This window comes from Momordica charantia (assembly GCF_013281855.1).
Source record: "Momordica charantia cultivar OHB3-1 chromosome 9 unlocalized genomic scaffold, Mcharantia_2.0 BLBB01000009.1, whole genome shotgun sequence".
In the NCBI taxonomy this organism is placed as follows: domain Eukaryota; kingdom Viridiplantae; phylum Streptophyta; class Magnoliopsida; order Cucurbitales; family Cucurbitaceae; genus Momordica; species Momordica charantia.
In genome coordinates this window covers 22,369,492-22,441,580 of record NW_028275167.1, presented here as the reverse complement: position 1 = coordinate 22,441,580, position 72,089 = coordinate 22,369,492, and the positions used below count along the sequence as shown (strand labels likewise).

The window sequence follows — 72,089 nt, the reverse complement described above, 5'->3', positions numbered from 1 at the left end:
GGAGATGCCGGAGCATTTAAGATATTCACTCCAGTTGAGCCGAAAAGCAACAACTGGTTTTACCAATGAAAAAGCAATAGTAAAAAAAAAAAGCACCTAGTTTTTATCGAATTCTGTATAATCAGTCATCTGTTGTCCTAATTTTAAGGAATAGTATAAATTTTTGGAGATAAGGTTGTCGAAAACAATCAAGCACCAATCCGAAGAAGTAAAAAAGGTCTGAAAATCACAAAAGAAAGGAAGATACTCACCTAGAAAAGGGAGATGACTTGAGGTAGAGGACAAGGAAGAAGATGGAGCTGAAAAGATAGAGGTGTGTACCTAGAGGATAAATCAAAGCTTCTTAATGTTTTTCTTCCTCTTTTTCACCCAATTAAGATGAGTTGTATTTCTTTTTTTTTTCTCTCTCTCTTTGTGGTTTTATGTCTATGATGATCTAAATCCATTTGTAGGGGTTATGAACTTTTGCTTGTAAACACCGACTTCTAGTTATTGAAGTTGTTACTATTTGATTAAAGTTTGTACTTAATCCTAGTGTTATCGATGATTGAACCACTAGTCTTATAAGTTTTCAAAAGAATTTGGTAGGATATGAAAGACCTTAATCTATACTAAATCTATGTTTTAGTATGGAGCATGGGTGTTCAGGTATAAGACTCACCTAGTATAGGTATAAGATGTTTATTAAGGTTTATTAGGCGCTAACGGAAGTTTGGTTAATGGAAATTTTGGGTAGTCTGGAACGATGTCAGGTTTGTCTCACTAGCAATCCGAACAACTTCAATGCGAAAACATCGGTTAATAACAGCCTAGTAAAATAACATACCCCCGTTGTTTTTCTCTTGATTAGGGTTGATCATCGGTCGACAGGGGTCAGCTTTCGGCCGACCCCGACGCCGAAACTGGCCACGTCAGTTTCCATTCCACGGTTTCCATCTGCATTGTTGCGCCGATCAATCGACCAACGGTTAGTTTGTCGGTTTAACCGACAATGTTTTTTTTTTAATAATTGATTTCCTTTTTTTCCCCTATTTACATTTTCAAGGTATATATTGCATAGTCATATACTATATACTTTTTCTTTTGTCAATTTTCATTACTATTTTAGTATTTCTATTCACATCTTCAACAAAAGTCCAAATGTGAACATAACATCTCAATATCTCATAGTCCAAATTTGCAATAAAAGTTCAAATAGAAACATAAAACACAAAAGTCCAAATACAAACATAACATCTCAATGTCTCACAATCAAATTTCCAACCAAAGTTCAAAGACAAACACAACAAAAGTCGCAAATATAAAACACAAAAGTCCAAATACAAACATACAAGACAAAATTATAAATAATAGTCTCATAGCTAGCTTAACCAAAGTTCAATAAACTAAATTCATTAACAAATTCATATCTTTGAAAAATCTTGAAGCTCGTCCGAGTCCTTTTCTCCATCCATAATATTGATGCTTGGATTTTGGTTGACCAGTTCTCTCCAAAATGCACACCAAACTTGATTATCAAGGGATCGGATACCTGCAAAACCGAACAATCCTAAACCGGTGTGACTTCTGCCACACGGGCTCCAATGCCTAAGTGAGCAATTGGAGAATTACTATGCAAGTAAGGTACTTGAAGTGTTGTTTTGCTTACCTTCAAGGGGTGACCTCTCCATCTATTTATAGTCGATCTTCTCCCTAGGGTTTCACAAATGCCAACTCTAGGTCATGATACATGTGGGCTTATGGGCCGGGACATCTCCAGCAGCAACAGAGGAGCAAGGACGGAGCTCGATGCCGAGTAGGGTCAGAACCGAGCCTTGCTCGGTCCGGCTCGCCCTTTGCGAGTTGCTTCACCTGACTTAATCTGGTATTTGTTTGTCGTTTTTTACCTCATAACAGTTGCCCCTACTTTCGAGGTGATGTACTTCCAGTTTTTTGGACTTATCACTTTGAGAATACATTTATTGGTGGGTCACGCAAAGTGTTGTCATTTGCCCAATAGACCCGTGAATGATGGGTCTCATTCGTCATTATGTTGTCATGTCTTGGTCAAACTCGTGACCGAGATGGTTTCCTACCTCGGCTGTCGAGCCGAGCAGTGTTGAAACTCGTGACCAAGATGATATCACATCTCAGCTGTCGAACCCAGCTTTATTGGTTCTCATTTAGGTGTAGTCACATCAAGCTATGACCTTTCACATCATGGTCGGACCTGTGACCGAGGTGGTCACATGTTTCATGGTGGCCGAGTAGGCCTCGGCCTAATGGTCAAAAACCATTGGTCCGAGCCAGACTCCTTCGCTTTTCAGGGCTATATAAACCCCCTCCATCTCATTCACATTCCACTCATCCCCTTCACTTCGAGGTAATCTTCCATCTTTTCTCATTCTTTCTTGCCTGTTTATTTCTATAGCATCCGGTAGTGACCTGAACTTTGAGTGGACTACCTCTGATGACGAGTCGTCATCCAATCCTTCATCTGAGACCCTGTCCTTTCGTCGTTCCTAGATGGACAACTCAACGCTTACGGCGAGAGACTTACGTCGTCTTCGCTTAAAATACCGCATTCCAAACTCCGTTAGCCTTCGTCTCCCAAACCCTGGGGAGAGCATTTACGGATCTCACCCCGAGGAAGTCGTATTTTACGCAGCCATGTTCAAATTTAGTGTTCGCTTACCCCTGCCATTGTTCCTTCAAATCTTTCTAGCTTTCAATCAAATAGCTCATTCCCAGATCGTCCCTTATGGGTGGCCACATTGATTAGTTGCTTCATTTAATGGTCTTACCTTGGGGGTGACCAACCTTTAACTGCGGCCACCTTCATGTCACTTTATTTTCTTAAACATAGCCCCGATGACAACTTTCACTTTTCTGTTAGTTCATAAAATCAAATTCTCATTATGGGTCCTTCCGCAGTAAAGCACTTGGAGGATGAGTGGTTCCTTGTCGGGGTGACTGGCTAGTCTGAGATGATTGTGGATTACATTTCCCCGTCTCGACAGAGTGTAGAGAGTTAGGTATGTAGATTCCCGAACTCTATCGGGACCTTCTTATGTCACGTTCTAAAATCCCTTTCTCTGTTTTCTTTGTTGACAGTTCCCCGTAGTTGTGAAGTTTCCGCTGAGGCATTGAAATTCTATCACACTATCATCCAGTTACCAGACATCGAGCGGTGGGGCCCGGACTTGGTAAAAGAGCAAAACCTGGTAGACTTTGGTTTAGCTCCTCCTTGTCGACCTTTAAGTAATTGTCGGAGATTGTCTTAAATATGCATCCAGCCAATTTTTACTTTTGTATTTTCCTTGTAGAAATGTAAAGACGGGCCACCTCCTTATTCGAGAGAGAACGCTGATGAAACGTTTGGAGCTCAGGTGCCGGATCCAATCGGGCTTCAGATGTCGAGATAACTGACTTGATGGAGGATGACCCCCCATCTCACCATTAGGCTCAGCCCTCGATGCCTCATGCTGCACCTCGTCGCTCTGCCCGACTTCAAGAGACATCCACCTCGTCCTCCTCTCACGGTCATCCCGGGTCTTCTTCCCATGTGTCGGCTTTTCCTTTTTCGGGCCCATATGATGCCGACACCAATGGGACGGCTTATCTGGAGAGAGCTTTCAGCCTTTGGCAAAGACTTGGAAAGTCATCGAGTGGGTCGAGTTTTGGCTACTCAAACCCTCAGCATAGCATCAATACCTATCTTAGTGATCTCCATCAGGTAAGTCTCACAGTTGCCTCTTGGTACTCAACGTCGCACCTAGCCTATCGTTTGTTATTGGCTTTTATAGGTTTTTAATTGCTTGGTTGTGTTCTCGGGTAGAGTTGCTGACAAAATTAACCATCTTCGTCGCCATTACACTCCTCCGAATGAACTGGACCAGGCTCTTGCCTCTTTAAACCAGGCTAACAGCATGCTAGCGAATACTCAGCATGATCTGGAGGTTGAGAGGAGGAGATCCCGAGATGATTTGGTCGTTCTACAGAAGAAGCTCGATGAGGCCAATGCCCAGCTTTCCAACTCTGAATTTTTGGCCGAGAAGTTTAAGAAGACCCAGACTATGTCAATTTGCAGAATGCCGCCATGGAATGTGGCGTCTCATGGTCTCTCCGCCAAGTCTCCAACGATCACCCCGACATCGATTACTCGTTTCTCCAGGAGCGTTTTAGGGCTGAATGTGACGCCCCCGATGACATGGACGACGAGGACGACGAGTAGGGACAATGTGGGTCTAGTTGTCCATGGTGCTTCGTGTTTTGGAAAATTGTCTGTTATATTTCTGTTAGTTGTTTTTCTTGTTACCTTGTTGGTTTTATGTCGGAATTATCAATTAAATCTCTTCAAGCTTTATTATTGGCTTAAGGCTCTAACTTTGGCGGAGTTGACTTTGCCTGCTGACTGGGCGTTTATGCTGAACGCACGCGCTAAGCGTGGTAACAATTATATAGATGCAAGCGCACACCTGTCAGAGTAATATAAAATGGATGGAGTATCCAAGTATCGATCCTCAAGGACTTCTAAACAATTTCCAAACTCTAAAGTTTTAAAGAATAGTGAATGTTGGAATGAGTGATTCTTGTAAAATGGGAAGTGGTCACAAATAATGGTTTGGATTTGGGATTTGGACTTAGAATGATAAAACCTAGCCCGAATTACTTCAAGTTAGCCAACAAAGAATCAAAGACATGCTAAGGACAATATGCATTTTACTTTAGAAACTAACGACTACGCTTCTCACTTTACTTATGTCTAAGCAAGTTCAAAGTCCTAAGAAATTCCCTAATATGTCTATTATGAGATATATCTTAGTTTTAGGATGGAAATAGTCGCAACCTCGGGTTAAGGTCCTATGTCTAGGCTACTTAAGCGGAACCCTTATGTCTAAGGCGCTCCTCTCCTCGGTTTAATCACTCAACAATGCAAATAAGCAACCTTTTCAGTATTGACTTGTTAAGACTTACAGTGGCCTTCTCTAAATCCTAACTTTTTTGGGAAAACATGTTGAGCAATGAATGGAAAGTAAAAACACTACTTCTTAGCAACCCTTTTTAGACATAAAAGGCTAACTATCCATAACCGGGCTAGAGACGGGAATTTAGAAAGACATATTGAAGAAAATACAGCAAGTAAAATGGTTGAATGTGGAATGCATGTGTGAAAAACAAGAGTTAACTAACGGAGAGTTTTTATCGGGATTGAGAGCTTCGCCCTTCTCTTTCAAGCAAGGGAGAGTGTCACGTGCTCTTTCCTCCAAAAACACAACTCTCTTAACTAAAAAATAAGTAAAGGCAAAGAGAAGATAAGCAAAGTGCTAGATTTTTATATATTTGAATAAGTAGAAAATGACTAAGTACAAATGGAAACAAAACAAAGCTCAATAAAAGAATGTAAAGTGCTCGGGATTTAAAAACCAAAAGCAACTAATGAAAGCAACTCAAAAGTACTTAGAAAGCAACAAAGAAACACTAAAAATGATCAAGAGAAGGAAGCAAGGCTTGATGAATTTGGTGGAGAAGTTGCTGGAATTTATAGCTGTGCAGAATTGGTTAGGTAGGTCCTAAAATGATGGTGAATCACCCATTTCCAACTCCTTTGACTGACCAAATCGTGCTCAAACTGATAGTGGAACACTTCTTCTACACGTATGCATCGGTTGGAACCACCAAAACGCATGGGAAGACGCGTTTCATTAAGGGCAAAGTTGGAAGAAAACCAGTTCTTCTGCAGGCATCCCAGGCGCCTGGCGCCTCCCAAGGTGTTTTTTCGTCTTTTCGCTTCTTTTGATTAATTTGCACTCCCAAATGGTCCTAAAATGTCATAAATACAACATAAGCCATCCACAAACCATAGTATATGAATTTTGCATGAATTGGAACTCAAACGATCGAGAAAAAGTCCGAAACAAAGCTGAAACATAGTAAAAACAGCATCTAAAACCTTCTTTTTACGCATGTAAACAAGCGTAATCACCTGCCTTTAATTTTCGTAGGTTTCTAACTCGTTGGCTATGGTCAGTGGTTTTACACACGTTATTCTCGTCGTCGTTTGGCTTTTAGTCTTGATCGAGATCTTTAATTGTTCTTCCACATTCTGTTGATCCATATATTATCATGCCCCTTACTTGAGGAGTCCATGGAAATAAGTGACAGTGGTTGCTCAAGTAGATAATAGAAATTTTATTGAACCAAGACAAATTTAGAATCAAATAACAGAACCATAGGAAAAGAGAAAAACAAAAGACAACCTTAAAAAGTTGCATCTACCGTGAACCCTATTTTATTGGTCAACAAAGTAGCAGTGATCATTCCGAAGTAGAGGTCCCGATTCCTGTGTCGTGGCCTCTTAACGAGGTGTAGTAGCACTCACCTGACACCCGCTGCTCCCCTTTGACTTCACCTATACCTCTAGGTGTTGGGAATTTCTTAGATTGATGATATGTAGAGGGTATCGCCTTGAGTGTGTGTATGGTCGGCCTCCCTAATATTGCATTATAGGAAGATGGGTAGTCAACGATGAGGAATTCTACTATTTTAGTGATGCTCCTTGGCCCACTTCCAAACGTTACTGGCAATTCTATCCTACCCTCCGAGATTATCTGTTCTCCCCCAAATCCCACTAGTGGTGCATGACTGCTTTTAAACACTCTTTCTCCTAACTTCATAGCCTTATAAGTTGTCAAGAAGATGACGTCGACCGAGCTACCCCCATCCACCAGGATTCGATGCACCTTCATATTGGCTATTTGTAAGGCAATAACCAATGCGTCATTGTGTGGGTGGAGAGGTGGTCTGTCTCATCCTCTGAAAACTCGATTTTTGAAGGTCGCCCTGCAAAAGCTACATGGTAGACTTCATAATACCCTAGGCCTGTTCTTGCTTCCCGCACGCTCGCTTTCCTTTTCCTGCCAGACTCTTTTTGTGACGCCCCCAAAATTTTCACTACTTAACAAGATGACGTCACTATATTACCTATTCACTTCCCCCCTCCCATTAAGGCAACATAAAGTGTAATGCCCTCGAAACTACATCCTAAAATATCGAAATAATATGATCATTCCCCTGTTCCTTCACCCTTCAATACAAAGACATGAAACAGTTACCTTAAAGATAATCAGAGACTCACAAAACAATCAATTCCTACAAGTTCGTGCCCGCCTCAGTGGCTAGCAATCCCACAAAAAAAAATTAAAAGAAAAACAATCATTTAGTCCAGTAATCCAGAGTGCATCAGTGGCTCAAATACTAACAATAACCGGAAGACATTAGTTCGCCTACTAAGAATGAATAAAGAAAAAGAAAACATTTCGTGAGTCAACCCAATGTCTCGTACACCTCTAATTATAAGTTTCTCACGCTACTCGCAATGAACGGCAGTTTCCACCATCCTAGCCAACACAACTAGTGATCCCTCCTCAGTCAAGCCTCTTCCACATCATCACCACGGTCGGAGGCCCTGTTCGCACCTGAAACAATTAAGGTAGAGGGGGTGAGTATATAAAATACTCCGTAAGTAGCCCTCCCTAACTAATCACAACAGCATGCTCGTAATCACAGCGACATTAAACACAATAGCAAAACAAACCACCAGGCAACAAGAGATGATAACAGTAGATTAACATTACCATATAAGCATCCAAACACCCAGACTTCCAAGACTTCGACTACACGACCCACTAACCCGTGACCCACTCGAGCTAAAATTTGTTCTACCCTTTACCTTAGTACTCCAAGTCTAACTCTTCGAGGTGTATCGGACCTTGACATTTATCCCCCAAGATACTGACCTCCCTCTAAAAAGCTTGGCGTTCGACCTTGCTGTTTATCCCCAATGCCTTGAACTGCGCACCAGTCCTTGACATTTATCCCCAAAGTACCAATGACTACTCGACGTATTGGTTCTTGACATTTATCCCCAAGACCCCAATACTCTTCTACAGAACTTGATATTCGGCCTTGTCGTTTATCCCCAAGGTACCGATGGCTACCAGTGTATTGGTCCTTGACATTTATCCCCAAGGCCCCAATACTTCTTTATAGAAAACTTGGTGTCTGGCCTTGTCATTTATCTCCAAGGCCTTTTACCCCCGGAGCTTTAACATCCGGTAGGGACTTAACCGCCACGTCCATTGCCCACGAGGCCACAACACCGATACATCCACTTTCATTACAAGGTAAACCATGCATTCGCAACATCGTCATTCGCTAAAACTTTACCACATTACCCTCAAATCATCCTCTACAAGGCCTTGTGTATCCCAACGACTAGCATGCGTTTTCACTTCCGACAACCCACATGATAACAACAGTTAACTCGCCCCCATCACTCTAGTCAACTCCCACTAACCCTTCCAAGACAACTTGAAAGTCACCCACATTCCAAGTCACAACACAATTGTTCAGCATACTTTTAGACGTACGACACAAAACACTACCCAACAGCTTCCAACTAAACAACATAAAACTAAATAACATACAATCAGCATATGTATTTCGAAAGTCACCCACATTCCAAGTCACAGCACAACTGTTCAGCATACTTTTAGACGTATGAAAGGAAACACTACCCAACAGCTTCCAACTAAACAACATAAAACTAAATAACATACAATCAGCATATGTATTTCGAAAGTCACCACATTCCAAGTCACAACACAATTGTTTAGCACACTTTTAGACGTACGAAACAAAACACAACCAAACATGTTTCCAAACGTCATAGATCAAATTCTCCCAACCATAATAATCAGAACTGACAAGTCACATTCAATGACAAGTAACCATGCATGCTCATAATGTCTAACAATAGAATTAGTGACATGTAACTCAACAACAATCACTAGGCGTTCACAAAAAACCAAAACTAACAATTTCTATATACACGAAGTAAACTATTCTAACAAAATCAGAACAAAACCATTCCATTAACATTCAATAACGCACGCACTCACCCCCTGGTGCTACTTACACACTATTATGCTCCTAGATCTTGCGTCAATTCAACACCTAATCAACAATAGACAAATAGAAATAATTAACACAAAATTTCCAGCCAACGAAATTCAATATAATGGATCTTGCAACGTCCGTTACCGCAAAAATCTCCTTCGTCTAGGTGCGGGTAACTACGGCCTAACTCGAATAAATGTGGGTTGCATAAAACGAGCTTCTAATGGTTATGGGTAGGCACCGAAAGCAAAAACTGCTGCTGTCCAAGCTGTTTCATCAACAAAAGAACTCATCAAAACGATACCCACTACACCGTGTGCAGCAAGGACCCGCGCCGCGATCTCCGACCACAAAGGGAAACCGAACCCGCTCGCGAGGGGGGGATGCGTAGCCAAAAAACGCCCCGGAACCGCACCCACGCTGCACCTCCGCCGCTGCTACCGCTGCCCAACAACGCGTGCACGCCGCTGCTGCCGCGAGGCTGCGGGTCCGACGCCGTTCAATGCCACGCGCTGCTGCTGTCCGGAGCCGCGTGCCTGCTGCTGCCGTCCACCGGAGATGGGCGCCGCTGAAGAATGGGTCAGCGATGGAAGGAAAAACGGAAGAAGGAAAACCGGGGGGGGGGGGTGTGGGGTTGTGTGTATAACAAAGAAAGTGGGTTTGGCGGGCTAGGGTTTTCTCTTCCCTTTTCTTTTGTTTTAAAACAAAAACCCACTTGGGCTAGGGTTTTCCCCTTTACCTCTCTTTTGTTTTTTTTTTTTTAAATAAGGAAGGCCCACTTATCCGATTACTTTTTGTGAAAACAAAACAAAGCCCACAAACAAGAAATTAGAATCCTATTTCCAACCTCCTTAAGCCTAATTATATCCCATAATAGAATTAAGTAATTGGTCCATCGACCCAGGACAAAAGCCAAAGAAGCGGACTCCTCGTTAAACAATAATTAAATAAGTACATACACGTCAATAAATCACAACAATTTCCGCAGAAGCTCAAAATAAAATTAAATGAAACATTTAGATTAAATTAAAAAGATTTCTAAGAAAAGAGGCCCCGAGACTCGAGAGTAACCTAACCTGAGTAACGCGGGGCGTTACACTTTTTCCTTTGAACCTCCCATTATCGTCCGGATTTTCCTGGCAGGAGACTTGTTGCCATTCTCATTGTTTTGAGTCGTTTTGGGATCCTCCACATGCTCCTTGAAATATCCCCTCCGAATAAGTCCTTCCACCTCTTCTTTGAGGTCAAAACAATCATGTGTCATGCCCATGGTCTAGATGGAAATGGCATTATCACCCCTTGCTCCTCTAACTCGGAGGTGCTTTTATCCTTTTTGGCCACTTAAGAAACCTTTGATCTTTGATCTCCATTAACACCTGCTGGAGTGGGACTGTGGTTGGAGTGTATTTTTCGAACTTTCGAGGCAGATCTTCTGACTAGCTTGATCTCATTTTTCCCATCTCGAGCCCTGTTGCTTCTCTCCATACCTTTCTCTTTTCTGGTCGGTTCGTTTCCCTTCGGGCTCCTTTTTTGAGTGGAAAAATTCACCAGCACTCATGTATTTCTGGGCTCGGCTCAGCGCTTCTGCAAAGGTGCTCGGGGTTTTCTTTCCAAACGAAAACGATAGGTGCTCATCCCTGATGTCGGACATGAAAGCCAGTAGTGATACTGCATCAGTAAGACCTTCCACTTGTAGCTTCTCCTCATTGAACCGAGCCACATAGTCATGAAGGCTCTCTGTTTTATGATCAGGAGATAGGCTACTGGTCGGGTCTGATTCTGCCCTCCTACAAACTGGGTCACGAATGCCCTAGCCAGGCTTTTGAAGCTTGAAATTGACTCTCGCTTCAATTGTCGAAACCAAACCCTGGCCGACCCGCCTAGGGTGAATGAGAAAACTCGACATTTGATTGTCCCTGAGACCCCGTAGATATCCATCCATTCCCGGTAGGCGTCGAGATGATCTACCGGGTCAGCCGACCTATCAAATTTTTTTACGGCTGGTAGCTTGAATTTCAGAGGCACCTTCTCCCCCATTATCTCCTTTGTGAACGAGGAATCCACTTGGTCTATTAACTCCTCGAGGTCGAATCCTTTTTCTTTCAAGCTCAGTTATTTTCCAGATAACTCGGGTTGTTCCCCTGGCTATCGGCCCGAGGTCTCCTCGGGTATTTTGCTTCTTCTTGCCCCTATTAGGTACTGGGGATTTCGGCCACTTCCTGTCGTCATTCGACTGACCTTGTGAGTCAAAAATCCAAGTTCTCCACCTGTCGTTTTCCCACAACTTCAACATGCTCTACGCTTTATTTGTCGATTCCTCTGTTTCGCTCAGCATCGAGCCCTTTCCTTTCCGGGGGTCTCTGACAAGGGGCAATAGGCTCGCTCCCTCTGCTCCAACTGCTGAAGCAGTTGGGTCATGCGCTGGTACATACCCTCGACCTTCTCTTCCAGGGCCACGAGGTTGCTCTAGAGCCTCGACTCGTGGGTCTTTGGCAGCCCTTCTAGACGCTCCGGGTTGGGTCGGCCGCCTCACCCTCAACTTCTCCTAGCAGGGGGTCGTCCATGTTCAGCCTCCTCCTCGGATGGCAGTCGTCATCAGAGCGTCATGGACTTTCTTCCAGAATCATGCTGCTCTGGTATATAGGTTGTATCTTCCCTACAGACGGCGCCAATTGTTAATGCTTGGATTTTGGTTGACCGGTTCTCTCCAAAATGAGCACCAAACTTGATTATCAAGGGACCGGGAACCTGCAAAACCGAACAATCCTAAACCGGCGTGACTTCTGTCACGGGCTCCGATGCCTAAGTTAGCAATTGGAGAATCACTATGCAAGTGAGGTACTTGAAGTGTTGTTTTGCTTACCTTCAAGGGGTGACCTTTCCATCTATTCATAGTCGATCTTCTCCCTAGGGTTTCACAAATGCCAACCCTAGGTCATGATACATGTGGGCTTATGGGCCTGGACATCTCTAGCAGCAACAGAGGAGCAAGGAAGGGGTTTGGACTTGGACCGAGCCCGGCTCGGTGCCGAATAGGGGTCAGAACCAAGCCCTGCTCGGTCCGGCTCGCCTTTTGCGGGTTGCTTCACCTAGCTTAATGTGGTGTTTGTTTGTCGTTTTTTTACCTCATACACATCTATCTCTGACTCACTATTAAAAGATGTATTCTATTTAGTTGAGAACTCTGGTATTAAATTCATTCCTTCATCAAAATCAAATTCCATATCCATATCTTGGTCCATATTGGTATCAATAATAGTAGTAGTAGTGGACTTAATAGTACTAGGAGAAATAGTAGTACCACTAGAAGAAGCAAAACTACAACTACTATATTGATGAAACAGACGTCTCAAAGCACGCTCCACTTTATCTATCATGTTTTTAGACATAGCGGGACCCAACATATTGAAACAATATGACAAATACTTCAACTTATATCTTGGATCCAACACAACAATAACATAAAACAACAAATTCGTCCTCTCTACTTCCCCAATACTTATCAAATTTGCCTTGCATGCTCTTAGCCATTTTAGTAAGCATTTCATTGCCACTCTTCATACAATTACTTTGTATGCAATTCTGAACTCTGCTAATCTGATGATAAATCAAATTAGAGGTAATATGCAAAGATCTAGAAATATTCAAAGTAACTTCATAAAAGACTTTCAAGAAAGAAACCAACACTTTTGCATTCAACCTGATATAGAAATGAGTGATCACGGAGTGCACGGGCAAAGCCTACAAGAGGAGGAAGCTCAAATCAGCTCAAATGAAGCTTATGCTCAAAGTCAACCCAATCATGAGTCAATCATTAAGCCACAAGGTCCAATCACAAGAGCTAGAGCTAAAAGACTACAAGAAGGGTTGAATGGTCATTTCCAAGCTAAGGTGTTCACACTTGGTGAAGAGTTGCATTCCTTAAAGCTTGAAAAGACATCTTGTCATCCAAGAAACTTCATGAATCTAAAAATCCAGATTCATCCACATATTTAATTTATTATGTATTTTTCAAGGGTTGTGTCTTTTCATCCAAGGGCTGTGTCTTTTCAATTACTATAAATAGGGATGTACATTTTCTTTTCAAACACAACATTTGATGAATGAAATTTTAGATTGAGTTTAGTCTCTCTCAAGCTTTAAGCTTTCTTTGTATTCTTGTGTTTAGAATGCATGTTTAGAACTTTCAATCTAGTTTGATCAATTAGGTTGTGGAGAGTTTGAAATCTTGAAGATAGGAACAAGTTCTCTTTTCTTCTTGATCTTTGATCATCTTTTCCAAGCACAAATCTGTTTAGTTTCTTGGGGTTGATTCATCATCTTGTTATTGGGGTTATTCTTATTATTGTTGTGGGGGTTCACCTTGTATGAGTGAGTTCTCATGCATAATTGAGTTAGTTCCTTTATCACAACCAATCTTCTTTACTAGGTTGTAAATCATTCTTGTAAACAGGTTCTTCATCCTCTAATCTCTCAAAAGCCTTTCGAAGTTTGCAAGCGACCTCAAGCATCATATAAGTAGAATTCCATCTTGTTACAATATCAAGGCATACAGAAGACTTACAAGCAATCTTTTCAATTTCAACACACTTCCTAAATGTTCTTAAACGTCCAGGAGAAGACCTCACAAATCTTACAGCATTTCGACTATATTCTATGCAATTATAATGTTTTTTTCAAAGCTTCACGTACAATAAGATTCAATATATGCGCACAACATCTAACATGAATAGTCACTATTCAACAACAAACCATGACTGAATCTTTTGATAAGATAAGTGATGGCAGTATCATTGGAACTACATTATCAATAGTCAGAGTCACAACTTTTTCAATACCCCAATCCTTCAAACATTTTTCTACTGCCTTACCAATTGTATCCCCTCTATGATTGTCAATTTGACTAAAACTAAGGATCCTCTTGTGCAATTTCCAATCACAATCAAAGAAGTGTGCAGTCAAGACCATATAGTTTATGTTTTGCCCAGAAGTCCAACAATCAGTAGTGAGAGAAACTTTATATTTCATTTTCACGAAAGTATTCTTCAAATTTTCTTTCTCACTAAGATATATCTTTTGGACATTGATAACTATTAATTAGAGAGTGTCTTATGGGCTTTTTGGGGCATTTTATGTGCGAAAACGTGAGGATTCTTATCAATAAACCTAAAAAAAGGTGAGGATGCATTTAGTGGGCCCCCAAGCTGTTATAATTCCTAAATTCCTCGATTTTAATGATTTGAGCTAAATTATGGATGGTCTATGGAGGAATGATGGAATTTAGCTAAGGATGAGAGAAGTGCTGCCAACATCGTGAGGATAATATTGGAGCCTATAGTCGCTCGGATGCCCCAGAGCGTATGACAGTGCAGTAACTCATTGGCTTAAATTGTTACCAAATCCGTATAGCCTCCAAGGGGGTGCCCTAAATTTTAAGGACCTGTTATATAAGGAAAAGATGTCCTAGCTGAAAAGCGAAAGACACTCTTGATCCATTTTGGGGTAGCATCGATTTGAGGGAACATTCCCCCATTGACATTAGTGGTTTTTCATCGTAGAAGAAGCTGGAGAGTATATGCTTGCTCGTTGATAAGACTTGATTAAAGGCTAAAAATAGTAGTTTTACATGCTTAGTTGGGAGTTAATTATGATGAAAAATGTATGTTCAAGCATATAATTTAGGGAAAATGTGCATAATTTGTGATTAGGGACTTTGGAATTCAGTTATAGGTAAATGAAGCCTAATTTGTGTAAATATGCTTGTTTGTAAGGAAAAGTGAAGATTTATGATCACAATGCGTCAGGCACATCGCATGCTCAGAATTTCCAGCTTACTAAACGAATGCACCAGCCAAATTGCTTTGAAAGTTCCAGCTTCACAATGCTTCAGGCACATTCGATGCCTAGATTGTCAGCATGGGAATAACAACTTTTGACCAAATTATTGGTCCAAGATTCGGTTTTACTCATAATATCTCTACAACAAGTGGTTGCCAACTTCCCATTGAATTTCTCAAATCCTTGTTACTTCCATGGCCTATAAAAGGAGCCCCCAAGCATCAATTCTACACGTCTCATTTTCCATGCTTTTGTTTTCCTTTCTACTTTAGTTTTGTAGTTTTTATTTAAGTTTTGTTTTCAATTATTTTTCTACAATTACTCTTGTTTATTTTATTGCAATTCAATTTGTTCCATTTTGTACTTTCTTTCCAATTCTAATTAAAATACTTTCTTTTGTTATCTTCTCTTGTGTTTTAATTTCTTTCAATTCCATGAGTAGGTAAATTGTTTCTTCAACCCTCCTACGAATGATTTAGTTCTTATCACTATAAATTACATCTATCAGTGAGCACGACGTATTACGCTCTCTTTTGCTTATCTTGATTGTTCTAATTTATCCAGTTGATTTTCTTGTTGGCCACTGGTTTAAATCACATTAGTTTGAATTTAATTCTGAAAAGGTTAGAGTCAAACGGATCTCATCAAGGTAAAACGGGAAGTTACTTAGAAATAAGAACTAAAACAAGATCCTAGACATAGACTCTCTTACCCGTTAATCGTAAGTTGGAACTTGCTTTATTTAGGATTCTAGAGTTGCATAAACATATGTAGATACTAGCCTAAACTTCTAAACAAACCAAAAGCGGTATGGAATAGAAGTTGAACCAGTTTGCATAAATTGAGCATAATTACGGGCACATTTGGTAAGTGTAATTCATCATTTTAGAACTAAACAGAAGTAGGGGGTTGGCCTTTTAAATTCTATTATTTTTGTGTGTAATTCGTGTTCCCAATAATTACACCAATTTTTATTCCCAAACTCGACTGCTCATTCAAGCAGTTTACAAAATCAATTTTAAAAGTAAACTAGTCCCTGTGGAGACGAACTTGGAATATTTCTAGATTATTACTTGTAACAGTGTGCACTTGCACTTACCCTCTAGCTATTAAGCAGAGACGCAACACTCGTGGGTCACACTGTACACCTGAGGAAGCTTCTTATTCTCTGTCATCTTCAGCAACAATGAATTCCTATTATGTCTTTTCCATTTCTTTCATCTTTTTCATTATGAACTAAACCACTACCTTCGGGGGGGGGGGGGGTCTCGAGCTTGCTGTAATATTCATTGTTGCTATGTTTTAGAACTTTAGAACTGATTTAATAGAAGTGTGCTTATTTTTCCATCTCACTAAACTTGTGTGGCCAACTTGGTTAGTGTGTTAACTCACTTGAGGCTCGGGAGAGTCATTGTTGAGTGAATTTTCCTTTTGTAAAGTGGGAAGGTGAATACTCAGGGATGGGGTTCACCCTATAGCACCTATAGATTGTTTGAATTGCTTGTTTTAATCACGGCAGGAGTCGGGTTAAAGCACGTGTTGGTTATCTCGGGAGAGAGCCGTGAATATCTAGGCAATAAGTGTTTTAAAGTAATTTTAGATAGCGTCTTGGAGAAAATCAGCAAGTGGAAATCCCCTCCCCGATTTACTAACAAATTGTAATCTCGCATCATTTCTGTGTTTTCTGGGTGGATGCTCTTGAGTGCAATTGAAAATTTCATCTATCGTTTGTTGTTTTCTTCTTATGCATTTTAGATTTAACAAAACAAGTCAAAGCATCTTTTATTTTTACTTTTGGATTTCGAAATCACTAAATCGATTTGTAACCTATTTCCCTGAGGAGACAACCTTGTTTAAATACTACAATGGGTAAATTAGTGTATACTTGCATTATATTTCCTAGTTGTGAGGGAACCGAACAGACATCTCTAGCCATAGTAAATCGAGATGGAATTACAAATCTAGGCTCAAGCAAACATATTGATCTGTTCATAAATCTCCTAAAACCCAAACTCTCCACAAACTTAAAAGGCAATTCATCAAGAATAATCATTTATGCTAAAGCTCTCCAACAACTCTCCAAATCAAATGAATCGCATGCAAGTATTGAATCAAATTCCTCCTCAACACATCTAGAAAGTTGAGGTTTGAAAACAAATTCGGTTTGTGTTCGGTTCCTCTTCTTTTGGTAAGTATATTCCTTATAAATGTCTAAATTGTTTTTCATGGTTTCAGTACCATTACGCATAGAATGACATGCATATACAGTCCCACAATATTTACATTTAGCATGAGGATCTTTAGGATCGCCTTTTAATTTTTCAAAATGATCCCAAACTATAGAAGTCTTACAATTTTTACACTTCTTGGTGGACTCTGAGAAGTCGCTTTATCCGGATTAATGTCGACAATGATTTTGTCCCTTTTAGTGGAATTATTTGTTTCAGTTTCAGCCGTCTTCGTCATATTAATTCTGAAAAATAAAATATAAAACTAAATTAGTATTCACACGAAAATAAATAACGTTAAAATTTTAAAAAAATTAAACATGCTTACTCTGATTCGGAATCCAGCTTTTAAAGTTCGAAGTGAAGCCGTAGTGTAACGCCCCGCGTTACTCAGGTTAGCTTGCCCCGAGTTCCGGAAAATTTTATAACAAAATAGATTTTTGTTTATTGATTTATTTATTTATTTCATTTATTTTATTTTATTTGACTCATCAGTGATCTTTATTTAATTTAAGTGTGGCATCTCGGCTAGTGTGTATTGTTAAAGAGTTAGTGGTGAGTTAGTAACGCGTAGTATTTATTAAGTTATGGTTTAGTACGGATTCCGCTATGTGACACTTGCTCTGGGCCGTTGGACCAACTACGAAATTATATTATTGGTTTTGTTAACAAGGAGTGATTGGGTAAATGGGCCTTAAACAAAAGAAACTAGCCCAAGTGAGTTTATGTCGCAAAACAAAAGAAAAAAGGGGAATTAAAACAAAACAACCCTAGCCCATCTTGTTCTCCTTCCTCATCTTCTTCCACCCTTCCCTTTCGTTTGAAGCCGCAAGCCCCCCCATCCGGATTTCTTTCTCCGACGAAGCAGCACCGACGACGGGACAGCAGCAGGCGCGGGCGTCGGCAGCAGCAGGTGCGGCGTCGGGCAGTGGCTGGCGCGGGTGTCGGGCAGCAGCAGCGCGGCGTTGGGCAGCGGCAGACGGCGGCAGCGGCGTGCGACGGGCAGCAGCGGCGCGTGACGTTCGGGCAGCTGCAGGTGGCATCGATACACGTGAGGCTGTTTTCGCGCGTCCCTTCTCCGATCCAACGAGCCTAACAACCTCGAATAGCTTAGATCCGTGAAACCCGATAACTTTTCTTTGACCCACATTTGTTCGAAGTTAGATTTGGATTACCCACATCCAAACGAAATCGATTTGGAATACCCACACCTAAGCGAAGTTGTTTTGTAGTAACGGACATCAAAACGAAGCCGTTGGAGGTGGTTTTGGGCACTTTTTACTGCTGCAAAAACGTGGACAGCAGTGTTTTGGTGGTGTTCGGCGATTATCTTCATCCGTTCGAAGCCCGATTTCGCTACCCACACCTTTGCAAGCTAGATCTAATTTACCCACACCTACACGAAGTCGTTTTGCGGTAATGAGCCCTTTGAACCCTCGTAGAGTCGTTTTTCGAAGGCTGAACATTACATTTAAATTGCTGTATTTTTCTGTTTTTGGTGCTTAGGTGTGAGATCGACGCAAACTTAAAGACGTGGTTGTGTAAGTAGCACCAGGGGGCGAGTGCGTGCGTTATTTAGCGTTAACGGAATGGTTTTGATGCTGTTCTTTTTCTTGTTAAAATAATTTAAATTAGCATGTAGGGATTGTTAGTTTGATTTGTGGATTTCTAGCGATCTTGTTGCCGTCTTTCTATTATTGAATACTTTTGAGGAAACATGCTTCATGTTCTTATTGTTGTAGGTGACCAGTAGGTTCTGAACTGTTGTAGTTAGAAGTAACTGGCTCATGACGTTTTGCAAATGGGATGTAAATGAAATGCTAGCGTGGTTATACCGATAATTTAATTCATATTGTTCTGGTTGTGAGCTGTTGGATGTATTTTGTTTATTACGTGGAATAGCATGCTTGTAAACGGTGCAGTGATTTAGAATGTGGGAGTTTTACTTGTAGGTGGTCAGGGAAGGGTTAGTGAAGTGGTGAAGGGTGAAGGATAAAGGGATGGGTTGATAGTCCGTTAACCACGGGTGTTCTGACCTGAAAAATGCATATAAATCGCTTGGAGGTTCAAAGCCCTGAGTAGTGGCCTTGGGAATAAATGACAAGGCCGAACGTCAAATCTCTGTAAACGTGTATTGGGGTCTTGGGGATAAATGTCAAGGACCAATACGCTGGAAAGTCATCGGTACCTCGGGAATAAACGGCAAGGACCGGTGCACAGTTCAGGCCTTGGGAATAAATGGCAAGGCCGAACGTCAAGTTTCTGTAGAGGAGTATTGAGGCCTTGGGGATAAATATCAAGGGTCAATGCGACTTGAGGAGTTAGGCTTGAAGGATAAAAGTAGAGAGGTGCTTGCGAAGTAGTGGTGCTAGGCCTTGGGAATAAATGGCAAGGTCGAACATCAAGTACTGGAAAAGGAGGGGGTACGGTGACTTGGGAATAAATGTCAAGAGCCGTCATGCCTCGAGAAGTTAAGCGGGGAGAAACACAGGGGGTGTAGAGGAAGGTTTAGTACCATGAGACAAGGGTTAGTGAATCATGGGTTGCGGTCTTAGTAGTTCCGACGCATGGTTGTTGTATGTAAATGTCTAGTTATTGTTTGCTATCTCTCACTGCTTATTTGATTGCCTTGCTATCGTTTTATTCTTTATGCCGTGACTGTGAGCATGATTTTTGTGCTAGTTAGGAAGTGCTACTTACGGAGTACCTTATGTACTCACCCCCCCTTTTTACCCTTTTATGTTTTCAGGTGTGAATAGGGTCGACCGCGGTGATGACGTGGAGAGGGCTTGACGGATCACTAGCTTAGTTAGTGAGGATAGAGGGAAGGGTCGTTGGGTACGAGTAGCATTGAGATTTATGTTATTGCTAGGTGTGAACCGCGGAGGAAATTTTGTATTCTTTAGAACTACTTTATTTGTTATGGATGTTGCTGGTAAACGCGTCACTGTCGTCGTTGGAGTTTAGGTGTACGGTTGTTTTATTTATTTATGAATTGTTGCCACTAAGGCGGATATGAGATGTTTCTGTTTTTAAATTGCCTACGGAGGGCAAAGTCCTGACAGTTTGTGACATTTGTATTTCTGACAGAACGTATGGGAGTCGAAGTTTTATTTCGTTTAAATTATTTTCCCAGGGAGTTGCTTATCACGTGTTTAGAGTTAAGGCTAGCCAGGTGAATTATTTAGCGTTGCCTAGGATGATATATAAAATCGTGGGGCGTTACACGTAGGGGCAGGGGAGAGAGAGGGGCGCTGGCGGGAGAGAGAGTGAACAAAGGTGGGTGGCACGGCGAGGTAGAGGGAGGGCAGACCAATAGAGGGGGGGCGATGGGCGGCGACAGCGAGGAATAGTGAGAGCAGAAGGGGGGGTTGGGCGGCGACAGCAAGGGAGAGTAGAGGGGGTGGGCGCGACGACGCTGCGAGAAAGAGAGAGAGTAGGGGGTTCGAGTTCGACGGCACGGCGACGGCGAGAGAAACTGTGGCAGTTGGCGGTGCAATGAGATTTGGATATATTAGACAAATGACTAACTCCGTCTATAAACTTTTTACATGAAAGTTCAAAAGATTCTACAAATTGGTATGAATTTGTTAAAAATGCAACTTTTTAGTGAGTATAGCTTTTTTCAGCTTTGTAGCGTCTTTCTTCTATAAGCCCCACTTATTCATCTTTTCAAAATTTGAATTTTCGTAATTCATTTGTTAAAAGTTTTACTAATTTTTTTTTAAAAAAAACTTATAAATATAATATATATTTGGTCATAATCGTGGTTACTTATATGCTTTTTATAGAATATCCTTAATTGGTGGTATAAGAGTATTAGCTTAATTAACTTATTTTTTTATTGACGAAGAGAAGAAGAGAAGAGGTGGTGGTGGGCGGTGGCATGGTACGGCTGCAGGGATAGAGAGTGAGAGAGCACGGGGGTAGGGGTGGGCGACAGAGAAGAAGAAGGTGAACACTCACACTAAACACGCATGAAAAGAAGGGAACTCTAAAGAAAAAGATGTTTAATTTTTATTTTTTAATAACTAAAAATATATATATAATATAATATTGTCGGTCGGTCGGTCGATCGGTATCAACTGGTTCAAGGCCACCAACCGATCAGAACCGACGCCGAACTGACCATTGCTAAAATCGACGGACCGACCTCTTTTCGGTCGGTCGGCTCAATTTTCGGGTTCACATGCTCACTCTACTCTTGATTGATAACCCATTTAGTTATATTGTTTTCACTACCTATTTTGTCTCGAGTCAGTGAAAAATTCAATGTCACACTAAAGATTTAGTCATTGCCATGATTGTAGCGACTTCTGAAGGTGTCGTTGAACTGTTAGCTATCAGATCACTAACGATGCGTGAAACTTGATGGTCGTCCGTTGGTATCGCCAAATCTCGACTGTCGATTTTTAATGTGATCTGACGGTGATGCGCAGAGGGCTCTGGGTACAAGTAGGGGGCTCATCCTCGTCTTTTTCATGTCTGCCTTCTCTCGAGCTTAAGTGTTCTCCTTCGCCATTGTCCAAAGTGCTCGTGAGTTTTGTCCAATGACGAAAGCTTTTTCTGGTGATTCTCTTTCTCCCTCTTTCCATGGTGCGATGTCAATAGTACACTTCCATGTCTGACATAGATGTATTTGAGCCACCGAAGCATCCTTTTTAGGTAGTTGATGCCTTTTTGAGTGCCCTCCGAGGATTTTGGAGTTCCTCCAAGTCAAATACGATATTCATGACAAGGTGTCATGAGGTTGCCTAGGGAAGGCAAGACCATGAGGAACCCTCCCCTTAAGTATGTGGCGTTCTACCCCAGATGTTTGTGAGGGGGGTCATGCTTTGACTGTATGCATTCCCTCAGCTCTTCTTCAGAAGGGTGAATGCTTACTAGCCAACTAATGCAAAACGATTGAAAGGACTCTCTTCGGATGTTGGGCCCTTCTAAGGGCTCTGTTGGGAATATGGATCCAGAACAATGGAGGAAAATAATAGGGAATGAAAGAATGATGCTGCAGAGGCTTGATGGCCAAGGGCACAGCGTTGAGACACTGAAAGTAGTGTCTCAATGCTGTCACAAATTCGAAGAAAATATAGAGGCGCGTACAGACGTTTGACGCCACAAAAGTCGTACCATTAAGACGTCGTGGACAGCGTCTCAATGCTGCAGTAGGTTTCTTTTAAACCTTCTTTTGTTTTAGGGTTTTTGGTGGCAAAATTAAAAGGTAGCTGCATCTTCGCAGAGAGGAAGAGACAAGATTTTTGGGTTGTAGTGTGTCATTGGCAACCTATTCTTGTGAGTATAGTAAGGTTTTTTATTATATATCCCAAAGTACCGTTGTAGTACTTAGAAGCTAGGTAGCTATTGTTGTACCATCTAGAGAGTGATTGAGAGTGTTGTGAGACCCATTGTAACATTTCTAATGTAGTGGAACCTGCATATTGTAGAAGACTAGACGTAGTTCCAAATTTGTGGTGAACTAGAGGTATTTTGTTATACTGTATTTTTCTCAAAAGGCTCGATTCCGACAAGACAAGCCAACTTCACCTCATCTTGAAGTTCAAAAAGTTGTGAAGAATCTCCTCCCTTCAGAAGTAGCAGCAAAACTGATTGACATATTTAGCATATTAAATTTAAAATTTTTATTTATTAACTCAAAGTTACTCCACCATAAATTTTGAAGTTACATTATTATGTAGTATAGGACGAGTTATGTTCATGGATTTAATAACTACACATAAGTCAATGTTTCATAAATTGTTTGTTACAGCTGGGTCAAAAACATTTTTTACCTATATAATTACATTTTATACTTCAAATACCATTCATCCTCTAATTATATCAGAGTGAGACTCCATTGTTCAATTTCTGAATTTCATATGTGAATTAACAAAACAATTAATTGTTAAAATATAAAAAAATAAAATAATTATCCAACGAATGCCTTTTTTCAAATTGTCAATAAAGAAGGGATAAATGTAATGGGAAACTTAAAAGTGAAACGTGAGATTAGTAGTGTATATGCAAAAAAAATAAAAATAAAAATAAAAAAAGTGACTTGAAAGGCTTCAATAAAAAAGTTACCACCTTTACTTTTTAAATTGATGTACTAACATTAAATTGGAAATGTTAAATATATAATTCCAAACAATTGAAAACAAACTGAGAATAGTATAGTAACTTTCAAAATATTAAAGGAAAAACAGAAACCAACTATATAGATTCAAAGATATCTCTAAAATTTGCTCATTATTTTTTCTTTAAAATATCGGAAGTTTCACTTAAAATTTATTTTTTTTAAACTAAAATGTTAGCACATGTCATTTTCAATTTTATATAATGTATAAAAAAGTAATAAGAGTTTGTTGATTCTTATTTTTTATTTCTATTTCTTGTTTCCTCTTTTTTTTCATTAAATAGAAACAGAATTATACTTGGTAATTATTTTTTATTTCTTTCTTTTTCTATTGAAAAAGAAAACAGAAATATGTTTGTAAATTTTTATGTGAAAACTTTATTTCTTTGTTAAATATTCAAATTTTTTATCTTATATATTTTTCAATTTTTATTATTTATTTATAAGTCAAAATGATAAAATAATACTTTTATTTATGTTTTGAAAAAAAAAAAAAAAGAAACAGAGAACAATAATAAGAAACTTGATTTTGTTTCCAAAATTTCAACACAACTTTAGAAATGTTTCTTAAAAATGAGAAACGAAAAATAGTAATAATTTTTTTTTCTTTTTTTGGATACGAAACAAATTTATGAAATACAAAAATAAAAATAAAAATAAAAAAAATCTTATGCAATGAAATTACAAAAAACTCCACCGGTTGGATATAAGGGTATTTAAACATTCTGGAGTTCCTTTCTTTCCAAATCATCCAAATGAAAGCTCGGTTCAAGTTCATCCAAAGGATAGCCTTTTTCTTTCTTGAAATGGTGCATAAAAAAAGTGTCCTAAGCTGATCTGGAAAGTGATTTGGTAGGCAGAGATTCCATCCGAAGGCAGTGAAGAAGAAAATTATTACAATTACATAGATTTCTCTCCCTGATCCCAATTACACACACTCTCTCAAAGTAAATACTATTCAAATAACTAGAGCTAGTATACCAAGCTAAAAGTGTTTTAATTTGGATGATTAAAACCTAAGGTCATGGACTCCGTTTATAGCACTTGAGGCATGCCCTCTCATTGTACATGTTCGACGTGGGATAACTTCTATTCTAATCTTTAGCCAAAAACCCTACATGACTTTTTAGTTGATGATATATGTCTTTAAACAATTGTGTTATGCTTAGGTTGACGAGTATGTCAATTTATAAGAGTTGCAAATAAGTGTTATATATTAGACGTCATTGAATCTTACAAAGTGGTTTGATCTCAAATATCATTTAAGTGAACAATCTTCAGAAATTATTTTGAACTACAGGTATCAATCCATTCTAACATAGTAGAGTCTGGTTGCTTAATGTTGTTCTCACAGGTAATAGTCTTTATTTTCACCTAAAGTTCCCTACCTTTTATTATCAATATACTTCTATTGTTTAAGTCAGTTATGTGTGAAAGTGAACGCAATAGTCACAACGTTTTGCTCTGCTATGATGCTATTGGAGGAACTGAAGGAGAATTTAAATGAAAAAGATCGTTGTGCTGCTCCTCAAGGTTAATGTAACCTCCAACTAAGACGTGCACTTGTTAAAACGAAGTGGAATCAAACTCGAACTCAGAAAATCTCATCTCAAAGAGGGAATATGAGACAGAAGGGGAGAATATAAAAATGGGATGATATGAAGAAGCGGAGGAAGCTAGAATTTATAGTGATACATGAGACCAAAAATAGAATTTAAATAAAATTTATTAATAGAAGCATGGTCTAACACTTGTCCCTTTACTATTTATCATTCCAAACAACTATAACATTCAAGTTCCATACCAACTAATTTTAATTTATTAATATAGATTAATGAATAATCCATAGTTAATTAATCTAATTGAAGGAACGATGGATGTCCAACAAAATCATATATTATTATAATTGTTTCTTCAGAATACCAGTGATATACTAGTATATTAGCTAAAAAGCATGGATACGAATACCAGTGAACCTATCGAATTTTTGTAATTTGATTTCTTTCCTGCTTGATTCCACGAATTTTGTTCGGTGTAAATTCCAACTCACAGCAATTTTGAACTCCCACAAACTGTTTGGTTTTATCGATGGCTCCTTTGTACCCCATGCGAAGACAATTTCTTCGCCGGCTTCATCTAATGGGTTGCCTCAATTGGCTCCAAATCCTGCATATGAAGATTGGCTTGCTCGTGATCAGACGCTCATGACATTGATCAATGCTACACTTTCTCCCGCTGTCCTGACGTACGTTGTTGGTAGCACTTCTTTGAAACAAATTTGGGAGACATTTGAGAGGCATTATTCTTCCAGAACGAACATCGTCAACCTCAAGTCTGACCTTCATTCTATTTCCAAGAAGTCAGCTGCATCTTTTGATGATTATGTGAGGTGAATTAAGGAACTCAAAGACAAGCAAATGTCTCTGTTGTGATTGATACGGAAGATCTCCTAATCTACACACTCAATGGCTTGCCTGTTGAGTATAATATCTTCTGAACCTTCATGAGAACTCGCTCTCGAACTATTTCTTTCGATGAACTCCATGTTCTCATGAAATCTGAGGAAGCTGCATTGGAGAAGCAAATTACGCGTGATGCTGCCTTAATTCAAACTACTGCTCTTTTAGCCTCGTAGAGTTCTTCTCCACATCGAGGTACTAATTTGATTTCGAATTTTTCTCACGGGAAGGGCTATCAAGGCCATGGTAGATTTTCTAATCCATCCGTGGTCGTAATTCCTTTGGTTTCCTACAGACTGATAATTGTATTCCCTGCCAAATTTGTGGCCGATTAGGGCATTTCCCTCTCGATTGTTTCAATCGAATGAATTTAATTATCAGGGACGACATCCACCGGTGCAACTTGCTACCATGGTTGTTCACATAACTTTATTGTTGTTCAACCAACGGCTAATTTTAACAATCTACAATCTGCTGCTAATTTTGGTAATCATCAGCCTGCTGCTCCTTCTATGCCATCGACATGGCTTGGAGCTGATTCAGGATGTAACACACACATAGCATAAGATTTATCAAACTTATCTGTAGCATCTGAGTATAATGGGAAAGATTAGGTCTCTGTTGGTAGTGGTCAAGCTCTTTCGATGTGTCATACAGGTTGTGGAACCCTCTCTACTCCTTCCTTTACTTTGTCTAAATTACTTCGAGTTCCTTCTATTTCTTCAAATCTTTTGTCTGTTCATCAACTCTGCATTGACAATAATTGCATTGTTATTTTCGATTCTGATCACTTTCTTGTTCAGGACAAATCTACGGGCCAAATTTTGTTCAAAGGTCCTAGTGTCAATGGCTTATATCCGTTCACTTCTCTGGCTGATCAATCTTTGTTAAAATCAGTCTCTTTTGTTCCTACTTGCCATGCTACTCATTTTGGTACACGTTCGATTTATTCACTTTGGCATAACCGGTCAGGCCATCCTAGTCTCTTTGTTCTTAATTCCATTTTTCAACAGCTTCATTTACCTTCTGTTTCCTCCGAACATCATGTTTATAAGAATTGTTTGTATCGGAAAATGAAGAAACTCCTATTTTCTGTTTCTAGTTCTATTTCATCTTCACCTTTAGAACTTGTGCATACTGATGTATGGGGTCCTGCCCCTGAAATTTCTATTAATGGCTATCACTACAACGTTTTGTTTGTTGATGACTTAACTAGATATACATGGCTCTATCCTCTTGTACATAAATATGATGTTTCTAATATTTTTCAAAGATTTAAGCCTTTTGTTGAAAATTTATTCTCTACTCATATTAAAACTCTTCGTAGTGATGGTGGGGTGAATTTGTCAATCACTCCCTTAGTTCATTTCTTGACATTCATGGTATACTACATCAAAAATCATGTGTGTATACTACTGAATAAAATGGCATTGCCAAATGAAAACATCGCCATATTGTCGAAATGACCATTACTCTTATGACTCGTGCTTATGTTTCTATTCGTTTTTGGTCCTTTGCATTTTCGACTGTTGTTTTCCTTATCAATAGTTTACCCTCTCTGTTGCTCAACAACAGATCCACTTTCGAATGTCTTTTCAACCGCCTTCCTAATTACACCCACCTTAAAACGTTCGGTTGTGCTTGTTATCCTCTTCTTAAACCATATAATTCTCACAAACTTCAACCTAAAACATCTCAGTGTGTTTGTCTTGATTGTCCTCTTGAATATAAGGGTTATTTGGATGAGTACTGGCAAATTTTATACTTCTAGACATGTTTTTTATGAGACTTTATTTCCATTTTATTCTACCACTTCTTCTTCCTTTGTTTCTCATGTTTCTTCCAATTCTTCTTCTCCTTCTTCGTTGCCTCTTTTTCTTTCATTGTATTATCTTTCTTCTTTTACTTCTACTTGTGCTACTACCACATATTCTTTTTCTTCTACCACTACCTCAAATGATACTAATTTTATTTCTGATGTCCCTTATGTTTCATCTAAATCTGCCCATGGTTCTAATCCTTCTAACATTTCTACTGTACTAGCTGATTCTAATGTTGTTCATGGTACCAATGTTTCTCATGTACCAAATGTTACTGAGGTTGCCGATTTCGGTGCTATTATTGCTCCAAATGCTTCTTTACCGATTGCTCCTTCCACCAATGTTCATCCCATGCAAACAAGAGCCAAATCCGGCATCTCTAAGAAAAAAGTTCTTGTTGCCATTGTTGTCGTACTTCGGAATCTGTACCTTCTTCATTCTCTAAAGCCTCTTTGATTTCAGTTTGACAACAAGCTATGGTTGAAGAGTTTGATGCCTTAGTTAAACAACGTACTTGGGAGCTTACCCCTTTGCCTCCTAGCAAGAATGCCATTGGTTGTAAATGAGTCTATTGGGTTAAACATCATCCGGATGGTTCTATTGCCCGACATAAGGCCCGCCTTGTTGCTAAAGGGTATCACCAATAAAAAGGTATCGACTATGAAGAAACCTTCAGTTCGGTTATTAAGAAACTCACTGTTCGTATTATATTCTCTTTGCCAACACAATTTGGGTGGCCTCTTCGCCAATTGGATGTTAAAAACGCCTTCCTTCATGATGATCTTGGTGAAGAGGTGTATATGCAACAACCCCAAGGTTTTATTCATCCATCTTTTCCTAATCATGTTTGTCGTCTTTTGAAGTTCTTGTATGGATTGAAGCAAGCACCTCGGGCATGGTTTGAATGTTTTATTTCCTATTTACTGACACTTGGTTTTAAAGATTCAATTGTTGATTTTTCTTTGTTTGTGTATCAGTTTGTTGGAACTCTTACTTACTTGATATTATATGTTGATTACATTATTGCCATGGGCAACAACAGTTCTTATATTGATGATGTTATCTCTCAACTCTGGTTGCGGTTTAATATGATCGATTTAGGTGGTGTTAAGTACTTTTTTGGCTTAGAAGTGACTCGAACTACTGCTGGCATTCATGTTTCTCAAGCTAAATATGCCCGAGATCTTTTTCCTCTTTTTGGCATGGTTGCTGCCAAGCATTGTTCTACACCCGTGTCTATCAAAACTGATTTTGTGGTCTAACAACACTGTTCTCCTACTATGCACTCCACTACATAACCATTATTGGTGCCCTGCAATATTTGACATTCTCTAGACCTGATATTGCCTTTTCTATGAGCAATTGTCTCAGTTCATGCATTTCCCTTCATTTGCTTATTTATCTGCAACCAAATGTGTTCTTCGATTTGTTGCCGGCACCCTTTCTTCTAGTATTCTTTCAGGCGCTGTTCTTCTGATGCCTTAAGACTCACTGATTTCTCTGACTCCGATTGGACCAGTGATCCTCTTGACCGGCGATCTATCATAGGTTTTGTTATTTTTCTTGGTTCTAATCCGATTTCTTGGTCTGCTAAGAAGTAGGCTACTGTCTCTAGAACCTCAACGGAGGCAGAATATCGTGTTCTTGATACTACGGCTACTGAGTTATTTTGGCTACGACAGTTGTTGCGTGATCTTCATGTTTCCGGCTCGCAACATCCTCTTCTTTGGTGTGATAATCAATCTGCTATTCAGCTGGCCCATAATCCGGTTCTATATGGTCATACGAAACATATTGAAATTGATTTCCATTACATTCAGGAATGTGTGATTCGAAAAGATATTCAGTTGTGTTATTTTCTACTTATGATTGGATTGCGGATTTGTTCACAAAGCCATTGACTACGGTTAGATTTCTTCTACTTAAATTAAAACTCATGCTCTCTTAAGCATGGGTTTGAGGGGATGTTATGTATAATAGTTAGTTGGCGATTAGTTTATAAAATAGTTAGCTTGTTATTCTATTATTAGAGTTATCTTCTGTATTATTTTTTAAAATAATTTAATTGATGCTATGAAATTATCCAAAGGGGAGGTAAACCCCACACCAAGGGAGTGGTACAAAAATTGAAGACAACCCTTTAAAAAAAAAATTAATGGTATAGGAGATATAAAATGTTTAAGCAAAATAATTAAATAAAGTTGATGGAAAAAAAGAGGCCAAATGAAGGGAGAAAGTTCCTCCCTTTATAGTCCATTTTATATAAATTATAGTTATTTAGTTTATATAAATTATAGTTATTTAGATAGGTTTGCAAAGTACTAAATTAGACAATTTTAACTTTGACCATTTATTAGACACAAAATTGAAAGTTCAAGAACTCATTAAATATTTTCTAAAATTCAGAGACATAATAGACTAATTCCTAAAATTTATGACTAAATTTGTAATTTAACTTTTCTTTTATTATTTGTAACAAGTTCAATTTATGGTAGAAAAGAAAAATTTTTATACTATGAGAGTATATTTATTCCTTACATTCATTGCTTGCTACATTAGCATCCTATTACAAAATCATGTGGGGCCACCAACATTAAAAATTATTTATAAATGCAAAATCATGATGTGAACAAAAAAAAGTACGATACTCCCATAGTATATGAATTTTTCCTATAGTACAATAGCTTGTTGTTCGAACTTTGATCTACATTCCTTTGTGCTCTTGACAGAGTGTTTACTTTATATTTATAATATCTATATTTTAAATTTTTTTTACAAAAACTTTTTTTATTTATAGCAAATAATTTAAATTTTTTTTACGAGGGTAGGAAGATATGAACCTCTAACTTCAAGAAAAGAGATAATGTCATTATCCCTAAATTATGTTCATGTTGTCAAATAAATTAAACAATTTTAACTGTATTTTTTAATAAATTAAAAAATATCAATTAAGCTTATGCAAATATGAAATAATAACAAATATATAGTAATGACCAACTTGAGTGGTTAAGTCATATATCACTAAACTAAAAGATTTGAAGTTCGAATTCTTACTCTTACATGAAGTAATCGTTCACACAAGGGAAAAAAAACAAATATATAGGATCCTAGAGGTTCGAAGTTTAATTCCCTATTTTCACATTTGTTGTAGCAGGAAAAAAGTTTTCGTTCTAGTTTCTTCTTTAAATTTGATACTCTCTTTTGTTGCAACAGAAAATTTCTATTATAAAGGGAAAAAAATGGTTTGCTCTTGCATATTTATAATTGAACATACATTTTATTGAAAAAATTAATATATCAAACTATATACAAAAACAAAATTCTAATATTTATACTAAACAAATTAATATATAATATCATAGTTTTATTATAGCTTAGCAATCAAAGAGTCTTCATTAATGTAAGCCAAAACAAAACTAATTCTTGGAAACTTAAGTTGGGTGATTTCTCCAAAGCAGTTGCACAACCTAATATAATATCAAAGTTGAAACAGTAAACAGTGTAATAGAGAACAAAATGTGAAAATTTAAATATAATGTATATGATTTATTATTTAAATCATGCTGCATTGGATTAGTGATTTGAAAAGAAAAATCTGAAAATAAAATTTATTGAAAAATAGAATTCTACTCTATGTGTTCGAAAATAATATATGTTTGGCAACAGATTTATAAATTAAACCTCAATTTTTTTATAAAAAAAATATTTATTAATATGTTTGTAAATAATAAAAATGGTCTATTTACCCATTAAATATTAGCTAACTTAAAATATTTTTAATTAATTTATTAACATATATGTTATAAATTTCGTATAATTATTATTTCACAATATTATATAATTTATGATATATAATGTTATACATGTTTTAATTTAAACACAATGCAACGAGTTTATAGAGTATATTTATCAATTTTGAAATATCTTTCTTAATTGCCACTTACAATTGTTGAATTAAAAATTTTAATTAGGAAAATTATACTTAATGGTACAAAATAAATATGTATTTATAAAATATTCCTACTTTTTCTTTTAATATCACAAAAGAGTTCATCTCCATATGGACTAGTTTTCTTTTAAAATTGATTTTGTAAACTGCTTGAATGAGCAATCGAGTTTGGGAATAAAAATTGGTGGAATTGTTGGGAACACGAATTAGAAACACAGAAATTAAAAGGCCAACCACCCTACTAAGATTTAGTTCTAAAAGATGAATTATACCTAGCAAATGTGTCCGTAATTAAACTCAATTTATGCAAACTGGTTCAACTCCTATTCCATACCGCTTTTGGTTTGTTTAGAAGCTTAAGCAAGTGTTTACATATGTCTATGCAACTCTAGAATCCTAAATAAATCAAGTTCCAACTTACGTTTAACGGGTAAGAGAGCCTATGTCTAGGATCTTGTTTTAGTTCTTATTTCTAAGTAACTTCCCGTTTTACCTTGATGAGATCTGTTTGACTCTAACCTTTTCAGAATTAAATTCAAACTAATGTGATTTAAACAAGTGGCCAACAAGAAAATCAACTGGATAAATTAGATCAATCAAGATAAGCAAAAGAGAGCGTAATACGTCGTGCTCACTGATAGATGTAATTTAAATAGATGAACTAAACTCGTAGGGGGTTGAAGAAACAATTTACCTACTCATGGAATTGAAAAGAAATTAAAACACAAGAGAAGATAACAAAAGAAAGCATTTTAATTAGAATTGGAAAGAAAGTACAAAATGGAACAAATTGAATTGCAATAAAATAAACAAGAGTAATTGTAGAAAAATAATTGGAAACAAAACTTAAATAAAAACTACAAAACTAAAGTAGAAAGGAAAACAAAAGCATGGAAAATGAGATGTCTTTGAAGTGATGCTTGAAAGCTCCTTTTATAGGCCATGGAGGTAACAAGATGTTGAGAAATGCATGGGAGGTTGGAACCAAATGAGGTTGTAGAGATTTTAGGAACTAATAACAAATCTTGAACCAATTACTTGGTCAAAAGTTGTTATTCCCGTTTTGACAATCTAGGCATCGAATGTGGCTGAAGCATTGTGAAGCTGGAACTTTCAAAGTATCTTGGCTGACTCATTCCTCTAGTAAGCTAGAAATTTTGGTCCTGCAATGTGTCTGACGCATTTTGATAATCAATCTTCACTTTTCCTTACAAAATAAGCATATTTACACAAATTAGTCTTCATTTAGCTATAACTGAACTCCAAAGTCTCTAATCACAAATTATGCACATTTTCCCTAAATTATATGCTTGAACATACATTTTTCATCATAATTAACTCCCAACTAAGCATGTAAAACTACGCTTTTTAGCCTTTAATCAAGTCTTATCAATCCCGATCTTCGAAATACTCACGAAAATCGAGGAAAACGGGTTCGAGAAGCTCCTCAAGCGGCCCGAAAAGCTCAAAGGTGACCTAGAGAGACGCAACAAGGACAGGTACTGCTGATTCCACCGCAACCACGACCATGATACCTCGAGTTGCTGGGAGTTGAAGCGCGAAATTGAAGACTTGATTCAAGATGGTTACTTCAAAAAGTATGTTGGAAAGCCGAGCTCGAGCTCGGTAGAGAAGAAAGAAGAAAGGAAGCGTTCAAGGACGCCACCTTGGAGGGATGACCGCCTGTGGTCATCAACACTATTGTCGGTGGCCCTAGTGGAGGCCAGTCGGGGAATAAGAGGAAGGAGCTTGCCAGGGAGGCTCGACGTGAAATCTGTATTATCCAGGAGCAAAAGTCCACCTGTCCCATCTCCTTCTCCGACTCCGATCTTGAGAGGGTGCATTTGCCCAACAATGACACCTTGGTGATCTCACCACTGATCGACCATGTGCAGGTCAGAAGGGTGTTGGTCGATAGGGGTACCTCAGCCAACATCTTATCTCTCACCACTTATTTAGCTCTGGGATGGACCAGGGCGCAGTTGAAGAAAAGTTCAACACCTTTAGTTGGATTCGCAGGTGAATCTGTCACTCCTGAGGGATGCATTGATCTTCCCATTACAATCGGTCAAGGTGACACTCAAGTCACCAGATGGCCGAGTTCGTAGTGATAGACGGAAGGTCGTCCTACAACGCTATCTTCGGACGACCAATAATTCACTCACTTTATGCCATCCTATCGATTTTGTATCAAGTCATGAAGTACTCCACAATCAATGGGGTCGGCATGATCCGAGGAGAGTAGAAAACATCCCACGATTGCTACACCTCTACACTCAAGGGATCAGCGGTTTGCACCCTCGAAGAACTGACAAATCTTCTAAGTCCAGCAGTTCAAGCTTCCAAGGACGAGCTGCCCAAGACTAGCCAGCGAGAGGTGGCTACGCCTACAGAAGATCTGGAGCTTATCCCTTTGCTCAGCCCAGAAAAGCAAGTGAGCATAGGCACGAAGCTGGGGGCCGCGGACAGAGAGGAGCTCATCTCCTTCCTCAGGGCGAACTCGGACGTGTTCGCATGGTCTCATGAGGATATGTTGGGCATAGATTTGAAGATTATGGTTCATCGCCTCAACATCGACTCATCATTTCGACCTGTCAAGCAAAAAAGAAAACCTGTAAATAGGGAGATGAGTGATGTAATTGTTGAGGAAGTAAACAAACTTTTAAAGCTGAATACATAAAATAAATTTTGTATCCCGAGTGGCTCTCTAACGTAGTCTTAGTTAAAAAATCTAACGGAAGGTGGGGAATGTGCGTAGATTTAACCAATCTCAACAAAGCTTGTCTAAAAGATTGTTTCTCACTGTCGAGGATCGACCAGCTCATGGACGCTACGACCGGGCAAGAGCTGTTCACCTTCATGGATGCTTACTCTGGATACAACCAGATAAAAATGCATGAGCCAGATCAAGTCCACACCTCTTTCATAACCAATCAAGGCCTATACTACTATAAGGTCATGCCCTTCGGTCTAAAGAACGCAGAGGCGACATATCAAAGGATGGTGAACAAGATGTTCGCCAGCAAGATCAGACGCAATATGGAAGTCTACATGGACGACATGCTTGTCAAGAGCAAGCAGTCCAGGTCACACCTGGGCGACCTGACTGAAACTTTCGAGGTCTTCCGAAAGTACCAAATGAAGTTAAATTCTGCCAAGTGCGCCTTTGGAGTCTCATCTGGCAAGTTCCTAGGGTTCATGGTGAATAATCGCGGCATAGAGGCTAACCCAGAGAAGATAAGGGTCGTGCTCGAGATGCAAGCCTCAAGGACCCTTAAGCAGCTACAATGCATTAACGAGAGAATCGCTGCCCTTAATAGGTTTGTCTCCATGTCCATGGATAAGTGTATCCTTTTCTTCAAAACCCTAAGAAAGAAGGGACCTTTTGAGTGGACAGCCGAATGTGAAACAGCCTTTGAAGAACTCAAAAACTACCTCTGCTCGGCACCATTGCTCCCAAAGCCTATGCCAGGGGACAAGCTGCATTTATATCTGGCCGTATCTGACAATGCAGTCAGCTCGGCCTTAATCAAGCAAGACGGAATACGACAAAATCATGTTTACTATACAAGTAAGGTCACGACCGAGGTCGAGACAAGGTATCCCTAAATGGAGAAGCTGGCTCTCGCCTTGGTCACCTCGGCACGAAGGTTGAGGCCGTACTTCCAAGCCCACACAATGACTGTGCTCACAAACTTGCATTTGAAGCAAGTTTTTCATAAACCAAAAACAGCTGGAAGATTGATGAAATGGGCCTTCGAACTGAGTGGGTACGATATTCAGTTCGAGCCCCGAACGGTTGTGAAGGGGCAGGTCGTCGCAGACTTCATAGCCGAACTCACTCCCCCAACGTCTCAAACATCTGCGTCCGACCAGCCATGGACGATGTACATGGATGGGTCTTCAAATGAAAAGGGATGCGGAGCGGGTGTGCTTCTCCTCGCCCCGGATTGCATGCGTTTTGAGTACGCCCTTCGCTTCAACTTCCGCACCTCAAACAATGAGGCCGAGTGCAAAGTCCTATTGGCCGGACTGCCCATGGCAAGAGGACTTGGAGCCAGCCACCTTGAAATGTTCAGCGATTCACAACTGATAGTGAATCAGATCAAAGAAGAGTATCAGACAAAAGACCCTCGGATGGAGAAGTACCTGGGAAAAGTCAGGTTGCACCTCGCCCATTTTCAAGCTCACGAAATCAGCCAGATTCTGAGGTCACAAAACTCTAATGTCGATGCTTTTGCTAAGTTAGCATCAGCCTACGAGACCAACCTAGCGAGATCGGTCTCGGTGGAAATCTTGGATAACCCTTCTATTTTAGAGCCGGATATGATGGAAGTCGACTCCCAGCCTCCATCATGGATGGATTCGATCAGGAACATCTTAGAAGGTAATATCCCGATAGATCTGAGGGAAGCCAAAAAAATGACAAGGAAAGCAGCTCGGTTCTTGCTTCGAGATGGAACAATGTACCAGCGTGGATTTTCCTTACCCCTCCTTAAATGCATTTCCAAATAAGATGGGAACTATGTCCTCAGGGAAGTGCATGAAGGGGTTTGTGGCAATCACACGGAGGCTAGGTCATTGTCGGCGAAGGCCATTCGTCAGGGCTACTACTGGCCCACAGTGGATTAAGACGCGAAAGAATTTGTGAAAGCATGTGACAATTGCCAAAGCTTTATGAATTTCATCCACCAACCTCCCGAGCTGCTGACTTCGATCTTAGCACCATGGCCCTTTGCGCAGTGGGGAGTTGACCTTATCGGACCCTTTCTATTGGACAAAGGGCAGACCAAGTATGTCGTCGTTGCCGTGGATTACTTCACCAACTGGGCCGAGGCCGAAGCACTCTCGACAATCACAGAGGCTAGATTTACGACCTTTATTTGGACGAGCGTGGTCTACCGTTTCGGCATACCCAATGCTATTGTGACAGAAAATGGCAAGCAGTTTGACAACACCAAGTTCAAACACTTCTGCCACAAGCTCGGGATTAGCCACATCTGCTCATCCCCGGCTCACCCCAAGGTCAACGGGCAAGTGGAGGCGGTAAACAAAATCATTAAGCGCGGCCTTAAATTAAGGCTGGACGCAAAGAAAGGATGATAGGGCGAGGAGCTACCTGAGGTACTCTGGTTCTACCGAACTACGTCGCCGGAGTCCACTGGCGAAACCCCATTTGCCATGGCCTTTGGTTCCAAGGTCGTGGTGCCCGTAGAAATAGGAATGCCAATGGAGAGGATAGACTACTACGAGCATGCTAGGAACGAGGGAAAGATGTTCCTTAACCTCGATCTCCTTGATGAAAAGAGGGAAGCAGCCCAACTGCGTTTGGCAGAGTACCAAAATCGCATGGCAAGGCATTACAACTTGAGAGTCCGATCTTGGAGTTTTCAGGTCCGACACTTAGTCCTTCGCAAAATACAGAGACATGTTGAGACGTTGGAACCAAGTTGGGAGGGGCTATTTGAAGTCAAGGGCATAGTCCGACCTGGGACATATATGCTTGCCGATCTCGAAGGGAAGTTACTCTCGCACCCGTGGAACACAGAGCATTTGAAGAGATATTACCCTTGAAATGTTAAAATGGTCCGAAAATGGATTGGACTTGTAAAATTTTCAAGGAATAATATCAGTATTAGACTCTTGTGTCATTTAATTTCATGTCTCCTAAGGGCATGAGTTCGATGTGAAATTAAATGGGGGCCAGATGTGAATTAAGATTTGGAAAATTCGAACCTTTAGAACTTACGAGTTTGAAGTCAGATGTGAATTAAGATTTGGAAAATTCGAACCTTTAGAACTTACGAGTTCGAGGTGAGATGTGAATTAAGATTTGGAAAATTCGAACCTTTAGAGCTTGCGAGTTCGACGTGAGATGTGAATTAAGATTTAGAAAATTCGAACCTTTAGAACTTACGAGTTTGAGGTGAGATGCGAATTAAGATTTGGAAAATTCGAACCTTTAGAACTTACGAGTTCAATGTAAGATGTGAATTAAGATTTGGAAAATTCGAACCTTTAAAACTTGCAAGTTCGAGGTGAGATGTGAATTAGGGCTTAGAAAATTTGAATCTCTAAAGAACTAACGAGTTCGAAGTGAGACGTTGACTAAGAAAGAAAATCCGAAATTTTAGAATTTACAAGTTTCAAAAGGTGGTTCCAAATGTCACTTGATATTAATAAGTGGAGTTGTGGCTAAGGTGTATAGGCCTCGTGGCCAGATACAAGAAATAAAAGATCAAGACAAAAACAACAGGGTTGAAAAGAGAGTGGAGGAGCCTCAGTTGCTTCCGAGGTACAATCCAAGCTCGCCTTGGGACCCAAAGATGTCAATCTCCTGGGAATCCATCATCCCAGTCTCTTGGGACGAATTCGCACCAGCGGTTGGGAGGAGAGCCCCCCAACTTCTTGTGAAGACGGATCCGCGTCATCGCCCTCATTGAGCTCGGCATCGGACTCGAGCTCCTTCAAGCATTGCTCCACGAAGTCCTAGGGGCCAGGGGTCTCATTGGAACCGGAAGCCCACTTCTCCGCATACCTGAGCTTGATGGGCGCGAGATCGAGCTCGGGCGCCACTTCTTGGATTCCTTTCATCAGGAATCTAAAGCCAGCATCACTAAAGTCCTTGGCGAAGCCGTCGAAGTCAGGATGCTTGTGAAACGCTTCCTCCAGAAGAACCTCATTGCGGAGCTTGGACTCTTCGAGCTCGAGCTTGGCCTTTAGGTCTGCCATCTCGGCATCGCGACTTTAATTTGCCTTCTAGGTCGTCTCGGAGGTGCTCGAGGTCATTATTTTGCTTCATCAGCACGAAATTCTCCTTCTCAAGGCACTTGACCATGGCATGCGTGCCCCTCAGATTCTCCAGGTGTCGAGCAACTTCTGCTTGGGCACTTTTGAGCTCGGCCTTGTCAGCTTCAGAGGTGGATCTCCATGCCTGAGCCTCAACGCGAGCCTCTTTGAGTTCCCCCTCCAAGGCAGCTGAAGAGGCCTCCCGCTCCTTCACAATAAGAAAGCCACGCCCCTCCAGCTCGGCCTTCACCATAATGGATGTCTGGCAAGCAGCAGCATGAGCCTATGGGCATGGACAAAGAGAATCAAAGTGTTAATATAAAAGATAAGTCTACAAATGCAAAGGAAAGTAAGCAAGGTCTCACCTCAGCAGTATAGTCCAACAGTCATTGTATGCCCGACCCGGGAGCGCTGACGAACTTGTAAGCCCTCCTCCAACAGCAGTCAAAGCATGAGCCTGACATCTCCATGGCTTTTTCCTTCACCCAGCACTAGACGGCTCTACCTTAATCTTCATCTCGATGTCAGAGGTGCCGCCTATCCTAGCCTCAAGGTCGTCAACTAAGTCCTTAAAAGGACTGACTTGCCGTCCAGTGCGCACTTCCCTCACCTCGTCCTAGGAGTGGTGGGTCTTGCGCTTCTTCTTCTTGGACTTCTTGGGGGAAGCCTTCCTCCAAATCTCCTGAAAGGGAGAAACTTCAAGGATCTCGTGATCCTAAGAGGCGCCGGCCGCAGTCGCCTCCCGCGTCGAAGTGGCTTCATGTCCGACCACAACCACCTCGACTTCGGTGGGAAGGTCAGCGAAAGTAGGGAAGGTGCCTCCTTGTTCTTAGAAGCATGCCCAGTGCATGGGCGCTTGCGCCGAACATCCTGGGAGAAGCCACAAACCATGGCTGCAAGGAAAAACAGTTGTGAGTTAAGCACAAGGTACGAAAAACGTCTGATATCAAGCACAAAGACATTCAAAGGCAACTGAACTAGTTCGAAGTTCGGTCTCCGAACTTCGAGTAGGGCTAGAAGAGGATTGTAGTCCAGCAGTCTGGAGGAAAGAAGAAGCTTGTTTGTGATAAACGTGTTGATCTGCTTACCAATCTTGAGTCTGCCTTTGAAAAACTTTAGAACGTTGAAGGTCGGCTCAGAAAGTTGAGGGATCGGCCTTATAGCGACTGAAATTGGTAAAGTTTTGGGTTAAACAATGAAGAAAAATAATTGAAAGCAAGTACAGACTCTATTCCTTACCTAAGTTCTCAAACCTATAGAGGACGTTGAAGAAAGGTAGGTCGGACTCGTTCCTGGCCAGCCACGCGCTAGAGGCGAAGAACCACTTTTCAACCCACTTCTTTATGGAGGTTGGGCCCTTTAGAATGCCTCTTGCACCCTTCCTGGCACACAGGTAATATTTCCCTGGCTTCCTAGAGATTCGCTTAACCTCAAGCAAGCCAGAAGCTGGTCGACTCCGAGGAGGTCCAAATCGTCCACTTCCCTACATCTAAGCCAGAATAAAACGGCTAAACCGAAAATGACTCCCCATCCATTGGGGGCCACCTGAGCAGGGATTAATCCAGTTCGGACTAGGAACTCCTGCACTAAGGGGTGAACGGGAAGGCGAAAACCATACTCAAACATTTTCAGGTAAAGGGTCACGCGCCCTTCAGGTAGATTATCAACTCGTTCCCCTTCCTTGGGAAGTCTAAGAAGGATGTCGTCTAGAATACTATACCTCCTATGAAGACGGCCGAGGTAGTTCTCAGGCATTTGGGAAGGATATTCTAAACCTAGACTCGAGGTCGAGGTGTCACTATCATCTCCCTCGTCTTCCGAGAACCTAAAGTTATCTATCTCCTCTTCTAGTTCGGAGTCTAACCTACTAGCAAACTCATCTACGGAATCGGCCCTACCAGGCGAAGGGTCCCAATTCCGAGCTGCCTCGCAGACGAACTACTATTACTTGAAGTTGAGAAACTAGAAGACATCGACATTGACTTCAAAAGTAAAAAGAGAGAACTTAACAAAAGTGAAGGAACGAGACTGACCTAAAGATTCCGATCTGATGAGGTCGGACTCCAAGATTTCAGAAAGCTTAAAAAGTGGAGATCAAGATTTAGGGGTATTTATACTATCCCGAGATTTAATCCCAGCCGCACACGTGTCCAAAATCGGACGACCCAGATCGGAAGAAGTTCGAACGTCATAGGTACTCAATTGCGCGCCGAACGCCGGTTCCGCTTTCGAGATTCTTCCCAACGGTAATATTAATCGTGTCGGCTTCAGAAGTCACCACGTGGATTGGTTTTCCCAAGAATTATAAAAATTTCTCTGCTAGATCGAGATCGAACCCGACAAAGAGGGGGCCAATGTTTGGGGATGAAATATCCTTCGCCACGTGGAGGACGGGGATTCGCCGATGACATAAGAATCAAAGGAACAAGCTTATACTGCTCCATCTTGGAACCTTTCGAGATGGAGCACCTGCCACTTCCTATTTAAGGATTGACTTGGTATTTCCAGGAAAGTGTCCGAGTTCGATCTGCTCGAACCTGACACGTCCGACCTCTAATCCGACCAAGGTAACCGCATGTCGCAACCCCTGTCGGAACCTAAACCTATAAATAGAGGGCCTCATTTCACAATCAGGTATCAAATTTCTCCTCGAACCTCATATTGAGTCCAAGCTGCTCATTGACTTGAGCGTCGAAGATTCTGCCCTCTTGTGTAGGTCTTCTCTTAGCGTTTCGGGTCGGAGCAAGGGCCAGGTTCGAGCAAGATTAACGTTGTGCAAATTCTTGCATAAACAACATGTTTATTTACAAACTTCTAGATAAATCTATAGATAACTCTAGAAGCTTCTAACATGTTTGAAAATTACAAATTACTATTTTTCAACAATATTCAGCTTTCTAAGAAATGACACACAATTCAAACAGTTAAGAACAAGGTACTAGAATTTTTCGCCTTCACTTGATTTCGCATCGCTGTCTGTGACAAATTTGACATTGCTGATTTTTAGAGAACAAAAATTTGTAGAAACAGAAGAAAGAGAGAGTAAGAGACCGGGAGGAGACGCGAAAATGGAAATCTCATATGAAACAAATTTCCAATCTGGCCCATGCCCAAGCCCATATCGGTTTATTAAAAAACCGAAAATTTGCGGCTCGGTTTATATTTTAAAATCGAACCGAACCTAACCGAAATGATTTATAATAGCATAAAACCCTAAAACTTTATTCGCGCCATTCGTCCCGTCCTCCCGCTGCCGTCGACCCATCCGTTCATGCGTTTCTCCCTTTAAGACTTGGCGCCGCTCTCTCGTCCCTACCACTGACGCGGCTATGGAGTGCGAGCGAGGTACTTTCGACAAACTCTTACTAAACCTTTCTACTTCTCATGCATGAAAGTTAAGTTGGAATTATGCATGAAACCTTTCAACTTCTTATATTTAATGAGGAATCTGAATAGTTCTGTTACGTTTTAGTAATCATGATAATAATTTCTTTTTGTAACTGTGGATTGAATTGAACATTTCAATTTCGATGAAATAGTTGTAACTAATTTCTACATAAATATAATTAACCAATTGATGGGCTGTTGTGGAATAATTGTCCAGGATGGTAAATTAGTCCAAGATTGTAAATTATTATGAAAATGACATTTAGATAATTTACATAAAATTAAGGAGGGTACTATGAACTAAAAATGCTTTTCAGGATTCCTTCCTTTTTAATATTTAACTTTAAAAATAATTAAACTGAGTATTACTTCATCAATTTATTCAACATTTTGAATATTTAAAAAACACACGTTGCACGTGGTAATACACTTAATTTATTTAATATAATATCTTTAAATAGTTTGGTTTTGTTTGAATAGACCAACATAATTAATCGACTGACTTGGTTCAATTTTAGTTGGTTCATTTGGTTCATTTTTTTACACCTCAAAACATTAGGATGGATTTTAGTCTAATTGCATTATGAACTTATCAATTTTTGTTAGAAAATATAGACTCATAATATTTCACCATTTAACTTGGTAGTTATTTGAATCCATATTATATTCATTTGTGTATTTATTATATACATGTAGGAGATAGATAAGTTGAAAATTTTAAGATTCAAACGTTCCATTATTTAGTCCAATTAAATATAAAATCATAAATATTAGATATAAATAAGCTAAACTTTTCATATTCATAACTTCCACATTGTTATTAATAAAAGTTATTAAAAACAAAAAAAGTGGCATGATTAGTAAATTTGAAAATTGATAAGGGACATAATGGTCAAAAAAATATTTTTACGAGATTAATTAGCTTAAAAAAATTTTGTTTATTTAAAAAAATGTTTTTAAAATTAAAGATAATTTTTTAGCTAAAAACTCAAAAAAAAAATAAAGATAATATTATTATTTCTTAGATGTTAGTAGGAGTAAAAATTGATTAAGAATCATATTACATAGATGAATTTTAAAAAAAAAAAAACTAGAGTACAAATTAAATTTCAAAATTATAGCTATCCAAAAAATTAATAAGAATATTAATTATGACACAACTTATAAAGATTTTTATGGAAGAATTGACACCTTTAAAAATAGTATCTAATATTACCATGAGATCATACCACTTTATAGGATTCAATTACGTCTAATTATAGAGCAACACTACTTTATCATTTCTATGTAATGAAATACTCAATGCGATGGGCCATTGTGTATAATGCAGTTATAATTTTGCCCCGATGTAGTATTGCTTGACTTTGCCGCAGTTTGGAGATTTGTAAAAAGGACCTTGAAGCCTTTGAAATTGATGTCGTTGATCTACATTGATTGCCCCCGTCATTAAATTGAAGGATGGTGAAGCCGATTCTTGTGCAGATTGGCTTGCTAGTCAAACAATATTTATTCCCTTAGTTTACGTATCTACGAAGAGCCTCCTAATAGTCTCTTTTTCTCTATTGATTGCGTATGTAATGGGGTCTCCATACCCCGGTCATTTTTTTCGTCTTATCATTTTTTTTCTTAGTTTGATGGGCTTTAGTCTCATTTCCTTCCTAGTAAATTAAACATTAAAATCTAGAGAAATTTATACGATGGATTGATTATGGGGTTTATACTTAATTAAACATTTTTTGCAAGAGAATTATATTTATTATTAGTTTGTATTTTGAATACTATAGGAACAAAATCCATGAAAAATATATTATTTTATATTCCAAAGTACATTTACAAGTAAAAACTAAAATAAATAGATAATAATATTATATTATATTATATTATATAAATTAATATATGAAGCTTTCTAGAATTGGGGGCTTTAGGCGATTGCCTCGCCTATACCTTAAACCGACCATGTCGATAACAATTTTGTTTTCTGTTTTTTTTAAAGAAAGAAGAAAACAATTTTATAAGAAAACAATTTTATTTTATTTTTCTTATTTTTAAACTCAAATATATTAAAACATAAGGTAGAGACTTGAATTTAGAGTTTTTAACTAAATTACTAATCCATTGACAAGTGAAGCTGCCTTAGGTGGGCAACTATCTAAATAAACCACATAAATTTTTGGGTATTCATAATGTTAGAGAAAAAATGATCCAAAACAGGACGAGAAGTCGGACTGAGGGAACCCGAGATCATCAACGAGTGAGGGTCGGCTCATAACGAAAGGGCCAGCCACTCTAAAAGCCGACCCAACACCGAAGTCATCACAGCGCCTCAACGTCGACCCCGTTGTGCCGGGCCCGCCTCGGCGCTGAGACCTCCTCGACGCCGAGGCGCCAACTCTTTATCTTGGCCTTCGGGCCAAGGCACTGATCTCCTCTCGCTCTTTTGTTGCCTTCAAACCATTGGGCCTTCACAACATAGATCTAGGGCACTGTTGCGTCCACACAACTGCGTTGTCAACACGTGCAAGTATGTACGATTCGTCGGTTGTAGTACGTAACGAGATCGTATCCTCAAGGACTTTTGGTTGTACTTTAACGATAAATGCAGATACCAACAAATTTAAATAAACAAAGATTGGGTATGGATATTGACTAGAAAAACAATAAAATAACGTTATAATAAGACGACATATACTTGCAAGAGACAACAGTTTTGAGACTGTTAACACAAGGATGCAGTAGCACAGGAAGAGGAAATGAGGAATTAAAAGATATGAACAGAGCGAGGATGTGTGAGCCAGACGATATCCCTATATAGGCGTCATCCCCGAAAGGATGGTAGCCGTGAGGGATACTTCACCAAACTAGGTGGCCTTGTCCCGCGAGTATGTGTGAGCCGGACGATATTCCTATATAGGCGTCATCCCCGAAAGAATGGTAGCCGTGAGGGATACTTCACCAAATTAGGTGGCCTTGTCTCGCGAGGATGTGTGAGCCGAACGATATCCCTATATAGGCGTCATCCCCGAAAGGATCGTAGCCGTGAGAGATACTTCACCAAATTAGGTGGCTTTGTCCTGGAGGATGTGTGAGCCGGACGATATCCCTATATAGGCCTCATCCCCGAAAGGAAAGTAGCCGTGAGGGATACTTCACCAAATTAGGTGGCCTTGTCCCGCGAGTATGTGTGAGCCGAACGATATCAATATATAGGCGTCATCCCCAAAAGGATGGTAGCCGTGAGGGATACTTCACCAAATTAGGTGGCCTTGTCCCGGACGATGTGTGAGCCGAACGATATCCCTATATAGGCGTCATCCCCGAAAGGATCGTAGCTGTGAGAGATACTTCACCAAATTAGGTGGCCTTGTCCCGCGAGGATATGTGAGCCGGACGATATCCCTATATAGGCGTCATCCCCGAAAGGATGGTAGCCGTGAGGGATACTTCACCAAATTAGGTGGCCTTGTCCCACGAGTATGTGTGAGCTGGATGATATCTCTATATAGACGTCATCCCCGAAAGGATGGTAACCGTGAGGGATACTTCACCAAATTAGGTGGTCTTGTCAATCCTTGGATTATCTTTGCTGCAAGAGAGAGGAAAAAAGCAAACAAAAAGGAGAAAAGAACGCACTGTTAAAAGATGAATACAAACCTTGATAATTAGGTGAAGCGTGAAAGTTTGATATCCCAATTCCAATAGAAGAAGCGACAAAATAAAGTTGGCTCCTAAAAAAAAAGAACGCACTGTTAAAAGAAATTTTTGGGAGAAATACTATTAAGTTGAAAATAAAGGAAAAAAAATATTTATCTAAAATTTGAATACAAGAGAAGTAAAAAAAAAAAAAGAGAAAAAAAAAAGAATGGGAGAAATTTTGAACCCAACCTTTTCAGTGGGCTTCTGCTGTGGTTCTACAAATGCACCAGAAGGCTCAATTTATAGGCAAAAAATTGGGGTTCAAATCAGAATAACAAATCAAATCCCAACTCAAATATGATTCCTTTTTCAAATTATGGTTGGAAATTTAATTGGATTCTTAATTTAAATTTGACCCAAATCAAATCCCAACTCAAATATGATTCCTTTTTCAAATAATGGTTGGAAATTTGATTGGATTCTTAAGTTGACCCAAATCAATTCCCAACTCAGGATTCCTATTCAAATTCGAAATTGAAATCTGGTGGGATTTTAACTCAGCTCCCAAGTAGGATTTTTTTTTTTTTTAAATTCAAATTCAAAATTTGATTGGATATCAAATTTAAATCCTTTTCAAATTCATCCAAAATCTGAATTATATTCCAACTTTTAAATTACGTTGGATAAATTTCATGTAATTACTGGTCGAGCGCAAGTGCTATTTATAGAAGAGAACCAATAATTGCATTAGGGTACAATTATTGATTTCTTACTATTGTCTTGACACTTGTCTCAACATAATTTGATACAACCTAAAGAGATAAAGTATGGCCGACAAGACAAGTCCTTGACTGTCATCTTATCTCTTTGGAATCTACTTTAAAAAAGCAAAGATAAGTGTGGCCGACAGGAGGCATCTTATCTTTGAAAAAGTAGGAAAAGTAAAGCGGAAATAATTACAAACTGACAAAGTAAAGAAAAGTCAGAAAATAAAGGCTGATATGACTGTTTTTGGACTGGATGCTTGCTTTAGAAATCTGTCGAAGTCACCCGGCTTCTCCTGATTTAGAGAGGATTGCAGATTCTGTATATCAATCGTAAAGGCTTTTCTGGTTTCCAATTAGGCCGTTCCATCCAGGGTCTTACTCTCGGCTTCCCGCCTATACTGCCCAAGGAACACCATCGATTTTCGACCAGGGTTGCCTTATGAGATATGGAATCCTCTCAACTGAGTCAATCCTATACGCTACCTGCGTTGCCTTGTGGTTGGTTACTCCACATCAGAAGCTTGCCATCTACTGCAACTAAATTTCTTCTGCAAGTCCTTCACAAAAACAGATTGAGATAGTGACGATAAGATCATAATACAATGATCTTATCTAAAATTCAAAACGAAATTTAAACAAATTAATTTACATAATTTACAATAATTAAATTAAACATTTGAAATATCTAGTCTCAGCTAGGCTGTGAATCTAGATATGGATCGTTGATGTCGTATCCTTCGAAGGGATCGAAGTCTTCTTCGTCGTCTACGGCATCATTGTTGACAGAGGTGGAAGAGTCAACGTCTGTCTGAACGTCTCTAGATCAGATATCTGAACCACGACTGTGTTGAGTACTGAGTTGAAGTCGGCTTGGGATCCGACTCTAGCTAGCGAGCTCATGACAGCGTTCTTGGCTAGAAGGAAGCTCTCATCTTCTTGCCTTGTCATGTCTTGAAGATGAACGTTGGTTTTCAACCAATCATTCATCTTGTCAGATTCTAGGTAGGAATAATCGAATTTTTCCCACCATTTGATGCGTAAAGCTTTGCTCAACGCTTTGAAGTTTCCACTGGGTCCTAGCTGGAAATTCAAGCAAAAGATCCATGGTATTTGAAAATACAAAGCAAATCTAAACGTCTTAGAGAGGGGAGACGAATAGATACTTTGTTGGAACAGGTGGTACGATCTCTGAACTTCCACCGGAAAAATTTCCTCGGACAGTCCAAAATATGTCCACCAAGTTTGAAACCAATTTGGAAAGTGCGATTTGTAAGCTTGCTTACAAAAAGTCACAAACCAAGAGTGGTTGTAACCTTGCAACCAGAAAACAATGTACCACGCTTTCATGTAGTCGCGGTAGTTGTATGTCTGAGGTTGAAAGGTTGCCGTCAGTTTCTTCCCTACAAACATACCCTGTTTCCAGGAGGAAGGGGTAAGGATGCGGAAGATCCTGAGTTTTGAGTAAATGGTCCTAGAAGGATCATTTCTGTCTGGAATATGAGTTATCTCTGCAGATTTTGAATCTACCAGAATAAACTCATAATAAGTTCGGGTCTTTTGAAGATCCTCTAGCAGGAAGTTAAAGCCATGAGGAAATATTTGACTACAGACTTCTTGGACCGAAGGTCCATCGAACTCTGGTTCAATGGTTGAGTCCACCAAGGTTGTTTTGGTGAAATAACCAGAAATTGGCGGCCTGGGCTGGAAAACCTTTGGCCTGACGATTTGAGAAAACGAGGAAGGATTCCTCGGAATCGTAGGTCTTGGAGCTGCTGCTGCCTTAGCAGGGGGCCTGTTTCTCGTTGTATTGCCGAAGGGGCGTAACAACATACTTGTGGGAGTTGGAAGGCTCGGAGGGCCTGATTGGATAGTCAAGATTCTCTAAGAAGAACCCGGCTGGCGCCTGGATACCGTTTCAAACTGGATATCCATGGCATAATTCTCTGCACTCATCGGAGATGGTACAGATGTTTGAGTAATGGGCCTTTTGCCCTTTGAGATAGCAGTCCTTGAAGAGGATGCTATTGTTTAAGGAGAAATGGATGATTCATTTCTCGGCGACGGATGTCGCTGATTGCTTTGCAGCGGAGGCCGCTGGGTGTTTTGCGGTGGAGGCCGCTGAGAGTTTGGCCGTCTACGGCCGGGAGGACGTTCCATTGGAGGGAAGAGAGATCAGGGCTGATTTGGGGCCTTCAAAAGATGTTCTCTTGAGAGGTAATCAGCAAGGGAGTTCTCGCTTCCTTTTATAGGCTCGATTTTGAAATCAAAGCAAGACAGTATGGCCTGCCATCTTGCAAAGATCTGCTTTGAGACAAGATTCTTTACATCTTTTTCAAAGATGTATTTGCTTGCTTTTGAATCCGTCCTTACGGTGAAATCCTTGTTGATAAGATCACTTTGGAATTTCTGAATGCAAAGTAATATTGCTAATACTTCTTTCTTTACTGTGGAATAGTTTTTCTGGGCACTATTCCAGATTCCTGAATGATAACGGACTATGAAGATTTTTCCGTTAACTTCCTGTTTGAGAACACCGCCGTAACCGATTTCTGAGGCGTCGGTGTCAATTATGAGGTTTGCCTGTTCATCCACTAGAGATAAGCATGAGATGCTTTTCGCTAGTGATTTGATGGATTGGACTGCGCGTGTATGTTCTATAGTCCAAGGCTTTGGATTCTTCTTCAATCTGTCATATAGTGGCCGACAAATTGTACGGAGATCTTTAATAAAGTCTCCAATGTAATTCACACAACCTAAAAATCGCTGTAGTTGTGTTTTGTCATGTATGACATCTGGAAATTTATCCACAAATTCCAAAGACCGTTGGATTGGTTTGATAATCCCTTGATTAATATCATAACTGAGGAATCTAACCTTTGTTTGGAACAACTTAATCTTTGGATGTGAGACCACAAGACCATTTGTTCTGATAATATTGAGAAATAACTGGAGATGCTTGAAGTGCTGATCTACAGTATTTGAGAATACCAGAATATCATCAATGTAGACTATTGTGAATTCTTGGTATTTGTTGAAGATATCGTTCATAATCTTTTGAAATTCGGATGGAGCATTCTTCAATCCGAATGGCATGACGTTCCATTGATACTGTCCGAATGGAACATTAAAGGCCGTCTTTCCGATACTATTGATATAAAGACTGATGTCTTCTTCAATTGATGAAATATATCTTGGAATTATCGGCTGACTGAATTCGAAGATAATCTCCTTGTTGAACTTCTTAGATACTATCCCTTTATCAGTGACTGAAAAAGGATATAATTGAGTTAAGAAGGGGGTACCTAGTATGACTCCTTCATTAAGGTTTTTGACCAGGATGAAGGTGTTGATGAGGCATACGTCGTCCTTGCAGATGTGGACCTTTGATAATTTGTATTTGATATTCAACAGATTCCCGCCGGCTCCCCTGAGAACTTCTTTGGTTTTTTCAAAGTATTTTGAAGGGACCAATCCCTCTTGGATGACGTTCTGATCGGCTCCAGAGTCGATAAGAGCGAATGTTTCCAACTAGAAGTCTCTGATTTTGAACATAATCTTGGACATCCACTTCTGGTTCTGAACTTTACTAATGTAATTGATCCCACTTGGTGAACCAATTTGTAAAGTTTGCTCAGGTCTTGAGGAGGTTTCTCCTTCTGTTGTTTCTGACTCTTGGATTTTTCTGAAGGTGAATTCAAGAGTAGAAAGTCGTTGCTTATTACTAGCAACTTCTTTTTTGAGATTCTTCACTTCAGTGTGGAGATCTTCAATTTGGATTGGCTTCTTAGCTTCTCCTTTGACCCTTTTTAGAATATCGTGAAAAGAGAATTCTATTAGGTCGTATTCTGGTTTCCTTTAAAGAGCTTCTGCTTCAAGGCTTTCCTGAAGTTTAACAAGACACACTCTTTTGGAGTCTTCATCGGGTAGTCGATCAATTAGATCAAAGAGAGCCTCTTGATCTTTACTGATGACATTGATATGGCCGTGGCATTTTCCAGCGCAATGGCCAGTACAGGAAATAATTCCATCTTCTTCAGAGGAATCACTTTGAGAGAAAAAATGTCTCTTCGTCAGAATCTTCTTCGTTTATGAGGTTGATCTCATCATTGTCAGTGGAAGATTCGGAACTCGAGGAGTTTTCTTCTTCACTTCTGATGGCATAGAGAAGAGATTGCCGTGTTTCTTCATCTATGGTCAGAGAATTGATTTTATTTTTCAAAGGGCACTTGCTGGAGTAGTGTCCTTTGCGGTTGCACTTGTAACAAACAACAGAGGATTTGTGAGGACGATTCTTTGAATAATCCTTCTTTCCCTTGTTCCTGTTGTAATATTTCCTTTTACGCCTTGGTAATTCGGAATCTTTTGATCTACTCTTGTTGAAGAGTCGTTTGTTGGAAGATTTCTTCTTTTTCTTCCGTTCTTCTTCAGGTCTGTTGTCAAGACCATATTGTTTGCAAAAAGTTCCCAATTCCTTTCAGTAGTCGGGATCTTTGATGACTTTGGCTGTATGCCTATTCTCTAGACAGAAATTAACGCATATCTGTTGAATCGTGGCATTGATGTCTCCGATTGTTAACTCCGCCCAATCGATACGATTAGTTGCAGAGTTTGTTGCCGTAGTCTGGTAGAATTTTTGAGCAATATAATATGGAAGTCCTTCGACGAACTTTTGCTTCCAGATATCTGCTCCGCATGTCGTAATGGTGTAAAGACGCGCCAGGAAGGTGTCTTTGTACCATTTGTAGTTACTCATCTTTCGGCATCAAAGGCTTAAAAGAGCTTCGACATTGATATCTGAGTAGACTTGAGTGCTACCAATAAAATTCTTGGTCATTGCAGAGATTAATTGATTTACCATATCTGGCTCATCAATCTGCATAGCATTAGAACCTTCCTGCTTGACAACCGATTTAGTTGCCGTCAGGATTTTCGTTCTATCTTTGTCGGTTAGCTGGTTATGCCACGAGCTCCTTAGGTTTCCGGAGAGACCCGAAATAAGGATTTGGGCTGTCTGTAAAATCGGCTTCTTGGTGCTGAAGGCAGTGGCTGCCATCATCATTTCTTGAAATGTATTCATCACTTGAGCTTCAGAATACCCGTCGATATTCCAAGTGATTATAGAAGATCCGTCATAAGATCGTTGATCATGGCGGAGATCGTCCCATCCCATATCCGGAGGAGATGGTTTAGGATAATGATTTTTTACTTCTGTGTGCATGGTGACCGGAAGTATTGTTGAGGATGAGGCCTGGAATGTAGTATAGTAGCCACTACATTTATACTCTTGGCCGCCTCGGTCTTTTGAGAAGAGTCTCCTTTATTAAGGGACAAAGAAGAAAGTCTTCTATTGATCTCAGCAAAAAGATTTGAGGGGTCATCTTTGAGAGGTCCAATCTTAAAACTATTTGGTTGAAAGATTGGCTGGCAGGGATCTACGGGTGAGATCCCTGGTATTTTGGAGATGGTAGGAAGAACCGGATTCTCGATTCTTTCTACAGCTTTAGATACCTCTGAAAGGATCTTATTTGAGTAGTTGAGTTGATGTTGGATGTTCTTAATCTCCCGAACACCAACTTTCTGAACTTTGTCTTCATCTATCGTCTTATAGGGTGAAGACACCATTTTTATGGCAGGTATTACTGGGTGAGAGAAGGTAGCTTCTTCTTCCGGAGGGAAGCTGGAAGCTATTTCTTTGCCTCTTGCTGTGACCCAGACAGTGTCATTTCTTATGACTGCTACTTGTCCATCGGCTTGGAGCTTTTTGATTAGAGCTTCGTTCCTAACCAGCTCTCGTTCTTGTATCTTTGAGGTGAAATCGCCAAGGGTCATGACAGGTTTCCTTGTTTCTTTTGGTGCAGCAATCCACATATCGATGTATTTGCTGTATAATTCTTCATAACGCTTCTCAGGTTTTGAGATTACGTTTATTTGATTGAAGGCGGATTCAGTTCTCCTTTCCATGTCGGATTGAGTTGGAGAGAGAGATCCTTCTTCATACTGAACGTCAGGGATCGGATGAGTGAAATCTACTGACGCTCGCATGGATTCAGATCTTTTAGAAGATCTATTAATAGTGCTTACTGACCTAGCGTCTGAAGATACGCTTGGACGGCTGCTCATGACTTCTCTAATTCTGAGATATCTTGCCTCAGAATTGAATTGTACTTCGACATTTCCGTCTGGAAATTCGGTGATTGATGCCTCCGTATTAGTCCTTCTAGCGGGGGCTGATACTCCTTAAAGTCTCCAGATAGTGTTTCTAGAGATTTCATCCCATCGAAGCGTCTTCGGGATGGTCATCGAAGATTCTTCGAGAGTGACTTCCATTAGCATGGTGTAACCTTTAGGAGAGACACCAAGTGCTTTTGGAGAAAGGTTGGTATGCATCAATTTATAATAGATGCGATATGAAACAGCAAACGGGAGAGACCTGTCTTTGAGCTCCAATCCTTCAGAATGAACATCTAGACATAGAACGTCCATGATATTCTTGTCTTGAAGGGAGACAGTAAGACCTGGTTTGCAGTTGAAATAAACTGGTCCTTGTACCAGATTTGATTCGACGATCCCCAGTAGAGAGGGAGTGAAGTTGAATGTCTCTTATCCCGAAGGGCGAGATAAATTGGAACATCTAGGCCTTCTCTGAAGAGAGGCTTCAAAGCCACTTGAACGCATCCAATATGGAGGTATTTGAATTTATTCCCGACTCTGAAGAGGGTTTCTTCAGGGAGAAGGGTGATCTCTGTGAATTCATCATTCATGGCCACGTTCTCCTCGGTGATGATGATAACATCCTGCTGGGAGAAATTGAAGGTATTTATTTTGTATACCTGATTTGGATCTATCTTGGGGATAGACCAATTTTTTAGGCGGTCTTCAACCTTAGCCAGATGGGCTTCGGCTGAATTATGCTCGGCTAAAATCTTTGAAAAATCATTCTCTGATTTTTGCTTGCTTGAAGAAGAGGAGGAAGAGGAAGCTGTGTCGACAATAGGCTGAGAATGGGGGGAGATTTTCGAGAGGAGCTTAGACAGCATAAGGGGGGAGAAAAGGGAATCTGGAGATATCTAGGAGATAGAAATAAAATCTTTCTAAGCTCGTAATCTTTTATTTTGATAATAATCTATCTCTTAATTAAATCGAATTCTTTGATCAATCGATCTATATTCAATCATCTTTATATCTTCTAACTATAAATTCTCAATCATGAAGGTTAACCACGCCTTTATCATGATTTCTAGAGAATGGATAGCTAGAGTTTAACAAGAGATCGAACAAGAGAGATACCCAAATCAGACTTATTTAGTAGATAGGTTAAAAATCAAAAGGAAAGAATAGAACCTTAGAGCGATATTAGATCTATCATCCCTTCCACCCCCAGATTCAGAGAGGAGTTTACTCCATGAGAGAGAAAAGAAAAGAGAGAAAGAGTCGTGTTGGCTCTGATACCATTACTGGTCGAGCGCAAGTGCTATTTATAGAAGAGAACCAATAATTGCACCAGGGTACAATTATTGATTTCTTACTATAATTGATAATTAGGTTTCTTTTTAGAAAGAGGTAAAAAATCCAATGGATTATTGCATGGAGTGAGAAGTCTAATTTCCCTAATATTTTGCCCACCAGACAATGCTGCAAATTAGCTAGAGACAATTTCATATATTTGCTTAAAAAAGTTCCAAGTTTGAACTTGGACTTTCTTTTCCATCATGGTATTGGGAAAACAATAAAATTTTAAAAGACACATTTATCTTTGTAAAAAAAACAGGGACTTCATTGGTTAAGAAAAATAATAATAATATAATAAACTTTTAAAAAGACACATTTATCTTTGTGAAGAAAACTTCATTGGTAAAGATTTTTTCTTTTGACATCCAAAATTTATTTATTTGCCAAGGGGATATCCAAAATTTCTGCAGTATGTGAAAATGATTTCTGGGAACGTGCCGTTGAGCAATTGGTTTTCGTTGTTCCGGAACAGACAGATCTCTCGCAGATGCAGCTCAGAAAATGGTAGATATTTTTCTCCCCACAGAAATCCGAGAGATTTGGTACACAGCAATCGGAACAACATTCCCCTCCGATCGGATTGAGCCATGGGAGCGCCACTTCCATGGAGCTCAACTCTTCATGCTTCTCCGATCAACCACAAATCGCCCATTTCCATTTCATCCCCTTCCAATCTCATCTACTATTACTCTAAACGATCTCGTGTAAATCATTCATCCCCTCGTCGTTGCGCTGTTTGTGCTCAGAATTCCAATTCGCCGCGCTCAAAATCCACCATCTCCGATGCTCCGAGTTCGAAACCTGCCGTGCTCGGAGATTGCCAGGGGAATGAGGTCGCTCGGGTCTCTTCGACTCCGATTCGACGGCGTAACAATGGGATTCTCTCCCTAATGTCTCTATTTGATAAACGTTCTCTTTGGCGAAGGATCTTTTTTGCCTCGAAGAAAGTTAGGAGTATCATTTTGCTCAACGTCGTCACCATTGTTTATGGTGAGCTCACTTTCCTATCGGGTCTGTTACTAATGTTCTGAATTAATGGTATGAATGAAAAAAAAAAAGAATGTGGAGACTTTGTTCTTGTTAGTTGTTATTATATTATTTTAATTTGGGATCCATGCTTGTCTGGTAGCCAACTCTCCCATATATTTGGACTGGGTTTATGTTGTTTGCTTTATACTTGATCGTTGCAACTAGAAACCTTCCCATTATATACAAAAGTCTTGCAGTTTCCCTCTTTTTTCTACAATAAGGAACTCGTTTAGATCTTCAACTAAAGTACCCTTCTATTTTTCAAATCTTTGCTGCTGTAGCTAGCAGTATTCCAGTCGTGAAAGAGGTTGAAGAATTAGTGGATCCAGCAACCTTCAATGTTGTGCGGTTTGCCATCGCTGCCATTCCATTCGCTCCATTGGTACTGTATAAATGGAATGATGTTCAGACCCGTAATGCTGGAATAGAGTTGGGTTTCTGGGTTAGTCTTGGGTACCTGATGCAGGCATTTGGACTTCTTACATCTGATGCTGGTCGTGCATCTTTCATATCAATTCTCACTGTAAGATTCTGAGTTATGTGTAGGGGTTCGTGGTGTAACCTTTCTTGCTATAATATTGTGTATTAAGGTACTTATGTATCAATAATCAGGTACTTGTAGTTCCTTTTCTTGATGGGCTTTTAGGGGCTGTAGTTCCTGCTCGTACCTGGTTTGGAGCTCTCATGTCTGTCGTTGGAGTTGCAATGCTGGAATCCAGTGGATCCCCTCCATGTGTATGTTTAGTTTCAAAATTATTTGGTTACCAAGTAACAACAATTGTAATAGTTGACAGACTTTAAGTGGTATAATTTTTGAATGCTCTAAATTTGAGATTTTTATATTCGTATTGATGGTGATTCAACTAATTTTTATGACCTGATTCAGGTGGGAGATCTTTTGAACTTCTTGAGTGCAATATTTTTTGGTGTGCATATGCTTAGAACAGAGCATATTTCAAGACGTACAGAAAAAGATAAATTCCTTCCACTCCTTGCATTTGAGGTTAATATTTTCTCATGTAGACACTAGCCATTGTATTAGTTTTCCTGCACATTTTGAACGATTTTAATTCCTTTCTTCAGGTTTGTGTTGTTTCTATTCTATCGACAGTTTGGTATTTTATTGGAAGATGGATTGATGGAACTGAAGCAATAAGTGTGTCATGGAATTGGGAAACGTATTTAGATTGGGTGTTCGTGTTTCCTTGGATACCTGCTCTTTATACAGGATTATTGTCCACTGGTTTTTGCCTGTGGCTTGAGGTATGCTTTCTAATTTCATTTCAATATAAAATTTTAATTTGAGTTTTGCTTTCCTTTGAGTTACTATTACATTTTTCTTGAGCCTCTGCTCTGTCTTGTTTGTTTTCCTTTTCTTTTTGAATTTGTACTGTAACTTAATTCAAATTCACTCTCTTGTTATTTGTTGAGCCTATATGAAAAAATAGAATGAGAAAAGCTAATTGCACTTAAGCATACATTCTTCCTTGAACTTCATGAAAGGAGCACATCTTTGTAGATAAAGGTATATAGGTGAATGTCCATTTGTAGTTGTTCTGATATGCCCACCTGTACACAAGTGTAGTGTATGAGATGAAGGGGGTTAAGGGGATAACTAGGGGCAAGAGAGTGGGACCTTGTAATGGAGTTGTTATAACTTATAACTCATGCATTCTGGGGGGATATGGTTAGTTTGAAGAATATAGAGTTTAGGGTTGAAACTCAAGGAGGAAAGAAGCTGTTGAGGTAAATTTCAAAGAAGAGAGGTGATAAAAAAGAGGGTAAAGAAGGTTGAAGTTTGAGAATTTGAAGAACTTTGAGAAGGTTGAAGTTTCGAAGATTATCGTTCAATTGCTGTTTGGGCCAGTTTTTTCTTCCAAATCAAGCCTTCTTTGGGTTAATGGTACTAAAGCCCTTTTATACGAATTTGGGTCCGAAAGGAATCAGATGGGTTTTAAAGAAAAAAGTAGATCTTTGATGGATTGTCTCAACATGGCAAAGTTTAAAGCTTTTCATTGAACTGCTCTCTCCTATTTATTTTTGAATTACTCTCCTAGCATGATTTGTTCTAATTGGGAGGCTTTCATTTCTCATTTTTAGATCTTGGATACTTGTTCTTCCTTTTTGCTTTCTATTTTTTCTCTCTTTTTATTCCTTTGAGAGTTTGTTTCTTTAAACAAATTTTGTTTCTTTTTATATATCAATGAAAAGTTCATTTCTTGTAAAAAAATAAAAGAACTCAGAGAAGGTTGAAGAGTTTGAGGTCTAGTGGGAGAGCTTGAAGTCTCTTGAATTCCCCATGTCTTTGTTTTATATATTTTTCTTTTTCTTTCTTTTTTTTTTTTGAAACGAAAAGATTTCATTGATATAATGAAAAAAGGAGCGAGAGATGATTACAAAAAAGAAAGAGGACCCACAAGCAGGTTACAAAAAAGCTCTCCAATTTGTCAATAAGGAGGCAAAGCTATACGAGTGGAAGAGGGGGAGCATTTACACCAAGTAATGACCAAAAAAAACAATGGATTCAAAAGTGGCATGTGGAGAGCGCTCCAAAGCTTGGAAGATTAGACGGTTCCGTTCATTCCATGTAGTCCAAAGAAGAGCCCGAATGAAGTGGATCCATAGGCTAGCTTTTTCTTTCTTGAATGGGTGGCCCACAAGAGTCGAAGCAAGCAGTTGAGATATATTGGTGGGCAGTTGAGACATTCCATGTCTTTGTTTTGTAATGAAACCATATGAAGGTAATTGTTATCATCAATTTAGTATTAGAGGGATGAGAATCTTGGGGAACGTATATAAGTGAAAAAAAAGAGGTAAAATACATAAGAGGCTATGACATAAAGGGTTGTGAGAGTATGGCTGAGATCACTAAGAGTGCAAGGTGTTGTTGAGTGAGAAATAACACGAGTTAGTGAAGAGTTGAGTCAATTGTTGGAGAAGGGAATGCAAATGTTGATACAATGAATAGAGTATTGGAGTTGATATGACAATAGTGAGAGAATGCAACTCCCAATCAGAAGTACAAAGAAGATAAAGGGACCAACATCCCTTGTTGAGAGTAACTAAGGAGGAGGAAGTAGTGGTGGGTCCGTTGGTACGTAAGCATGAGATTCTTGATCCTTAGTTAGAAATACAAACATTTGAGAGAGGATTTTGTAAGTTATCCCTTACTGTTCTATATTTTTTTATTTTTTTTTTTTCTTTTTCATTTTTTTTAACGGGGAGTCGGAGCTTTGCTCCTTTGTATCCAGGGACACCCGCACTCGCCCTAAGGCCCAGATTCGGGAGACATCATAGATTTTTAGTATTAAGCTCCCTAGAAAATTCGAACTTAAGGTCTCTAAGCCAATATGACCAAGAGACCCCAAACCCTTGCCAGTTGAGCAGGGACACTGCTCTATTGATATTTCAAAAATGGGGAGTTCCAAAATAGATCAATTCACATAATGAAAGGAAATCACAGAACTAACAAACAAAAGGAAATCTTTCCAGCCTATTCGAGAGGGTTGGACTTCTCTTCCAACACGCCATGTTCCTAACAATACTTAGACTACCCTCTTTCCTTTCTCCCCTTCCGACTTATACAGACTGAACATATGCTAGCCACCTGTCTGGGAATTATTTCCCATTTACTCTTCCTAGAGTAAGTATTCACAATAGGGCCTAACATAATTGTTGAAAGAAATGCCATACTACGAGGGTGTGGTGTCAAGTTTTAGTAAAATGTTATCCTCTAGGATTGGATATTAAGACCTACTCAATTAATGTCAACAACAAGATATTACTTTATCTAGAAATTTAGTGATGGGCCTAACATATTTGTTGGAAGAAATGCCGTACTACGAGCGTATATTGTCAAGCTTCAGTAAAATGTTATTAACAGGGATTTCATCCTCTAGGATTGGATATTAGGACCTACTCAAAATGTCAACAACAAGGCCTAGCTTTGTCTAGAAATTTAGTGATGAGATATGAAATTAACCGATTAATAAAAAAATTAGAAACAAACACTCTAGAATTAAATGTACCAAAGGGAAAACGTCCTAGTGAAAACTCACTTCTTTGTTTTGTAATCATCAATGTTTTCACACTGCATTTGTGCAATTGACTATGGCGAGGGGTGATGTGAGGTGCACGTGCATTGCATGAGTGATATCCTACGCAAGCACCGGCAATAAGGCACTCGCCATTTGTGCATTTTAGTTGCTATGAACATATGTTAAACTTTTATGTATGTGTGTATATTTGTATGTATGAATTTGTACGTGCATATTTATATTTATGCATGTATATCTATCCGTATACAAATGCGGCACATACAAATTTGCCCTTAAAAAGTACAATGAACATAAAGATGCTGCATAAGGCATCTGAAGGTGCCTAAATGAATCTGCATTCTCTTTCATTCTTTCATTTGCTTACGAGAGTTGCCTTTTCTACCCAAAAAAGAAAAAGTAAATTTTAAGGCATGAATTCTTAGCAACACAATATGATTCTCCAGATGGCTGCCATGTGCGATGTATCAGCCACAGAAACTGCCATTATTTACAGCTTGGATCCAGTCTGGGGCGGTAGTTTTGCCTGGTTTATGCTTGGTGAAAGGTGGGGACCGAGCGGTTGGATTGGTGCTGCTCTTGTGCTAGGTAAACTTCGAAAAAATTTGCAATCAGAGCTAAGCTATTTATCTTTCTGTAGTTGGTTAAGAACACATACTGACCAAATCTTTTTTCACTTTCCATATATGTTAGCCAATAATGCATTTGAATAAACTTTCTGCGTTTTGTGACTTTTTCATGCCTTTTAAAAATTCTAGATAACATCGTACATACCTGTTATTTTGTTTCTTCCTGTATTAGTTTAAGTGTTTTCTGCTTGATAAAACTGCCATATGTCAGCGGGTTTATCTTCTTCCCTAGCCTTGCATTTGTGCGTTAACTTCAGCATTATGAAACTACTAATTTAAAGTTGGTTAAGAAATACTAATTTAAAGTTGGTTAAGAAATACATTTGGTCCATTTACTTTCACTAAAGTAACAATTTAGTCCTTAAACTTTAGTTTGTAACAGTCTCTATACTTTCACTAAAGTAACAATTCAGTCCCTAAACTTTAACCTGTAACAATTTAGTCTCTATCGTAAAAAAATTTATTAAAATGAAAGTGTCAAATTTTATCATATAACAATTTAATCTTTCTAGTTATAAACATATTTGGTCCCTCCTTAGTTTATTTATCTATATATATAAGAAACTTAACAAAAAAAAATTCATGACAATGACTAAATTGTTGTCAACTTCAAATTACAAGGATTAAATTGTTACATATTAAAGTTCAAAGACTAAATTATTATCAATTCGTAAGTATAGGAACTAAATCGTTGCAAACTAAAGTACATGAACTAAAGTATACTTTAGCCAAAGTACAAGAACCAAAAGTGTTTTTTAACCTTAAAAGTTCAATGCTTCTTAGTTGTTATTTTTTCTAAAAAAAAAAAAAAAAAAGAAGAAGAAAGAAAAGGGAAAAGAAAAGAAAGTTCAATGGTTTCTCAAAAGGAGGCGAGATTGAAACGAAAAGAAAAAGACAAAGAAGCAAGGACAGATTTTTTTTTAAAGTAAAGTTAGCCATAATAGTGCTGAACCAAATGACTCTAGTTTCCCCTTTGAACGGAGTACATTAACAAGATGGATTAAAGCTGCCTCATTTCTATTAGGAAAACATAACTGATATCGAATGGCTTGAGAACTCTGGATCAACAGCAATAGAAAACAGGCATTGGAAAGAAAAAAGATGCTGATGGTTCTCCTAAATCACCTTTATACATCACGCACCAGTTAAGTGAGAAGAAAACTTTACATTTCTTTTCTGAACCAAAATCACAAGTGTTCAACTTCTTGAATGAAAACCCAAAGGAAACCTTTCACCTTTTTAGGCATTTTAGCCTTCCAAATAATATCAATCAACACAGGTTCAGAAGGCACTTGATTCATAGAGATGGCCAGGATTAGAGAACTAACAGAGAAACATCCACTGCTATGAAGAGTCCACCATCTAGTATCTTCCTGGTTTGTTGGTAAATAGGAGCGATAAGGCTTAGCATCTCGATCCACTCCCTGCTTTTTCTGTCAGTAAGTTTTCTCTTGAATTGTGATTCCAACCCATTCTGAGTCCTTAGACCAACATTTACTGATGCTAAACCCCTCAGACTTAACCACATTTTAGAGCCTCTGTAAGGAAAAGTTGCGAGAGAGGCCTCGCTGATCCCCCGGTTCTCCAAAAGAGGATTTCTATGAAGTCCTTTCAGAGCATAGTGTGCTTGAGCGGACCAGGGATTACATCCAAACCAAAGAACATAAGAAACAATTTTCTCTTTTTTTCTAGCTCAGTGTTACGTATGATCACTCACATGTTTGGACTTATAAACCTCAAAACCTGTAAGAATCGTTGATGGTATCGAACCATGCTTAAGTGGTGCTCATATTATCTAACTGACTTCACCAAACACAGTCATATTTACCATGAGACTTTATGTATTCCTTTGCATCTTATTCCATGAGATATGGTGTTCATACCGCCATTTTACTTGCTAGACTTTTTTACAGTGTCCTGCTGATGTTAAATAAATAATATGCAGGTGGAAGCTTAACAGTGCAGATATTTGCATCGTCTCCAACAAAATCTAGCAAAGATGAGAGAAACAAGGAAGTTCGTGGCCTCTTGGGTTCGGGCGATAACCGCAGTTTATCGACCTCTCCAATTGTGGTAACAACAAGAAAGGATGTTACAGATCACCTGAAGAAGTAAGGCACATTATTTATTTACACATTAGATATAGATATACCCAATAATCAGAGCTATACCTATGAATATGTACATATACTATCCTTTTGTCTTCCTTTGGAATATATAAGTTTCTTATCTGAAAAAAGAATATGTACATATTCTATCAAAGAAGTGATGTTACTAACTAGTTTTAGGTAAGTTTTGTTTGTCTAAGTTTGTAATCATGTAATATTGGCTGCTGGAGGCCTGTAGGCATCAGTCATTAGTAACAAAATGTATATCTACCCTATATATTTGAATAAATTAGAGCCCGATTGGTAACGTTTTTATTTTTTGTTCTTTGTTCTTTGTTTTCATTGAGAAACGTGCATATGGTGGTGCCTCTTGTTTTTTGTTTTTAGGAAATATTCTCAAGATTGTATGTTAATTTTGAAAACAACAGAATGTGTGGTTTCTTAGGGCACGTTTGGTAATGCACCGCCCGAACCCAAGAAACCACACATTCTGTTGTGTAACTCTTCCTATTTTTCCATTATTATTAATGGTAAGTCTTGGGGGAAAATCCTTGCATCGAGGGGTCTTCGACAGGATGATCCGCTCTCTCCATTTCTCTTCATCCTAGTGGCTGATTGTCTAAGTAGGATCTTGTCTAATGTAGAAGCGAGCTCTTTCATTTAAGGATTCTCAGTAGGTCGAAGAAATCTGCAAAATTAGTTATTCTCATCACACAAGGGAAAGGATGTTAAGAGCCTTTTCTCTTGCATAAATCTCTTTGAGGAAGCCTCGGGCCTAAATGTGAACAATCATAAGTAGGAGATGTTGGGGATAAATTGTGAAGATGACCATATTTCTCAACTAGCAAACATGCTGGGTTGTAAGGTAGTACCTGGCCTAGCTCATACTTGGGCCTCCCCCAAAAACATCCCTTCTTTTGGGACCCAATCAACATCTATTTTTTTTTTGTCGACCATGATTTTTTTCTTCGATTTGGAGTTTTTCATGTAAATTATTGTGTTTCTTTAGTGTTGTTGTTTTATTTTAATTGTTTAGTTATTTTTTTACTTATTCCTGCCATAGAAGTAGGGTTTCTTTCCCATAAATGTGTTATCAAAGCTTTAAGAGGCTGTTTGGCTCAAAGGGTTGGCTTGGGATGGGTTTGGCATCCTAAGCCAACCCCCCATCCCAAGCCAACTCCTTGTTTGGAAACCCATGGGCTTAACCCCATGGGTCGCATTTTTTTTAATACAATTTCTTTCTTTTTCTTAATATTTTTTTATTTTTTAATATTTTTTTCTTTTTAAATGTCTTACCAAGATTAAAAATGTTGATAAATGAAAATATCGGATATTTCAAAAAGAAATTTGTAAATTATGGAAATTAATATAAATTATTTAAATTAGTAAATGAGAGTTTAATTGTATAATTAGGCTATAATTGACAATTTTTAATCATCACATCTAAACAGATAAGTAATATTTATATTTAAAAATCGATGTCAATAAAAATTTCATAAATAACTATAGAGACGTGTGAAAATTGGTGAAAATTATTTTAATTTGCAATTGAGAGTTTAGTCGTGCTTAATTATGTTATTAATTAAGTTATAATAAAACGTATTTAAGCAAGATTTGAAATATTGATATCGAGAGCAATGTTGAACTTCCAATTTTACCAAGTACATATTGATATTGACAAAAATTTTGAGAACATTTGTGGAAATCACGAAAACTTATAGAAATTGTTTAGTTAATAAATAAAACTTTAATTGTAGCTTAATTAGACCAAAATTCAACCATTTCAATCTCAAAATTTGAAAATTTTAGTAATGTTGATATTTTTTAAATTATAAAAAAAATTGAATAATTCTATAAATTTACTACATGGTAGAAATAATTTTAATATTTTTCTACGAGAAATAATTTTAGTATAAATATATGAGTAAAAATATTTGAATATCTAATATATTAATTTGAAAAAAGAAATATAAAAAATTGAATGAATTTATTTAAATTATTATTTTTAAAACAAGTGATGTAAAAAGTAATATCGAGAAATTTAAAAAATAATAACGAGAATGTTGAGGAGAGAGGAGAGAGTCAATTGTGCGATAAGCTTTTCTCATTAAATGATAACAAAGCTTGTGTGCTATTTATAGTATAATTACAAGTAAAACTGTGAATAACAAACTCTAACCATAAGTAGTAGTTACAGAAACTAATTTGCTCTACTAACAAATGTCCACAGAATGCAGAAATTCATGGTTGAAAAATATATAGATTAAGAAATGTAAATTTCAAAATAAATATATTAATTGTCTTTTAAAAAATTGTTTATAAATTTAATTAGATTATATCATGTACTTAATCTTTTGCCAAAAAAAAAAACAAATAAAAAAATCTGCCAAATCCAGGCTACCCAACCCTGCACCCCAAACACAGCTACACAAATACAGGCTACCCAATCCTGCAGGCTACACAAACATAGGCTACCCAATCCTGCACCCCAAACACAGGCTACCCAAATCCAGACTACACAACACCCCAACATTAAACCCCCGACTTCACAAACCCAGGCTACTGATTCCGAACCGTGGGCCAAACGCCCCCTAAGTTTGTAGTTTCTTGAATTTCTAAGTATGCTCTGTGATTGCAACATTTACCTGAACTCCCACATCAGAAAATATTTCTTGAAACGAGCTACACTTTTGTGAATAGTACGAGTTGTTCACTATTTGCAAATTTACTAAGAGTATGAAGCAGATATGTCGATGTTTATGAATCCATTGAATATTGATGTGGAGAAATTTGATGGAAGGACCAACTTCAGCTTGTGGCAAGTGCAAGTCAAGGATGTGCTAATATAATTTGGATTACACAAAGCCTTGAAGGTAGATCAAACGGTGGCGAATGCTTCTAAAAAGCTAAGCAGCGATGGTGGTGATCCAGTGGAGTTCAACGCTAGTTCCAACAGAGGTTTTAAGAAGTCTAACATGAGTTATAAAGATTGGGAGGAAATGGATTTGAGGGTTGCAAGCGCGATAAGAACATGTTTGGCTAAGAATATCTCTAAAAACGTACATGAAATTTCAACAGCTAAAGAACTTTAGGAGAAGTGTGATGCGTTGCATCGGAAAAAATGGCATCTCAAATCAGAAAAAATGCGTTACACCTAAAGGAGTAGTTTCACACACTGTGAATGGAGGAAGGTACTAAAATCTCAGGTCATCTTAACGTTCTCAATGGCATAATTTTTAAGCTAGAGTTGATCGAAGTGAAGATAGATGATGAAGATAAGGCAATCAGGTTCATCTTGTCACTTCTACCTTCTTATGAACACATGAAACTAATCTTAATGTACAAGAAAGAGACTTTAAATTTTGCTGAAATTACTAGTAAAACTTTTGTCAGAGGAAAGAAGCTTGCAGAGTGGATGGCATACTTAACAAAAATATTGAGCACTGGAAGCTAGCAATTGGAAAAAGAAGAAAGACTTTGTGCAAAAGAAAGGTTGTTGGGGATGCAGGTAATCTGGGTACATGAAGAAGAATTGTGATCATAACAGAGTCAGTTCGTGAAAGAGCTCCAAGCCGGATATGATGAGTTCTTTTGAAAAGAGAGAAAATTCATCATCATGGTATGTTCTCTTTACCACGATAAATAACGTGATGTTAACGGCTCCACAGATTTATGCATAGGGCATTGACTTGTCAGTTATGCAAGGTGTATGTTAGAAGTTATGTTGATGGCTGAAAAGCTTCCAAGTGAGCCAAGTAGGTAGAAGTTGCACGGTAAATTTCGGTAGGATTTATCACCATGTGAAAAAGAGGAAAAATCTTTTAAGGCGACATTCCAAGTGGTTCACTTATATGGTAGAGTAGATTGTATAGTTCTCTAAATTAAGAATTATGATTGATAAATACAATTAGTGTAGTAGAAATTGTAGATTCTTCAAATATCTTGTCAAGGTGGAATTTTTAAATTTTTTTTTTTTTACAAAATATTAGAATAGAAGTTATTCCATGTCGGAAACTAAAATAAAAAATGTATTCCAACTGCTATAAAAATCACCCATGATTTTGAATTTTAATTATCTCAATTAAAATACTTTATAGTTGATATACTCGCTCTAATTATTTGAGTAATATTTACGTTGAGAGATTATTTTGTTAAATTGGAGTTAGGGGCCGATGTATGTGCCCATGGAATTTTGTTAAATCTACGTATATTGACAATTTGTTAAAAATGAAGCCTTGGCCAGTTGACTCTTGTTGATTGCCTGCATTCAAATCTTTCCATAGTTTCCTCCTTGTTTTTCTTTTCTTTTTTTTTTTTTAATGTTTTTGCCAAAAACTGTGATTTCAAGAAATGTGATTTTTGGAATAATTTTTCATTTAAAAGAAGTTATTTTCGCTTTATTTTTTTTGCTAATATTTTGTATATTTTCTACTTAAAAATATTTTTTACAAACAGAAATTTAATTTTACTAAAAAAATTTGATAAATATTTTAACTTTCATTATCTTTCTTATTATTTTTTAATGCACATCATCTTCCTTCTATATTTGTATAGATAATTTAATTATATTTTGTTTTTAACAAGCTAATATTAAATTATGGGTATATAAAGTCATATATAAACTTTTAGCATTTTGTACTAACCAAACTAATGTTATACATAGTAATTTATCATAGTTTAGTTTTCAAACACATTACTTAATCTACATGTTTAATTATAATTAATGCTTTGTTTTAGCATTATTATAATAAATACATTTAAAATTATATTTGATAAAAAAAGATTATTTTTACTCCTAAACTTAGTAAATTTTATCAAATTTTATCATAAACTTTCAATTATAGCAAATTGAACCCTAAATTTTGATAAGTCACTTTTACCCTCTATTCAATTTTCACTAGTTTACTCATTAATTTAAAAATAAAAATAATGTAAAAAACTCAAAAAGAAATAAAAAGTTAACAACTATTCTAAAACTTACAATATTTTCATTTAAAGAAAGAGCAGTTCTAATGTTAACTCCTATCAATTTTGTATCTTATATATGTTTTATAATTCATTTAACACAGGCGACAATAACAAATTTTCTGCTAACATGAGTTAATTGGCTCAATGATGATTCGCACTTGCTCCCTCCCTTGAGATTGAATTTTTTAATCCACATATCCCAAATTAAATTTGTTGTTCTAAAAAAACAAATTTTCAAATGCAAATCTAGCATAGGGTTTAAAGCTGCAATTTGTTGAAATTAGAAGTCTATGGTAAAAATTGATATACATTGTCACCCTCGGATTAGATTTGATTTATTCTCCATGATATATATCTATGTATGTTCGTGCCCCCCCCCCCTCCCGAAATCAAATTGTGGATCCGCCTCTAATTGGGGTTGAGGAGATAATTTTGTGTGATTGTAATATTTTTTTCACAAAGTAGATCGTGGTTTTTTTCTCCGGTTTAGAATTTTTCACGTAAATTCTTGTGTTTATTGCTGTTGTTTTTTTTTTTTAATTTCTCAACTATTTTATGTTTACTATTGAAGTAGAAGTTTTTCTCATTAAGTTAGAGGTTTAAATTCTCACATCTACATATTAGTGAATTGAAAGGAAAGAAAATCAAGATACTTAATTATTAGGTCATTGTGTGGTATGACACTGCTAAATCTATAAAATTTAAGAAAAACATCAGAGGAAGATAAACAAAGTTGCAGAAAGAAGCAAAAGGAACTCCATTATACCGTAGGGGACGAATAAGTTAGGAAATTCTTGGGAGTCCATACTTTTTTGAACTTCATCATTAACTCCATTAAATGTAAAGTCATAAACTATTAGAAATAATAAGCCAAAGTTCTCGTGATATTCATAACTTTTCACATTCTTATTCATTTATGTTTAAAAATAAAATAAAAAATATGATGCTTAGTAAATTCAAAAATTGTTAAGGAAACATAAATGATCCAATTTTTTTAACATTTTTTAATATATTATAATTTATCTAAATACTTCTCACCTCCTATCAACTTGATCTTAAAAATGAACAAACTACCACTCAACTCAAAAGCTAGATGGTATCAGAGTCGGAGGTCCTATATTCGAACCCCTGCTTGTCGTTTCCTCCCCATTTATTATAATTTCTACTTGTTGGATCTTGATGTTGTATTCCAAACCTACAAGTGAGGGGAGTGTTAGAATCCATATAAATGAATTAAATTTACCCAACCTATCAGTTTAAGCTTTTGGGTTGAGTGGTGGTTTGTTTATTCTTAAGACTTGAACATGTCAGCAACTATTTTTTACTGGTGGAAGGTTTGAATCCTTAGTGGTAACCCCACAATTATAATACTAAATTCTAAAAAAATCACCCTCTTTTCTTTTATTTATTGAAAAGTAAGAGAAATAAAAAATAAGTTAAATTTTAGAATTGGAGAAAAAGTAAAGACAATTATATATGATTATCATTGAATTAATTATTGTTTAAGGGGAAAAAGACAGGTAAAGTGGTGGTAACCTTTATATGAAGCATTTTCAAATCATATGCATTTGTATATAATGATTGTGTTAGATTGAGGTTAGATCATGTTTGATATGGAATTTAATTTAGATTTTTTCCAAGAGTAGAATAATTGTGTTGTGATTCTGTAAGATGGATAAGCTTATATTATATTATATTATATTATATTATACATATATTTATTATTAGTACAACAATATGTATGGTGAAGATTCAAACTCACGTAGTCGTAGTCATATATATATATAGTTGAGTAATGTTAAAGTGGTAACTTTTTATATTTTATTAAATAGGTTGTTGTGTGTGTATTTACCATCATAATTTTACTTTTAGTTTATGTTGACGGTGAATTTCTGAAAGGTCCACGTGTCCCTTGGATGTGTGTGTTCGCAACTAGAAAACTCGACGTCGATGCAGTGTCCCACCTAATACACCCTGACAATCAAGTCAGTAATCGGAGTAGAAAAGAATATGAGTAGACACCAAGGATTTAGTGACAGATTTTTCACTTACTTGGTAGTGAGCGCATCCTTCCCTTTTATAGGCACATAGTGCCGACTCGGAATGACGGTAGTTAGAGGTACAGAGGCACGCCGAGCTATACGAGGGGGGGGCGTTTCAAACAATCAGTTGGTGGTGCCTCCATCTACATGTTTGTTCCCTTGCAGTTGGAGATCGCAGGCTGCAATCCTCGGTGCCTTACCCGTACAGCTATGGAAGCAGCATGTGCAGCATACAACGCTAATCATCTATGGTCTCGCGCCTCGCTGTCTCTCTTAGTGCTCGACATGTGTCCTGCTCAGATTTCTCCCTCAACAGTTTATTATTTTTTTATTTTATTTGCATTGGCATTAACGTTAGTAACATCAATATTGGTGTTTTTTTGTTCTGAAATAAAATGATTTTAATTGAGGAGTTCAAACTCTACTTAGAGCTCAATACCCGAAAAATTAAAGAACCAAGTTAATGAAGCTGAGTTTAGAACTCCATAATTGGCAAGAGAATCTGCAACTTTGTTGAGCTATCGAAGGACTTGCAAGAATGATATGGAATCAAATCTAAGGGCTTGATATTAGATGTCACAGGTCCAAGAGCTTTAGTACCCCATTGTTTCAATTTTTCCTATGACGAGCTTAATCTTCGTTAGAGAGTCCAATTCCACAGGTAGACATGAGCAATTAATGGATCTTTTCAGACGAATGCTCTCAAGAATCGCTATGAAAAACATCAATACTAATGTCAAATACCAACATCGATACTACTGTTGGTATTTGACATTAACATTGGTATTAATATCAACATTATTGATAAAGGCAACGGGGGAGAAAATTGTCCCTCTAATGTGTCGTAATTCAAAAATTCTATATAAAATACCTAAAACTTTGTAGTTTAGAATTGAAATATTTTATGCACAAAAAGTTAAACATGCAAAATTTTGTCAACCACGAAGAAAAATTCTCATTTAAAATAAACAGTGTAGCATAACACTGTTTGCTGTTTATTTTGCAAACTCACAATTGGTATTATGAGTTTGAGGGATGTTATATTAAGTTTATATCATTATATGTAAATTAGATTTCGTTTTTGTAATCTAAAGAAAAAGTAAATTTTATCAATATAAATATAATAGGTTATTATGTTGTGTGTATCTATAATCAAATATTTTACTAACAAAACTCTACTTATTTTTTTTCTCTCAATTTAAATTTTCTTTTTTTGAATTCGCATATTAAAAATTAGAAAGTAATAGTCCAAAAGGTCATGATTTTTTAGTTAGAATTTGAAAAAGGATGTATTTAGTTGTGAAAAAGTTGTACATTTAAAGACATTTATCATTTCAATGATCCAAGTAGCATGTGTAAAACAAAAATGATTTAAGGCTTTAGCATATGATTAAAGTTCATGAGAGGAAAGATTGAATCAGATCAGCTCAATGCTTGTTCTTGTTTTTTTTTTTAATTAATCTTAAGAATTAAGAGAAGGGAGGATATACTTGTTTTGGAAAGAAAAGAAAAAAAGTGATTTAGAAATTATTTTGAAAGATAGGGATTGAATGATAAGTTTAGGCCAATCATGAATTCTCATGTGTCCTTTTCTATGGTTGTTTGATCAAACAACCTAACGGGTCAAATTGGATCATACGATAATTATTAAATGGTAATTTGGTCCCCACTCAAATTAACCTAAAAACAATTAATAATTGACTTATTATCAAATTTAAATAAGTCTGAACCCTCTAAAGAGGATTGGACCTAAGACCCCAAGTGAGACTCAAGTCCAAGGATTGGGTTCAAAGTCATTGAAACTCAAACCTTCTAAAGTTCATTGAAAGAATTTGGTTTATGATTCAAATAGATCCCACGCCTGAGGGTTGGCTCCAAAATTACCCAAGTCCAAAGTCACTAAAGCTCGTGAAAACTCTAGAAATAAAGGAGTCACCCTTTAAGGGTCTAGAAGTTAGACAATTGACTCTTCAACAAATTCAAGATTGTCTTAAGACTATAGGACTTTCGAAGACTAGAAAACTTGAAAACTTGAAAACTTTGAAGATCGAAGACTCTAAAGACTAAAGACTTCGATGACTAGATGACTTTGAAGATTGAGACTCTAAAGAACAAAGACTTGTGAATATTGAAAACTCGAAAGACTAAAGATTAGGAAGACCATGAGACTTTAAGACTTTGAAGATCTTAACACTTTGAAGACAAGTTGAAGGCACTTGAACCGTACATGACTTCAAGATATCTAAAGCGTACAAGACTTCAAATCATCGATCAATTCGATCCAAAGATATAGATAAATTATTCAGATCACTCTAAAGAGATCAATGTACCCAAAAAAAAAAAATCAATTCAAAGAGATCAACAAACTTGAAATACTGATTCAAAGAGGTTAACAAGCCAAAAGGCCAATCAAAGGGATCAACAAGCCATAAAGCTGATCCAAGAAGATAACCAAGCCAAAATACTTATCTAAATAGATTAACAAGCCAGGAAGATGATTGATAATTCTCCAAGAGAGAGTTATTTGTGCAAGAGTTCCACATAAATTAGCTAAGGGTAGCTACACTAACACCCAATCTACATTAAAGAATGTTATAAATTCAGTATCCTCCTTATTTTTGCTGACAATGCTGAGAGTTATTAAAAATTGTCTAATTTTGAATGTTTTGATGCAGCATCAGAATAAAAAATGTAGAAAAGATAGAGCTGACAGTGACAGCTTTTACCCGAGAATTTACTGCAGTAAAACGAAGATTCACCTTAAATTGGGTTGGGCCCCGTTTTATCCATTTTGGTTGCCTTAAAATTGAGGAGGGGTATAAAAACTTGCATTCAATGGTGTCTTCATTAATTCTTCATCAAACCTTAGAGATAACAAGACAAGAGAGGAGGGAAGACACTTGGAGAGGAACCCGAAGAAGACAACAAAGAGAGCTGATACAGTGAAGGACTACTGTGTTTCTTCCTTTTCTTCTTCTTTTGTACTCTTTAGTGCACGGGTTTTGTATTTTTCTCCTTCCCTTTTCTTGTATGGCATTGCATAGCTAAGTTCTTATTTTAAGGGGAAGATGTTGTGAACTTGTTCTTGGGCTGTAAATTTTGTTTTGACTTTGATGATGATATATATACTGAGTTGAAGTTGTTTTTAACGTTTGATTTTCAATGTGCTTGGCCAACATATTGGAATACTTCTTTATTAGCTCTTGGAAAATTGTAATAAGGAGTGTTTGGCTTCAACTAGTGCTACATCTACTTGAGCTTAGAGCGTGGGTACTTAGGAATAAGGCTCACATAGTAATGTTATAAACTATGCTCATATGCTGTCATGTTTGCCCTAAAACGTAATAGTAGAAAATTGTTGGGACTTTCTCTACCTTAAAAAAGATTAGAGATTCGTGCAAGCACACATGGTCACCAGTAATACTTGGGAGTAGTCCAAGGTCGAATCCTCATGAACTTGATGCTTTTCAAAATCGAGCAATGCAGTGAAATGGTTCAAATACGCAATTGTGATTTAGGAAAAAAAGTGTGATAAAATGTTGTTGTTTGGGGTTTTAACTATCAAACAATTTAATAAAACTCAACCTCTTTACTTTCTATCTTAGTTTTGATGCAAAACATGGAAAACAAACTTTGTTGGGAAAATTGCGCCCTGGTTTTTCTTGAGATTTTGAGTTCTACTCTTTCACTATCGCTTTTGGTTGCTGCAGAGGCTAGGGTAACATACAATCATATGTCTATTTGTGATTACAATCCTATACAATATTTGTCAACTCATTTGCATTATGAGTTAGAGGGCATATGTCTAG

General features: G+C 38.2%; 3 protein-coding genes across 3 annotated transcripts; all 3 read left to right on the top strand.

The window, feature by feature from the left end:
• Window positions 1-34,973: 34,973 nt before the first annotated feature.
• LOC111018305 (uncharacterized) lies at window positions 34,974-36,467 on the top strand. The gene is made up of 3 exons (XM_022294341.1): window positions 34,974-35,830; window positions 35,900-35,987; window positions 36,108-36,467. The coding sequence occupies exons 1-3, from the start codon at window positions 34,974-34,976 to the stop codon at window positions 36,465-36,467; spliced, it is 1,305 nt and encodes a 434-aa protein (XP_022150033.1).
• Window positions 36,468-36,545: 78 nt separating this feature from the next.
• On the top strand, window positions 36,546-36,938 carry LOC148209209 (uncharacterized). Its single transcript, XM_088117451.1, has one exon. It carries the CDS (start codon window positions 36,546-36,548, stop codon window positions 36,936-36,938), a length of 393 nt encoding a protein of 130 aa, XP_087973577.1.
• A 16,885-nt stretch (window positions 36,939-53,823) lies between these two features.
• On the top strand, window positions 53,824-61,585 carry LOC111018331 (uncharacterized). Its single transcript, XM_022294372.2, has 7 exons — window positions 53,824-54,439; window positions 54,760-55,001; window positions 55,091-55,213; window positions 55,365-55,481; window positions 55,562-55,741; window positions 58,980-59,121; window positions 61,108-61,585. Exons 1-7 carry the CDS (start codon window positions 54,037-54,039, stop codon window positions 61,275-61,277), a joined length of 1,377 nt encoding a protein of 458 aa, XP_022150064.1. The 5' UTR covers window positions 53,824-54,036; the 3' UTR covers window positions 61,278-61,585.
• Window positions 61,586-72,089: the final 10,504 nt, after the last annotated feature.

Coding starts and splice junctions, on each gene's coding strand:
- LOC111018331 (XM_022294372.2), top strand. CDS start 54,037: ATGGGAGCGCCACTTCCATGGAGCTCAACTCTTCATGCTTCTCCGATC. Junction 55,002..55,090: donor CTTTCATATCAATTCTCACT/GTAAGATTCTGA, acceptor ATCAATAATCAG/GTACTTGTAGTTCCTTTTCT. Junction 55,214..55,364: donor CCAGTGGATCCCCTCCATGT/GTATGTTTAGTT, acceptor GACCTGATTCAG/GTGGGAGATCTTTTGAACTT.
- LOC148209209 (XM_088117451.1), top strand. CDS start 36,546: ATGGCCTTTGGTTCCAAGGTCGTGGTGCCCGTAGAAATAGGAATGCCA.
- LOC111018305 (XM_022294341.1), top strand. CDS start 34,974: ATGGAGAAGCTGGCTCTCGCCTTGGTCACCTCGGCACGAAGGTTGAGG. Junction 35,831..35,899: donor TTGCTTCGAGATGGAACAAT/GTACCAGCGTGG, acceptor CTATGTCCTCAG/GGAAGTGCATGAAGGGGTTT. Junction 35,988..36,107: donor AGGGCTACTACTGGCCCACA/GTGGATTAAGAC, acceptor CCCTTTGCGCAG/TGGGGAGTTGACCTTATCGG.